The 72,089-nt window shown below is 40.4% G+C and overlaps 1 protein-coding gene and 2 long non-coding RNA genes across 11 annotated transcripts; 1 reads left to right on the top strand and 2 right to left on the bottom strand.

Annotated features, from left to right (window-relative positions):
• The first annotated feature begins 22,897 nt into the window (after positions 1-22,897).
• Positions 22,898-61,073, top strand: KCNJ15 (potassium inwardly rectifying channel subfamily J member 15). Of its 9 annotated transcripts, none has more exons than XM_072994131.2 (3): positions 22,898-23,229; positions 23,575-23,646; positions 58,063-61,073. In XM_072994131.2, exons 1-3 carry the CDS (start codon positions 23,087-23,089, stop codon positions 59,204-59,206), a joined length of 1,359 nt encoding a protein of 452 aa, XP_072850232.2. In that variant the 5' UTR covers positions 22,898-23,086; the 3' UTR covers positions 59,207-61,073. The 9 variants fall into 9 exon arrangements, with proteins under 9 accessions (XP_072850232.2, XP_072850234.2, XP_020644956.3 ...); XM_072994133.2 differs by lacking the exon at positions 22,898-23,229 and adding an exon at positions 23,262-23,446; XM_020789297.3 differs by lacking the exons at positions 22,898-23,229; positions 23,575-23,646 and adding an exon at positions 23,763-28,532.
• Positions 28,630-52,315, bottom strand: LOC110076809 (uncharacterized). Its single transcript, XR_012085124.2, has 5 exons — positions 52,237-52,315; positions 34,805-48,260; positions 32,436-32,687; positions 30,910-31,031; positions 28,630-29,226 (listed from the first exon to the last, which is right to left on the bottom strand). It is a non-coding gene; the product is annotated as an uncharacterized LOC110076809 (long non-coding RNA).
• A 3,610-nt stretch (positions 61,074-64,683) lies between the features above and the next one.
• On the bottom strand, positions 64,684-71,342 carry LOC144588206 (uncharacterized). Its single transcript, XR_013543619.1, has 2 exons — positions 71,223-71,342; positions 64,684-67,335 (listed from the first exon to the last, which is right to left on the bottom strand). It is a non-coding gene; the product is annotated as an uncharacterized LOC144588206 (long non-coding RNA).
• Positions 71,343-72,089: the final 747 nt, after the last annotated feature.

Genomic DNA, 72,089 nt, shown 5'->3' with positions numbered 1-72,089 from the left:
TTCCAGAAAGGATGAGAGAAAATGTTTGCCATTTTCTCATCCTCTATAGACCTGAAAAATCTGTCTCTGAGGAAATTGCAACTAGAATAGACCCATTGAATCAATGGGAGTTTAGTGAGTCAACTCCTCCATAGATTCCATTGATTCAATGGGCCTCATCTTACTACTAGATTTCAGACAGGAGTTTTGGGGGAAACCAGGAGCACGATTGACATAGTGCCTGAGGATGCAGGAGGACAGAGAATTTGTAAAAACTATCTCTCCCTCTCTTCCTTCCACAGAAGAGTAGCATCTGCCCTTAATGCAGGGCAAGCAACAGTAATATCAAGGATTTTCAGTGTAGCCAGTTTTTCCAACAAGCAGACTCATGAGAAAAGAGTTAAATCTTCTGTTTATTTTTCCTTGCAACCGTCAGTACATTTCATTTTAATCTAAGCTGCAACTTTTCCTATTAATTATTAGCACTGACCTCACAATAGCACCTAAAGGACTCAACAAAGATTAGTACCCCATTGTCCTTGAGGCTACATAAGGTTTCTTCTACCTAGTTTATCAACAAGACAAAGGAGACCTGGTTGTTTGAAGAAATTAATAATCACTTTTTAATGGACTGCTGGATAATGAAAGGATTAAATGACTGAACTTTATAAACTTTGCTAACTTTGGAAAGTCAAGATGGCAAGCAACAACAACACAGTCTTCAGCATGCCTGGAATAGCTGTCTGCATTGTCTTTGGAAAGTACAGATGGGGTAGTATTTTGCACATATGGAAAAAGTTATGTTTTGACTATAGCTTGATCAACCCAAAACCTGTATGAACCTTCTCCAGTGTAAATGGATGGATTGCTCAAGTGAGCAATAAAATAGATTGCACTGAACATCAGAACCTTTTAAACATGAATTAAACTACTCCAAATCTCCCTGTCTGGACAGGCTTTAGTATGGCCAATGATGATATTAACTATTTTGGGAATTGTAGTCCAGAAAAATAACTTCCTTCCTGCATTTCTGAATTTTGAGTTGGTCTCTCCTTGATAAGAACTAAAATTCATTTTTCCTCCCATAAATGGGGTGGGAAAAACTGATTTTACAAAAAGGACATGTAGGAAAGAACAAAATGGGCAGACTGCTTGCAGGCAACCATCCTTAATGCTGGCTGCCTGTAACCCAACCGGTTCCTCTCCGTCACCTTTTCTTGAACCCAATAAGACTATTCACAGATCAAAGAGCTGTTCGAACTGCCCCTCCAGACAAGTAAGTAGATTTTCCACATCAGTACCAGCTATCTCATGGAATCCTGCTACATCTGAGCAATGCAAAGTGACACATTCATTTTGTATTATGTAATTGCTCGGAGACAATGCAGTAACCTATATGGAGACCTTGCACGCCACTTCTATGGAATCTGCAGGCATGCTTTCTCCCTATTTATGATCTTTTTAGTTGTTACAGATTTTTTTTAAAAAAATCTACTTCATAAACACACTACATTTATTTGACATTTGCTTTTCATTTTTCTGATTCCCTGGAGGGTCTTGGACTAAAACTCCAAGGATGTCTCCACCACTAGCTGTACCGGCCAGGGTTTCTGAGAGCTGTAGTCCAAGGACATCTGAGGACCCAAGGTCAGGTACCTCTGATCTAACTTAAGAGTGGGTTGGGGATTCTCAAAAATGTGTTTCTGGGAGTTCCATCATATTTCCTCTCTGACTGTCCTGTTTTGAGCCAGACAAATTCTAAAGGCAAATAAGGAGATTCTGACATGAAGGCCACCTGAGGTACAACCAGCATGCAGGACCTAGCCAAAGAGCAGGGAAGCCTAGCAAAGGCAAGCCCAAATCAGAATCCAGAACATGGGTCTAGGAAAGGCACAAATCACAAAATCAGAAATCAGTCCTATTACTGCTGGTTCCTTCCATGCCTGGTTTCAAAGGTGGGTTGTTGGCTTATTCAACAGCACTCATTCTCTCATTTTCTCTCCCCTCCCACAATATTCATTGGTCCACAGATAATGTGAGACTGACCTTACCAATTTATTTTTGTTCTCTCTTGCAGTTTTCTATCCTCAGTTCCCAGCCACCTGTCTTGTTTCTCCTTGGCTTCTATTCTGCCCCAACCATCACCACAATTGCTTTCGATTCCTAACCACCACCCCCTGGTGCTCCTTACTCTTAGCTCCTTTCTCCCACTCTCTACTCATTAAAAGAGTGTGCCCCTAATTTGGATTATTAAGAGAGGGATTCCTTCTCCTGCCCAGGATCAGCAGCAGAAATAAAAACATTTAAAAAGGAGTTTTTCCCTCCCAAAATAGAAAGGAGTTGAGGGAAGAGATAGATAGGGGGAAATGTAAGTTTTATTTATCTGGGAAGCTATTGTTCCCTATATGTTCTTTTCTAGGCAGAAGCTCTACCCACAAGTGGGACTTGCGTCTGAGTTGGGCAGGTATAAGGTGGCAGAAGAACGAGGTTCGGTATTTAAGAATTAGCTTTCCTCTGCTCCTGCCTGCTCAATCCATTCATACTTATTGGCAAGGCACCCTTCTCCTCCACAGCTAACCACCCTTTCCTCCACAAGCAGCCTTGCGGTATAGGATGTAGGAGAGGAAAAGAAGGAGACCTTTCTCAGTCTCAAGCCCCAGCACAAATCTAGAGTGCAAATCTAATGCAGAAATTTAAAGCTGCTGAATAGAAGCGCACACAGACACACACAGTGCAGGTATAGCAACAGAGAAACAACAAATAAATCTTGTCTACATAGTGCTTTTATTTTTACTTTGCTACTCACATTTCAGTAAGAATCCTAAGGCAGATTTATGGCAGCATGTGTAATAGAATAAAGCACTGGTGAAAATTGCCACTAATTAATGAGTTCCACATTTCTGCTTCTTTGCCAGGCGCATGACTTGCTTCATGACTAGGAATGTGAGCAGCAACTTTATAATTAGTAGCAAATGCCACCATGATTTATGCAACTATCCATCTGCCCTGTATAAATCACAAATCAAGTTCTACCCATCAAGTTCGGAACATGCTAGCAGAACAAGCACTGTTAACCCACTGCTTCCTGTTCACTTCATTTAGTTGGGAGGCTATGCTGCGTTTTATGAAGTAAAATACTGTAATCATAAAAGTAATTTAGCATTTACCTTTGGCTAGTATCTCTAGAAGTAGTTGCTGAGATTTGTTCTAATGCCAAGAAACCTGTATTGATGCCATGCCTATTTCATCCTGGTGAAATAGTGAAAATATAAACCAGCTTATATTTATGGGGTATGTTATGAATACTGGTTCTGAAAAATAGACTCTGCTGAAAAATAGATATTGCTCCAAATGGCAGCAATTGTAGTAATAACTTCATGCAGTAGGTTTTCCATTGTTCTCTTGGTAGGGGGCTTTATGCTTCTCAGAATTCCTGAACATAGCCTGTCATGGGACCATGAGGGGATGGCGTGATGTGATCAAAAGTATTGCTTTCCATAAAACACTCTGTGAATATTCAAGACAGGAACATCCTGTGACAGTCATTGATACACCACAGTCTTCTTTAAACATGGAGATTATGAATAAACAAACATTATGAAATTCCATGGAACAGCATGGAACATCCACTGTGAGATGAGGTTTTATATCTTCTCCCTTGGACAAGTACATTGCTTGGGCTAGGATTTCATAAATTACATAAACTTGTGACCTCTGAACAAAGACACACACATACATACACACAGAGAGAGAAAGAGAGAGAGAATATAGCAGGCCTCTTTGCTCCTTTGTCATTTTTACAATAAAGTAAAAATAGTTGGTTTGTTCACCATGAAAGTTTACTTTATATTTCGTGAAGTATACATATATAGATTTATATATTTTCTGGACTGGCATGTTGGACTGAAATTGGGCCATAAATCAAGGGTAGGGAAGCTTTTTCACCTCTAGGGGTGACTATTCAGGTAGTTTCGGGGGGGGGGTGATATTCCAATGTGCCCTTGAATGAGGCAAAAGATTGAAAGATTTGGACTGATTGGAAGTGAAGAAGACTTGAAACAATGGCTTCAGGCACCTAATTCACTGGTCTATCCAGCCAGGCTTAAAGAACCCATAAAAACTACTCCAAAAAGCAGAGGCAAGGCAACAGAGAATCAATTTACTCCAAAAGCAGCTAACAGTACAACCAACAATCACTGACACTGAACAAAACATCCCCCCAAAGCCCCACTAAAATATACACCTTTGACAGGATAAACACACAAACACACACACACACACACATATACACACCACCTTCTCTCAAAAAACACAAAAGCAGGCAGACAAATAAAAGAAAAAAATTACAATCAAATCCTTTTCTTCAGCCAAAACTACGGAGACTACGGAGTGATAGCAGTTCTCCCCAGCACCTGATGCCTTCTTCTCTCTTCCTTGAGTCCAACAGGCAGACAAGGAAGGTAGCAGCAAAAATAATTGAAGGAAGGAAGAGACCAAAGGGAAGGAGGGTAGAGTGGTCGTATAAACCAGATGGGCGGGATATAAATCAAATAAATAAATGAAAGAGGGTCCCCAAAGAAGTCATAGAGGTGGATTTAAAAATAATAATAATCCCACACAGGCGTGCTGGTGCAAGCGGGATGCCTGGCAGCTATATAAGATCAAAAAAGAAAAAAAGGGAGGGGAAAAAAGGAAAATACGCCTTCTCCCCAAAAATCAAGGGGATAAAGCAAAAAAGGAAATGATCAGAACAGAAGCACAGAGGTGGGAAGGCAGGCAACACAAGATAGAGTCTGCCAGGAGTTTCTACAACCACAAGGAATGGCTGAAATAGAGAAAGAGCACTCCTGCTATGGATCCAGGCCCCACAGAAATTCTTAATGTGATGCTGTTGGATAACAAAAAAAGATCCTCTTTCGTGTTTTTCCTTTTCATTAAAACACGAAGGGCCCATCTCTAGTCAAAGCAGCAGCTCCCACTTATGCAGTCACAAGAAGGGAAATCCAGCACTAAGAGCCTGGCAAGGCATTCTGTTCCATCAGCATTCAATGGGACACCAGAGTAAATTATCCTCCTCCTTCTTCTAGTTGAGGAAGATAGTGACCTCCATATGCCAAATAACAGGGCTGGCCCAAGACATTATGTTGCCTAAGACAAACAATAAGGTGGTGCCCCACTTCCATTTCATCTTCTGAAGCTCACCAGACTGGCTGCTGACTCTGAGTTCACCACTGGTGGCAAGACAGTACTGTATTCTGCATCTTTAATGTAGAAGTAACTAATTTAAATTAATTACTTACATGTGTTTAATTGCTTTTATTTATAAGTATAATGCATTATATTTGTAACTTAGAATCTTTACACTATTAGAATCATCTTCTTTGCCTAGTTTCTTATAGGAAAAAACACTTCCATGCAGGAAAAGGGCAAGCATGCAATCTGTGTAGGTGAACACATACATGGGAAAGCCTCAAAGAATTACAATTTACAAGTGATTGTCATATATGACAACTTGCATGCATTCTTATGCATCTGCCCAGTATAGCAAACTAACTTTCCCCAAATAAATACATGAATTCGAAACAGCTATCAGCCAAAATAGTAGCTATGAAGTTTTAAATGCCATCTGAAGGTTGAAGTTTATGTAAACAGTCTTGTGAGCAAGATAAAGGGCATGTCCATATAGAGGTTTTACCTTGGCTAATTAGCTCAAATTAGATAATAATGAACTTAATAGTGGATCAGCATTGTACTTTTAAAGTCCCAATACAGAAACTTTGTAAGAATTAAAAGCAGCTTTTCAGAATTAAAATTGACTTATCGGGGAGCAGGATTAAACTGCTAATAGGCACCTTTAATCAGCAACAAAAAACTGCCTTTAAGAAAACTTTTAATTACTATTTTTAAAATGCATTCCTTTTGAAATTACAGAATAGCTAAAGTGCATGTTCCATCACTTCAGAGACGGTACATCCCTGTGCTTGTTTTTCAATAGTTTCTTCTGAAGTCTTGTGTGATGTTCACATGTGCATAGAGTGAAGTGATTGCACGACACTGGAGTAATTGTGGAAAATTGGTTCCCATAATTTTCCCCCTACAATGTCCATCTCAGAATTTTGTTGGACAGAAACAAGCATGAAATACTTTCCTTTTTGGACAGAGTCTGCATGGGGACAGTTCAGGAATCATGCATGAAAGTGTTAGATCTCAAACTGGAAGGAGCTGTTGGAGCATTTGAGCAAACCTCAGCTTTCCTGATGTTGGTGCACTGTATTGTCACTACAGCGTCCATAATCTCTGAATTTTGCCCATGTAACATGGTGAGAGCCAGAAGTCAAAACAACACTTGGAGGTTCACTGGCTAGCCACTTCTCCTTTGAGGCAACCTTAGGGTCCTGTTCTTCAGTGTAATTTCACCTATTCCTCCTCCATTAAAGACAACAGATGCAATTGAAGGCAGGCCAATGACTGCTACAGGGAACCAGTCCTGCCATTAGAAAAGTTAAAACAGCCCCTCAAGCATCCTCTTTTGCTCTCACGTGCAATGCAATTGCTCTCTGACCACCCATGATAAAGTTAGGCTGAGTTTTTATTATCTGTACATGTGAGGATGGAGTAGTACCTTTCTGTTCTCTACCTCATGCAGTAACCTGTCTTGGGCCAGTCCTTGACTGCCGGTCACATTAAAAAGTCCCTAATGGAATGGACCATTCTGTTTTTAATAGTAGCCATCCAGACAGTTTAGGAAGCTCTAGAACAGGGTAAGGGGGAAAAATGGCATGGCCTTGGCTTTAGATCTTGTGATTGTGTAATCTTATGTAATGGCCAAATTCCCGTTCCTTAGCATAGTAAATTGCACCAGAAGAGGTCCATTGAATCAATAAGTATTTAGTTACAATGATTCCATTGATCCATAAGTCCCATTGATTCAAAGGAGTGAATTCTAGTTGTGATTTACTATGCTACAATAAGGTACACTTAGAGCAGGCTCATTTGAATCAATGGAGCTTACAGAGGAAGTGACTCACCAAATCCCAATTGATTCAATGGGCCTGCTCTAGTGTGAATTACTCTACTAAGCAACAGAAGTTTGACTATTATGTATATAATCTATGGTTTTGTTAAAATTGGAATAAATATCAATCACACTTCGTAAAGTTCTCTGAGGGCCTGGAAGCTGAACAGGGATGATGCTGGATGAGGAAACCCCACCTCATACACAGACATTCTCATACAAACGTGCACAGAGGCAGGCATTCTTATAGAGCAATGGTTCCCAAACTTGGGTCCCTAGATGTCCTTAGACTACAACTCCCAGAAATTCTGTCCAGCAAATCTAGTGGCAAAGGCTTCTGGGAGACTTAGTCCAAAAACATCTGGGGACCCAAGGCTGGGAACCATTGCTATAGAGGGAGAGAGAGGGAGGGGACCACTGCTTCTCTAAGAAAACAGGTTCAAGTGGGATAGCAAGGGAAAGCATGAGCCTGAAGTGAGGAAACACCCCACTTGCCCTAATCTATGTGTTGTACCCACCCCATAAATATATTGCTCTCAATAAAGTACACCAGGGCAGAGTATGTCTGAAGAAGAGGAAACTTTTTTAAATGGATTTCAGAATCCTTCAGGAAGAAATGCAGAGCAGGGAAAGACCAGATGATCTTTCTCTGGTCTTAAAATGAAGCACTTGTTGCCAGTTTTAGGAGAAATTCAAGATAAATAACAGATCTCAGAAACAATATTTGCCGTAATATTTTAACAGGGCATTCAAACGTGATGTGGTCAATAATGAAAAACAACCTTTGAATATAATCTCACTTTTCCTTCATCCTCCTACCCCTTTTAGCAGAAACGAGTGTTGGTACCAATAGATGAGATACACACTTTGAGGCTTTATTTTTAATCCTCACAATAGTCTCCTAACAGAGTGCAGTTCATTATTTTTGGCATACTTGCTGCTAATGACAAGAAATATTATTTACCGGATATTTTGCAGGAGCTCTTTTAGAATCACTGCAGTCTGTTAGGTAAACATGGATTTTGCCACACAGCATGACAATACAGATATATTTACAAATGCTTTTTGAAATGTTATGCAATCAAAATTCATTTTGACAAAAATCCTGTCTGGACCAATAATCAGGACTTACATCTTGACTAAGCAGATGCCACACATAGTCATCTCTGAAGTCTAGTTGTTCTTCCATGTTCATTTACTTCAATGAAGCTTGCACAGAGTTCAAAGTAGTACAGTTCTGTGCAAGCTTCATTGAAGTAAATGAACATGCAGTAGTAATGGCCTTAATTATCAGAGACCCAGTCCTGAACCCTATTAATTGTTCCTATCCATAAAGTGCATTATCTGGAGTGTTCAGGAAAAGAAAACTGACCTGAAATTTCTGCTCCCATTTCATTTGTTCCCCACTCCTCCAAGAATGGCCACTGTATATATAAACCTATGGACTCTCCATGTGTGTGAAACAGATTGTAATCCACCCAAACTGACACTAAAATAAACTGTTAGTCTGAAATGAGCCACAAACATGATTTTGTTTTTGTTATGCTGAAGGGACGGATATAAATGTTCAGGATTTTCAGTACTATTAGGAAGAGTGAGGAGATTGCCTCAGGAAGCATGGCGGAGAGTGGCAACAACTTCCTTGTGGTTCTTCCCAAACTCCCAGCTGTTCAGTTGAAAGACAGCACTTGCTTATTTTACATTTTTCTTAAAAGGCAGCTCCCCACAGTTATCTTGCCAGTATTGCATTCATTTTGCCATCTGGAGGATGCAGGGGTTTATTATATATATAAAAAGTAACTTTCCCAAGTACTAGTCTTGAGGCCTCTTAACTGGCCAATCTCCTCAAGTGTGGCAGAGGACAGGAACCCACCAAAAATTAGATTCAGGAGATAATGTGGGTTCCATAAGTAGAATGGTGGCCAGACAGACTTGTTCTTCATTTCAGTCAGAGAAACGTGTTGGTCTTTTCAGTTGTTTAAAAAAAAAAACACACAATGGGTCAGCTGTCAAAACTGTTGAAAATCCCATGTAATGTTAGTCTGGTTTCTCATTATGCTCCCATATGACTTCAGAACCCAGGCCTGTGATATTTTGAAAAATGGTTGAGCAATCGTTTTATCATTTTCACTGCAACATCAATAAAGCATTATGTCTGAGCAGTGTGTTTGTAACAGCAAGTGGTGCTCAAGGGATCTCTGTGCAAAGTATTCTCCAATGGTCCATTGATAATTCAAGTAAATTCACCTGTTTTCCTTCTAAAGAATTTTTGCACCTCAAACTAGACATAGTCACTGTTTTGTTCTTTCTGGAAGATTGCTTACAGTGTCAACAAAATTTTAATAGGTACTGTATTTGCACTGGCATTGGACAAATGTACAAAATGGATTGAAATGGAGTACTAATGAACTTCTGGAGTGATGCTGGGATGAAGCAAGGAGTATTTTCACCTCTGAAGTATAGCTATACCATACTGGAAATGTTGTATCCCTTTCAGCATTCAATAGTCAGCATTTCGTATTGAGAAAAGTGCAAATACATTAACAGTATATTCAATTCTTCAGAAAAAAAAACAACCTCTGGTTTATGAATGTGGGATATTGTTCTTCCATATCACAATTCACAATGCTAGGAAATGGTCTGCCATTGCTGCATAATATCATGCTTGTGTCACCAGCAGGAAAAAGGACACCAAATTTTACATAACAAGGGGCAGCCTAAATGCTGACAACTCCAATGGCAGCAGTCAAGATAGTCTACAGGGTACTCTCTTGTGCTCACTACCATTCACAAAGAGACATCAAGCATCAGAAAATCCCAGAAGCTGACTCCTTTTGTCATCAGTTAACCACTTCTCACCCAAAGCAATTTTCAGGACCGTTTTTCAACAAGTGTGAAATGTATAATTTCGGTGTGTGTGTGTTCCCATTTCTAGAATTTCCTTATTGAATGTTTATGTAATTGAGCGGCTGGAACCAAAGGTGAGAAGGTGCATGATGACTGAGGAAAAAAACAACCCCAAGACTCTCTCCAGGGCAAGCCAGCCGCTGAGGTCCTAGGGAGCTCGGTGGATGGTATATATAACCCCTTGCAGCTGTTCTGCAAGCCATTCCAAGGAGCTCCAGGGTAAAGAGAGCTCCTTGCATCACTGTTTAGATAGCCTTTTGGTGTTATGGACTATAGCTTTTTTTTGGTCTTTCTTCCTGTTGCATCACACACCCCTAATTTTTAAAGTAAGAGGTAGGCGACTTGTAGCTGTCCAGATGCTGTTAGATTACAACAACAGTACTGATAGTTCCTATTCATTCTTCAACATGTATATTGCTGTTCACTGACAAGAGCCCAAGAACTCTGAAGGAACATGGCTTTGCCGTCCCTAAATTAAGAGGTTCTGTCTTCTTAAAAGATTCACTTTTGCAAGATCCTTAATCCTGACCAAAGTGATGTATACTCTATGAGCATGTACTATTGTTCCATAACTGGTGAGGCAAAGACATTGCACTCTGACGCAGATTAAAAAAAATAGTACCCTACTGCCTCCATTAAAAAAAGCTAAAGCACACTGCTAAATTATTTTGGCACTGGAGGCTGGACATCCCTTGAAAGATCTTAAACACCTCCTCCCATACTCTGAAAACAGTACACTGCAATACCTAACAATTTTTGTTCTTTAATGATATTGCAAATCAGCAATGTGAAGGAACTGCCTGACTTTGCTTAATAGGAAGGCTGTCTGTGCCTCCCACCAAGTGTTATGAGCCATCTTTTTTACAATACATTGGAATAATCCATCCACATCACTGATTAACTGTAGATTTTAGAACAATAACTCAACCACATAACTGATTAACTCATAGTTGAACTGTGTGGATGTTTCTTGAGGTGTCACTTACCTTGAACTTCCTAGGGCTTCAACATAGGTGTTGCAGAATATTTCACTTGCAAGGCACAAATCTTTCCAGAATTTTGTCAGGAAATACATTTGCTGTTATTGTTGTTTTGGTTTCTTTATTGCATTAGATATTGTCAGACATTTTTTTTTTACTTTTTATTTTAAGAGAAATGTCTAAACATTTATATGTTTCATCATAAAGGAATCAGAAAAGGAACATAAACAAAGCCACACTTTTTATTATATATGAATTTGACTGACTATCAAGATAGATTGCTGAAGTTGTTATTCATTAACTTACTCTTCTGCCTATTTTCTTTTCTTTTCTTTTTTCTTGCTTTCCAAAGTTATGCTGCAAAGCATATTTTTATATCATTTAACTTTTCTTTGAAGGGTTTCCCTGCATTCCATTGCAGGTGAGTCTATAACATTATTATGACCGTATTTTTGAATTCTCTGAGATGATTGAGATAACATATCCTACGTTATATGTTGACTTAGCAGTATTATCTGCAGAATAGCACAAATCACCTTCTTTTGGACTGGGTGAGTATGTAAAATAACTCTGTTCCATTTAATTATTTTATTAGATTCATTATTAAAACACTAATTCATTTAATTATTTATTAATTCATATTGAACATTTGCCTTTTAGGATTGGTGGGAAATGTTCAAGACATTTTTAAAACCCAAACCAACAAGTCTGGCAATAACCCGAACCAGAAGCTTCTGTCTCTGAAATGTTTTTGATCAAATATTGTGTACTCTTGACTTTAACTGGGAAACATGGAAAAATGATAACTACGAAGGTCAACATTTTCCAGTGTCTGGAAATATGTAAAAACAGGGAGTTATAATGGAAACAATTTGGTAACCTCTGTGTGTCTTTATTCCAGAACTCTACTCTAGTGGTCCTTTTGCCTCACCTGGGTCACAAGGACGCCCTTTCTTTCTCTCTGATTACACTTTGATCATATTTGGGATGTTAAAACCATGGAGATATTTTTCCTTATCTGATTATCTCAGATATTTAAAATCTGGATAAAATTATGCAAAATCATTTTTTTTATTTCATTTTTACATGGGTCAGTATATCAGGGTATTTACACAGGCACACCCACACGAGCGTCCCCCATGCTCCCGTATCCTCAGCCATCATTACTGCTGAGGCCTAAAGCAAGTAAGTGAGGATGCAGGAACAAAGAGTCATTACTGTACAAGATTATATAGCTTGAGGGCTTCTGAATGGAGAAAGATTGTAAGGATTATAATGTGTCAGCCATATATTTCAACATCTCCTCAGCAAAGACGCAGTATGTTGAGTATAATAATAAATAAGATGCAACCAGCCAGCAGCACCACACTATTGACTCTGCAAGTGGTGTTCAGAACACCTGCTCTTATCAGGTCTTAGGTGACTGGTTACCTTTTACTGTAGCTATGGTACTTGTTTGTTTGGACTTTCAATTGAATTTTGTAGGCTCAGTTGTTTTCCTGGATGTTCCTGCTGTTTTTCAGCCCTAATCCTTCAACAAGCTTTATATTTAATATTGGAGACTCAAAGGTGACAGTCCTTCAGAGAATGATGTGATGGTTTTTTTTCTAGAAGCACCAGGAGGAGAGCTACATCTACAAACAGTGGAATTGTTTGAAAGGGTGTCAAAGGGCTGGTCTGTTGCAAGAAAAAGAAATAGTAGTCATTCACTCTTAAAATCTAACAATGCAACTTGGCATTTTTGAGGACAATTTGTGCAAGAAGCATTACCCAAAATTTCAGACACATATAGAACACATGGCCTGCAGGATATGGATCATAGACGGTGACATCAGAGAGAAATTAAATGTAGAAAGCTCTGAAACTAACAAGTGTATCATTGACAATGGCCATTTACAAAACAGCTGCTGTCACCAGAAACATCCTGGTGGTAGGTATGCCAGTTAACACATATTGTGTTATAATAATCTGTTATCCTGCTTCTAACCAAATAATATGATATGGGGGAGGGCTCTTTCTGCCACAGAAATACAATTAAGAAATGCCCTGTTGGCAGTTCGATTGGTGCCGCCATTGGCAAATCATTTTGGTGCTGTCAAAACATACATATTTTTTTAGAGCCTGCAGGGGTTGATTGTGGCCTGTGCAGGTTTTTAGTTTTAACATCTGAACGTTTTAATTTTGTCTTTCAGACTGGATGATTTTAAATTGTTTAAAGTATCTTATGTTTTAAAATTGTTTATACAGTTCTGTAAAGTGCCCTGAAATCTTCTGATATAAGGCAGGCTATAAATAATTAAAAGGAAGGAAGGAAGGAAGGAAGGAAGGAAGGAAGGAAGGAAGGAAGGAAGGAAGGAAGGAAGGAAGGAAGGAAGGAAGGAAGGAAGGAAGGAAGGAAGTCTGGTGACAGACTGGGAATTCTTCATTAATTTTAGTTCAGTTGTCTCTCATTTAAGCAGAAATAAATACCTTATTTTGTCCACCACCTGCAAAAAATGTATGAATTTTCACTGCTTTGCTCTTTCAGATGTTCTGGGCCATAGCTCCCATCATTGGCCATGCTGAATGGGGCTGATGGGAAGTCATGTCTAAACACAGGAACTCTCAGCTTTCATTAACATGCTGTTAAGTTCTAGGACTTCACAGCTACTTGTTGAGGTTGTTTTGTTTTAATTTATACCCTTTAAAAATCAGAATATCTACACAGCCCCCAGCTGTAGAAATTCTTGTCATTCTTGTCTATTATAATGAGGGAGAAATGTATTTTGGGCAACCCCATATTACTTCCAAAGTATAGGCTCCGAACAATCTGAGTTCCCTAGTAAAACAAATGATGCTCCTGATCCCAGCCGTGCTGCATGGCCCTATTTCCCTCTCCCTATTTAACATTCTGAGGAAAATAGAGGCAAGATTAGAGACCATTTTATTGGCCTATAGAAACTGTTTCAAGATAACAGGGTATTGTTCAGCCTAGTAATCCAGAGTAAAGGGATTTGGATAACTGAAATTGATAAAGGTCAGAGACCTTTGGGTAGTGTGGGCGGCATATAAATAAATAAATAAATAAATAAATAAATAAATAAATAAATAAATAAATAAATAAATAAATATGATGGTGCATTTATCTCTGTATCTGCTTACATATGTGCATGGCCCTCCCACAAAACTTCATGGGGCAAGAAAAGGGGATGGGATAGCAGAGAAACCAGTGTCATCTATGTTCCGATGCCTCCACTCTGTGTATTTTTCTTTCTTTGCTGCTGTGGACAGAGGAGGCATAGTAGAAAGATTAATCTAATCATGGTGTTACTGAGTGAGAAAGAATTTAATATGCTCCCTTTCCATCCTTATTTCCATCCTGCTTAGCTGTCTTTGGATCAGTCATTGTCTCTCAGACTCACAGACCTAACTGCAGATTTATAGTAAAATAAAGTAATCTATGTACACCATAAATTCTTGGAAGTAATTAAAACCAACAGTCAAAATCAAAATATTGTGCAATTATTCTATTCAAATTTTGAAGGAGAACATTCAAATCCCACATTTTAGTTTCCATTTTGAAATAAAGCTTTTCAAAATAGATCAGTTTGGGTCCAGGACTATCAATCAGTTTTGAAAAGCTTTAATGAGTAGCAAACTCATATATTCAGTTCATTACAGAGATAGATTAGATTAGACATCCTTCAGTCTCGAGAGACTATAGTAACATGCTCTGTTTGGAGGACTTGGAACAGCGTCTAGTGTGGCTGAGGAGGCCAATTCGAGAGTGACAATCCCTTCCACACTGAAGACAAATACAATCTGTCCCCTGTCCAGCTCCCTGATTTTGCTGCTTTCGTGACTTCCTCTTTGCCTCAGCCTGCTAGACAAGGGTCTCTTCAAATTGGGAGAGGCCGTGATGCAACGCCTGCCTCCAGGCTGAATGCTTAGATGTCAGGATTTCCCATTTTTTGAGGTCCATTCCTAAGGCCTTCAGATCCCGCTTGCAGATATCCTTGTATCACAGCTGTGGTCTCCCTCTGGGGTGCTTTCCCTGCACTAACTCTCTATACAGGAGATCTTTTGGAATACGACCATCAGTCATTCTCACAACATGCCCAAGCCAATGTAGACATCACTGTTTCAGTAATGTATACATGTTAAAAATTCCAGCTCAGTCTAGGACTACTATATTTGGAACTTTGCCATGCCAGGTGATACCAAAAATGCATCTTGATATATGTTGTCAGATTCTTATTGAGTCATACTCTCCTTGTGAGTCTAGAGAACATGGTAGCTGCTTTCCCAATGCGTTCATCCAGCTCGACATCTAGAGAGTGTGTGTCAGAGATCATTGAACCAAGGTACACAAAGTCATGAACAACCTCCAATTCTTGTGTGGAGATGGTAATAGAGGGAGGTGAGTCCACACCGTGGCCCATGACTTGTGTTTTTTTCAGGGTGATTGTTAGTCCAAGGTAGGCCTTGCTAAAACGATTCATGAGTTGTTGGAGGTATTCAGCAGAGTGGGCAACAACGGCTGCATCATCGGTGAACAGGAAGTCCCGCATGCATTTCAGCTGGACTTTGGTCTTCATTCTCAATCTAGAGAGATTAAAGTGTTTTCCATCTGATCTAATCTGGACATAGACACCTTCTGTTGCAGTTCCAAAGGCGTGCTTCAGCATGACAGCAAAAAAGATCCCAAAAAAGCGTTGTTGGACGTCTTTGGCAGAATGGGCAATAACAGCTGTATCATCAGCGAGGAGTAAGCCCCACATGCATTTCAGTTGGACTTTGGTCTTTGTTCTCAATCAAGACAGATTAAAAGAGCTTTACATCTGATCTAGTCCAGAGAGACACCTTCTGTTGCATTTCCAAAAGTGTGCTTCAGCATGACAGCAAAAATATCTCAAACAGAGTTGGCACGAGGACACAGCCCTGTTTCACTCTACGGATGTCAAAGGGATCTGATGTTGAGCCATCAGAAACTACAGTGCCTTTCATTCCCTCATGGATGATGTTAAGGAGTTGAGGTGGACATCCAATCTTGCGAAGTATTTTAAAAGGCCATCCATGCTAACCAAATCAAAGGCCTTTGTGAAATCTATGAAGGCCACAAATAGTGGCTGTTGTTGTTCCCTGCATTTCTCCTGCAACTGTCTGAGGAAGAATATCATGTCAATGATGGAGCTATTAGCTTGAAATCCACACTGTGATTCTGGATAGAATCTGTCTGCAAGCACCTGGAGAGATGCCATAGTAGTTATTGCAGTCACCCCGTCTCCTTTGTCCATATACAATGTGGCAATGTTTGCATACTTCATGTTCTGTGGTACTCCACCTTTGCTCCAACAAAGACGAAAGACTTCATACAGTTTGGTGGTGATGATCTCTTTACAGCACTTCAGCACTTCAACAGGGATGTTATCCTTTCCAGGTGCCTTGCCATATGCGAGGGAATCCAAGGCCGCTTTTATTTCTGCTAAAGTTGGTCCGCTGTCCAACTCTTCCAAGACAGGCAGGTACTCGATGTTATTTAGGAATGTATCTTCGGTTGCTACATTCTCTCTGTAATATAGCTCAGAGTAGTGCTGCACCCAGTGGTCCATCTGCTGTGCACGGTCCTGGATGATCACGTCTGTAGCAGACTTCAAGGGAGCAGATTTCTTCTGTATTGGACTGAAAGCCTGCTTGATACTGTCATACATTCCTTTGATGTTACCTGTGTCCGCTACTATCAAATGTGGACAAGGCGGTGTTATACACAACGACCTTGAAGTGTTCCCATCGTTCAGGTGCATTTGCATCAGCTGGGCCTGAAAAGGTTTCCTCAAGTGCTTGGGTAAATTCCTCCACTTTTCTTTGATCATGAGTCTTGCTGATGTCAATACGTGGTCTTCCTTCCTTTTTTGTGTGATACAATATCTTTGTTCGCAGTTTTACTATACTACACACCAGGGAGTGATCAGTATCACAATCAGCACTCTGGTAACTGTGTGTGATTGTAATACTAAGAAGGCTAGAACATCTAGTGAGGATCAAATTAAGCTGATGCCAATGCATCTTGGATGTCTCCAGGAAACTCTGTGTTGAAGCTTCCTAGTAAAGAACATGTTGCTGACACAAAGACCATAATAACAGCAAAACTCCAGCAAGCGTTGGCCATTTTCATTCATCTTCCCAATGCCAAAATGGCCTAGACAAGTGAGCCAAGAATCGTGATCAGCACCAACTCTAGCGTTAAAGTCTCCGAGAATGAACAGTGGCTCTCTCTCAGGGACTTTTTTTGATAGTAGCTGTCAGATTGTCGTAGAATTTGTCTTTCACTTATTTTGTGGACGACGGTGTTGGTGCATATGCACTAATGAGGGTGACTGGTCCTGCTGATGAGTGGAGCTGCAGAGACAGGATTCTTTCACTCCCCACAGTAGATGGAACAATGGATCTCAGCAGAGTATTTCTGATTGCAAAGCCAACACCATATTCCCTGGTCTCATTCAATGGTTTTCCCTGCCAGAAGAATGAGAAGTTTTTTTTTCTTTGACAGATCCCAAGTCTGGCAATCTCGTCTCTTGCAGGGCAGCAATGTCCATCTGCAGTCTACTCACTTCCATGTCGATGACAACTGTCTTATGCACATTGTCTATTTCCTGCAGGTCATCAGAAAAGCCATTGTCAGAAAAGCCAGGCGTCATTGTCTGAACATTCCAGATGCCCAACTTTAGGGCAGAAGTTTTCCTATGATTGTTGCATGGTGCAGGGTTATCAATCTGCTTGTTGGCTTTCACCCTAAACCCCACACACCCCATGAGGTTAACAGACCATGGCGAGGTAGCACCTTACTGGCTAGGGACTGCCCAGCTTAAGATGGGTGGTAGCTACCTAGTGAGGTGCAATGACCTCTCCCACCATAAGAAGTAGCCCTTGGCGTCATGCTCTATGCCAATCGAGCAAAGACTTATAACCGGTAACTGCTACTTCCCATGTTGTTTCAGCGCTGTATGCGAAGCTGGAGTGTCCTCTCCAGAGCACAAAGCCTGGGTAAAATGATATGGAGGATAGGCTGTTACCCAAGCAGCAAATCCCCCCTCCCCACATTGCTGAAATAGTCCAATGGAAAGGCAAGAGCCAATACAACTGGTTCACAGAAGCTGCCAGAACGACACGAACTGCCTCTAGGACTCCGGCTATGGATTTTGCCTCAATATTAACTCCTGAAGCCTTTTCCATCAATGGATATAGCCACAAGGCAGTGGAGGTTTGAAATTGGAGTTTTCCTTCTCCTAAATGGGCTGCCTTCCAAAGCTGACAAGCCCCACCCACCCGGCACATTACAGAGGATGCCATTAAAGAAGAGTGTATGTTTCTCTGTTTTGTAGAGGTGGGAAAGGGCAAGCTTCCAGAAGAGGCGGGAGCACAACACTTTTTTTAAAAAAGAAAAAGTTACTTCTAGACTCTAACGCACATTCACCAAAGGCAAGGTTTATGTATGTTATGTTTATTTGCCCCATAACTGGCTAGCAATTTTTAATCAAGGGCTGATGATTTTGCCCAGATGTCTGGTATAAAAGAACAAAAATACTGTATTGATGTAGAAAAAAAGGGATATGGACCACTTTCACTGTGAATTTTCCCCTCCCATTCTTGTTTTGTCACTGGGTTAAGAGTGGAGTTTTAAGATGACAGCAAGCACAACATGCATCCCTCCTCTATGTGTGGTGGATTACACTTACTGCTGTAAAACAGGAACAAAGTCCAAGATTCAATATGAAAAACAAAAATAAACAAACAAAAGAACTGGTTAACAAACTCATGTGTTTATAAAAAACTATTAATATATGCAAAATTATATGGCATGCCTTACAAGAATTTTAATACATTGAATGTAGTTTTCTAAATGGTGTTCTTTGCATGAAGTCATAAGCTTTAGTGCTAAGATCCCTCTCCTAAGACATCTGTTTATGTCCATATAAAAGGGTTACATGAATAAGCCTGAATTGTCCCATCTTGACTGTAAAAAATGTCTTTGTTCCATGAATATGCAAGAATGACTTTGCTGATGTACAGGATGAAACAGGTAAAGTAAGAATGATTTTGATGTTTGGTCATTTCTTGAAGTTGGCATCACAGATGTTTTTCTTGTTCTCCATGTAGAAGATCAACTACATCTTGAAAACCTGATCTAAATGTTTCCACTCCCATGCAGTATCTAACACCAGATCAAGATGAAGCTGTGCTCAAAATGCATATAAGTAGTTTAGTAAAAGGCTGCAGTGTATGTGCTGTCATCATTTCCTATGGTAAACTTTTCAAGTGTTTTCATATGTTGGCATACATCTGAGGAAAAATACTCTGCAGCTGACAGTATCGATGATCTATGAACAATTTTTATAAAGAGCTCTTTACAAAATCCAAATGGGTGAGGCTCAGATCCAGTCTCTGTGGACATTGTCTGTGCATTAGAATAACAAGTACAAGTCTTTTACTGTCATGGTGGTCTTCAACCTGAAACACTTGCATTTGTTCTGCATTTCTTTGTATTTTCCTTAGCAGAATGAAGAAAGTTGCTCTGCTTGGTGGAAGGGTAGGTCACCATCTAGCAGAGCCATATGTAGAGTATCCAAAGCGCCAAGCACAACAACGTTTATTGTAGCTTTATGCAAGATACACATTTCTGCAAGCCATTTACATATCCATCTGCTTTTGCCTTGAGATTCCTTTTATCTTCAGATTATGTCCTCATAGAACTCAGCTAGCTCTCTATAATTCAGAGCGACTGATTGTGAGAATCTTCTCCAATCTGGTGGGACAAAATTAACCTAAAATTGTATAGTCTCTTCTCCCTGTTGAAAGTGTTTAATCCAAATAAGATGCTTGGGTGGAGTTCTCACAAGGGTGATCAAGTCACTTATGTCACTCTGAAAAATTCTACACATGCTAAGCATTTAAATATTTACTGACAGATCTTGCATCTATGATTCACAATATATGAAGTTCTGTGATCTTTCTCACCTTTGGGCTCTCTGCCCAAAACACAATCCCAATGACTCAGAAGTACCTGAGGAGAGTTACCTAAGGTTTAGCAACAACATGGAACTTGTACAGAGGACAGAATTCGGAGAGTAGAGTTCTTGCTGCAAGCAGTTCCAGCCAGACGTACAGGTCATTCTGTCTCTCATTTTCTCATGTGTCTGTGTCTCTGGAATAAGAGAGGGACAAAGGGCTAAGGCAATGCCCCTCTGGAGAATCCTGGAAAGGACTGTCACACCCTTTCTGTCTGACACCAATATTCAACTTCCATTTGCCTTGTCCCTTGACTATTGAGAGAATGGTGACATCACAGAAATAAACATGTTTTCTTTAATAATCTTCACTTAGTTTGTCTCTTCCTCTTTCCACTGTCACCAAGGACATTTGCCCTTGTGTGTGCGTGCATATTTGCCCCTTCACTCAACTTATTTGTTTGGCAGAGGGAGTGTGATATTGCGTCTAACTGACACACAGTTTTAGTGATTAGGCATAAGTTGATTCATCTGGTCTTGGAGAGTGCTCCTTGTGAGAGAGCTTTTTTAAAATGTGTGGTGTCTTTTACACTTTGGACCCAATCTAGAGCCAAATTACAATGTGGTGGTTTGTAAAGTTACCTTGGTTCCATAGTAGGCTTTAATGAGTCCATGTATATTCTGCCCAAATCTATTACAGGAAAGCTTCATTCAGCATCTGTAGAGGAAACCAACCTCTCTCCTGCCGAGTGTTCTTCATTGCTGTGAAAGGATATTATATTCATATACATGTTTGTTCAGGTGCCCAGTCTGTCCTAATTTCTTTCTCCATCTCCACAGACTGCCCTCTCACTCCAGTATCTTAAATATTAAAGTCATTCCAGCATCCTCTCTGTCCTATTAAGCTTCTTATCTATAAAATCCAGGAACATAAGAGAAGCCATAAATCCTACAGGAAAAATGTAATTCCCCAGCCAAAAGGGATGCTCTGTTTTGAATCTCCTCCTCCCAGACATAATTATATCTAATTTGTGTTTCTTTTTCCCCAAATGACATTTTTCTTTCTCCAGTAATGAATATAGAATAGTTAGAACATTCTTCATCATTGATGGGAACTGATTTTTCACAGATGGTGTATTGGAAGCACTATAAAATCCTGAAACAGGAATAAGAGAAGAAGGGTTCCATGCATACATCTTTATGAAGCTGGGATTGCCTTGTGGTCCTCTTGCTCTTAACAGCCAGCACCAAAGCCAGATGAGATCCTCAAAGCTGTGCAAAGCACGGATGAGGAACATATGTGAGTGTTGTCAATTCTTTTGACTCTGACAAGGAAAAAAAAATCACAGTTTACTTATATCCATTTAAATTTAAGGCAGCTGGTTGTTTTGGCATGGGTTCCGTAGTTAACCATAAGATCAGCAGCATTCCAGACCTCCAGGTTCTTATAGCTACATATTGATGACATTATTTATGTCTGCTGCTTGCTGATGTAGTTCTGAAGTAGTGGTTTGCTGGCATCTCCTCCTTTTTTTCTTTGAAAAGACTCCTATCTACTCCACGTATTTAACAACACAAGCTGATATATGCTTACTCAGAAGTAAGTAATAATGAATTTAGTTAAACTTAATTCTCACACATGTGAGAATTGTATTGTGCTCAGAACCTCTCTGAATAACCAGTACTATGAAAATTATGATTATACTTGCATTAAGATGTGATCACACAGGGAAAGAGATCACAATCTTGTCTGCTTATGGTGTGTTTCAGTATGATCACAAAAGGCATGAGGAAATGCACACCAGCCTGAACCCAGTTCATCTGCCAGAGGGACATTTTTTTGTCCAGCTGTAGGGCTTCTGCTCTTTTTTGGGGGGGGGCTAGGCTGGAGTGATTTCCCAGTAGATGGAAGGGTTGCTTTGAGGGAGCCCACTCTCATCAAAGCATTCCTATCTGGTGTGATCAGGTGAGTGCCTTTGCAACTGCCCGACTGCATCCTTACTTGGCTTTTCCAAAAACCTCGTAGTCTGTTTATGACTTTACTATTGACATATGTCTGGAAAACTGAAATGTATTCAGATGGTTTTTTTAAATCACCTTTAAAAAAAAGTCTGACTTTCAGCATGTTTTCACCAAATTCTCGGTGAGTATTTTAATGCTTTATGTTATCTTCAGTTCTGAATTTTAATTGGCTTTCATTGTGTTTTCCATTATATCAACCTTATTTTAAAGCAGCATTCAAGTTGAAGCAAATGAGCAAACACTGAATTTTGTTGTTGTTGTTTAGTCGTTTAGTCGTGTCCGACTCTTCCTGACCCCATGGACCAGAGCACGCCAAGCCCTCCTGTCTTCCACTGCCTCCCGGAGCTGGGCCAAATTCATGTTGGTCGCTTCGATGACACTGTCCAACCATCTCATCTTCTGTCGTCCCCTTCTTCTCTTGCCCTCACACTTTCCTAACATCAGGGTCTCCTTCATGGATTGCTGCCTTGTCGTGGCGAAGGAACTTGAGTAATTCAGAGAAACTATGGGCTATGCCGTGCAGGGACACCCAAGACGGACAGGTCATAGTGGAGAGTTCCGACTAAACGCAATCCACCTGGAGCCGGAACTGGCAATGCCACTCCAGTATCTTTGCCAAGAAAACTCCATGGACAGAAACAAACACTGAATTAATATATGTAAATCTGTGAATCTGTGAATACTATTTCATAGCCAGGAGAGAGGCTTCTTAGAGGTGAATGTCTTTCCTTTTCACTCTGTGTTTTACTGATTTATTTCTGGAAATCCTATCAAAAATGCCTAAGGCATACTGGAACCATCGAGAGTGGAGAAATACAGCTCTTTCTCACTACACTCACTCAGGGTGTTCCAGTGTTTAAATCCGATGTCTTATAAATAACAAAGGAAATGCCATACATAAGAGCTCAGAAAGAAACTATGGTGCCAGCAATCAGCTGAGAAGCACTGATATTCTGGGCTAGCAGCTCTGCCTAGGATCAGCCAGACCTGTTGTGTATTTGTTTCAGAACCAACCTGCTATTCTATTAAGGGAATATGTGACAATCTTCTCTCTCTAAAGAAACAGTCAAGATTATTTATTCAAAGCGTTGTTACTGTGTTTATTTGGGCAAAATAATATCTTGAAAGGACTTTGATCAAGTTTCTTCAAAGATTAACTGGCATCTTCTAGAAGTACATTAGTTTCTTTTTAGGCAGGCATGTGCTTAGCTCATAGCAGGGTGTTGAATTCTAACAGAGTTATACAGTTTCCTGGTCTTCGCTGTAGGTTTCCTCAAAACATACTGCTGACATCACAAAGTCTCCTCTCAGATTTCTTCCTCCCTCTGGTTTCCTCATTCAGGTAATTCCAATTCAGACTCTTAACTTGTTTTTGATTGACAGCAAGTACACGTTAGTACACAAGAGAGACTGCAGGTGGGAGTGAAAAAGAAGGAGGGCTTTTTGGAAGCATACATATATACATTACCCGAAGGATACACTCACCCTCAGTGAAGAATCCAACCAGCTTGTCATAAGAGTAATTCCAAGAAAGAAATCTGAGCTTTGTTTCTTCACAGGTAAGAGGAAATTGTGAAGAAGAATGCATAGTTCCTTAAGGATCGTAGGGGAAACTTTGTGTAGAAGTGCAAACTGGACAAATTAAGACATGTCTTAACAAATAATGTTTTTACAAAATCCTTTTAAGGTTATTCAGAATCCCTCAGAGGGAAAGCCCACTGACAGCTGATGAGATTTGGTGTGAAGAAGAAAAGCAAAGGTATGTAGTTCTTGAAGAGAAAACAAACAAGACAGTGTTTATTCTACTAATGTGAGGTGCAACTGGTCTTTTGACTTGTTTCTGGGCAGTGGTGGTGGTGCTGGTGAATCCTGGGAATTTGCTTTTCTTGGGGTGCTAGTTTAGTTTTTTCTCCTTTTTTCACCTCAGATACTTCTTCTCCTGGTATTGATTTTCTTTTTGCTATTGCTTTTTTTAAAAGCAACAGCAAACTTTTAAAGTTGTTTTTAAAATCAACGTAATGCCTGTATTTCTTATACAGGCTCTGTTACCTGTAAGCAGAAGAAAATACTCTGCAACAGATCTTGTATGAACTATAAGTAAACACCCCTTGTTTGGAGAACATAATTATTCTACACTCAAGCGTATGATAGATGCATTCTGAGTTGTGAATGTCATGATATGTTAACTCTGAGTCAATTTAACTTTCTTACTGCTATTTATTCCTCTATCAAATATGTGGCTTTAAAGAGATTTTTCATCAAATTAGTATTTCCCATATTGTGCTAGTTACAAAAAGTAAAAGAGGTGTATGTTTAATGGGAAATATAAATATGCAAAATTTAATTTTAAATAGATTGCCTTTTCCCTGTTTCAGTGATATTGTGTCTTTTTGCATTCTTTTATCTTTTAAGCAAGTTCTGAGTATATTATGTATTTAGATAACATGGTGATTTATTGTCTACTTTTAATCCCCATTTCTTTTCATAGCAGAATTAAGCACATAGTGATATGATTTCCATTGAAATGTATTGCTTTTAAAACTTCTAAACCTCTTCTTAATGTTACTGCCATTACTATACTTTGGTTTCTGATATGCTTATTTGGAATGGGAAATGTGTGGCCTTTCAGATGTTCTTGGACTGCAACCTCCATAACTCCTAGCTTTTAAAAGGCATGTATTTTACATGATCTGAGATATAAAGGCATCTAGACATTTGTGTGCATGAAGTGCTAATCCCACACATTCCAGGTGCATCCAATCTATCTGGGCAACATGTATAAAAACCATCTTATGTATCACAGAAGAAAAGGTGGAAGCTGGGCAGTAGAATTGTGATTGTATTTTGAAGTGGAACTGCTCAGGGTTCTATCTATCGTTTGCTACCTCAGTCTAGACACCCATTATCTATTTATTTGACACTTACTCCATGTTTTAATCAAGTGGTCTCTGAGGCAGCATAAAACATACTTTACACACACGTTAAGAAAATCTGCCATGGCTCTTCAGGGACCCCTTAGCTTTTCATCCCCAGGTCATTCTGGACTGCAGCTTCTGTAATATGAGCAAGCCTAAGCAATAATGAAGGATGCCACAAGTTTAATTCTTTGTTATCTGAGGACACAAAGTTGAGAACCACTGTGTGGCAGCTCCAGAATACTGTTGTCATTTCTTTAATAGTATGTCAAATGGTTCTTGTTGACCAAAATCCAAGCAAAAGGCAGAACTATGACAGAACAATTGAGACAAGTGTACCACAATTTGCTTCTAGCAAATGTTCAAACAGATGTTCACAGACTGTGCATGTTTTCAGACTTGGCTCGGATACAGCCAGGTGTGTCCAAGGATTCGGCTTCCCATCATATTCTGGTTAAAACAGGTTAAAACAGATCTCTTAAACTTGTTCATTCAAGTGCAGAAACAAGTCAATGTGACAATCTTCAGCTCAGAGTACACCAAACTTTTTTTGTGTGCTGTTTGCCTTGACTTTACAGATAAGCACATTTTCTTCAATTTTATTGCCAGAGAGATCTTTAGCTAATACAAACAGTCGGTACCCTCTGGTTACTCTTAGAGAGCTGAACCTCGAAGGACCAGATTGTGCTGTGGGTGCTCAGCCAAAAACAACAGGCACTTAAGTAATGTACTCCTAAGTGACCCCGCTTGTGCTTTTTTAAAATAAGTGTGGTCTTTTCTTTACAAAAGAAAAGAAGTCCAGATAGATTTTAAGAAGTCTTAGGACTGCTATAATGTTATTTCTCCCCCCCCCACTCTATTTCTCTTGTATACAAATAAAAAATATGTTACTGTAGGTTATACTAATGTTATAGCAAATACTAACTTCTTCAGTACAGAGTTAACATCAAACTTTGGCATCACACAGACTCCATTAAATGTCAAGTGCTTGAAGGCTGCTCTCCTACTGTCCTGTTTCTACCCTTCCAGAAAGAAAGAAAGAACTCTCATGAATGAGTTACTACAAAGTCAAGCAGAACACTAACATTTTGGGAGACAAGTTGAGAACATGTGAGGCATAAATTGCTCTAGGTGATCTCTTAGCATGCTGGTGCAAGAGCATTCAGGGTCAGGCTGTGGCAACTGGCTCTGAAACTGGAGGTGGACCACTTTGTTATTGGCCTCCAAATCCTGTCACCCTCGGCTATGGTGGCTGGGGAATTGCAGTCCAACGACATATAAGGGGCTGCAGTTGTCTAGGCCTGCCTTAAACCAGAGATGGGGAACTCATTTTTTTTGTCAAGAGCCACATTCTCCCGGGAGCTATCCCTTGCGGCAGTAGTTTGCAACCTTGAGTAACCCACTTGTTCTTGGAGTGCAACTCCCAGAAGCCTTCACCGCTAACTGAGCTGGCTAGGTTTTCTGGGAATTGCAGTCCAAGAACACCAGGCTTACCTAAGGGTGAAAACTACTACCTTGGGGATCATGGATGGAATCAAAGGATGAGACAGAGCAAAAGGTGAATGGCATCACTCCTTTTCTGTTTGTTTGTTTCCTCCCGTCCTGATTTTTTTGTTTTGTTTTGTTCTGGCTGCATTATTCCTTTCTCCCTCTCCTCCCCACGCCCCTCTTTCTCCCTCTCTCTGTCCAGCCGCAGCTGGGGAAAGCCAGATCACTCTTGCCAGAGGACTGGTCTGATTACTTGAGAGGACTTTCAACATTCCGCAAGGGGCTTCCTGAATGCTGCCCTGGGGTCCTGGGTTGGTCTCCTTAAACTTTCAATATAGCACATGTGAGTGGGAATTAAGTGTCCCCCCTGAATGATAGAGGGGGTACTTTGTGGGAAACTGAGACTGTGTGTACGTGGCAATATTGTGGTAAATTTGGATGTACAGGCACTCATTGTGACAGTGCCCATAGCCAGTCTTTCCCTTCTGGGAGTCCAAAAATGCAGGGAGCTGGATTAGTCTATATCAACAAATGAGGAGCAGATCTTTTGTAAAGCTAATAGCTCTTAATTGCCCATTCAGGACCAAGACCAGTCTCCCTTTGCATCCTAACAGGGACAGCCTGCAAAAATATATTTGTCCTGGGAAGATTCACTTCTCTCCTAGCTACAGTGAGGACAAAAGTTAAGCTCAGAAGGGAACAAAGAAGTCTGAGCAGCATGGCAGATTATGTCATAGCCCCCATTGATCAGAAAGTCTCAGGGCTTTTAACCTGTGAATCCTGGCTTCATATATCACTGGGTGCACGTTGGCCAATTCCAGCCACTTCTTCCTCTAGAATGCTTTAAATGATTGGAGGCTCTTTTTCATTCCTGAAACAGTCCTGGACTGGTACTAGAGAAAGTGCTTTCCGCTCCAATCCCAATTAACCATTCATAGATGACCTTTTAAAACTTAACATTTAAACTTTCAAAGGAGCAAACTAGTGAAAATTTAAAGTAATCCAGAACAGAGAGATTGGGGTGAGACACACTGACTCTTACTTTAACACACACACCTCATTCCAGGGAGGGCATATCTCTATGGATTGGGCTGTGGGCTGCAAACGCAACCAGCACCCCACCCTGTGATGGCTCATGGATTGGGGTGGAGGGTCAACCCCGAATTTAGGAGGATGCCTCCTTGGCCCCAGTCACAGTTTCACCCCAAATACTCCTATATCATTTAGGGGAACAATTAATTCTCACTTGCATCTTCATATACGACTCAGTCTTGCCCAGCACAATGATGCTTTATAGTGAAAATGCACAGATTTGAAGAATCCATCTACTTACTCAGCTATAAACCTGAGTTTAAACCTACAAAATAAAGAGGGAGATGTTTTGGCATCCCCAAACTGAATTGCTTCTCCCCTCTGCGTGGGTTATTTCACATTATTGAAATATTTGTTCCCCCTGCAGATGAGTTATCGTTACCACAATGTATCATCAACTCTTTTCCCATTTATGGCAATCCACCAAAGTTTTCAAACTATGAGAGATGTTTAAGGAGTGGTGTGCCATTATAATATAATGTATAAGCTTAGAACTGCAGGGCTGAAAGGTACCCTGTGGATCATCAAGTCCAGCCCCTAACAAGGAGGCACAGTGGGGAATCGAACTCACGATCTCTGGCTCCACAGTGAGATTCCAAAACCACTGAGCTATCTAGTAGTTCATTGGCACCCTTCAATAAACTTCCAAGGCCCAGCAAGGATTTGAACCCAGGTCTTCAGAGTCGCGTACTGACATTTTATCCATTATAACACTATAATGGTTTTCTTGGGGTGGAGAATGTGCTTGTGGCTGATGGTGAACTACAACTTGCATTAGCCCCAGCCAGCATAACTGATGGGAAGGGATAATACCTGCAACAAATTCATAAGAACCATACATCCTTCTCCCACCCCAGTCCAGGTTTATCTGAACTGAATAAAGTCTTCTCCCCTTCAATTCCAATGATTAACTGACTGATCATGCTGTGAAGGTGGCAGACATCCTAAGTCTTTAAAGTCACGGAGCAAGAGGCAGGGCTTTGCTTGCCTGACCCCAGTTTTCCTTAAGATCATGGCTGACTCATGGGAAAGTGGGCTTCTTGGCACCTTTTAGCTGAAAGGCTAATCCAGCTCATTGAGGACTTCCATCTCTGTCTTCTCCTCATGCTGCCTGAAATCCATGCAGCTCTTGGGAAATTGTCTTTTAAACGTAAGCAGCTAGAATTCAGTTAGAGTTCAGTGCTCCCAAAATGTAGTTTGTTGTAGTTAAAATTTCAGGTTTTTTTTTAAAGTAAATCTTTTCTGTCTCATAATTGAAAAATAAGTGGAAAGGCTCGTTTTAGTCTTTAGCGCCGTCTTTTGAATGTTACAAGCCTCTGATTTGCAGTACAAAGCATACCTAAGTTGTAAGAAGACTCCTCCCAGTAATGATAAGAGCAACAACAAAACCAACATTGCTATAGTTGCACAGCAAAAGGAAATGAATTTACTCTTCATTATGTTACAATTCTAATATTTTTTTAAATTTGTTTTTTATTATATAACAAACAATCAAACAACAATCAAAGGGAAACAGATACATGGGGGGAGGAAAGAAAACACAGCACAAGAGAACAAAGACGCGGAGAAGTGTTTACAGTAATACAATATCTAATATATAATCTTGGCTCCACAGCTGTGTTACAATACTAAAATCCTTAACATATACTATATTCTCTATTCATGTTTGTTACAATTCTAATATAACTGAGTTATGCATTATTTATTGAAAAAAAGGAGGTAGTTAAAAGGTAACTGTCATAGCACGTTGCTTCCAACCTCCGGGATCATGGTATGTGTTTATTCTTTAGTCTTCTCAGTTCTGGTCTTGTCTTTCTTCTTGTCCTCCATACTTTTCTGCTTGCCTGGAGTGTTTAACAGGTAGACACGACATCCCCCGCGTTTAGGATTATTCCATTTTGGCTGCTCCCTGATACATATGGAGACATCCTACTTCATATGAAGGAAAATAATTTACAAAGACTGTTGAAAAATTGTTCTATGTAAAGAAAGAGGCCCCTAAAAGACCAATGAGAGGTGCCAGTGCAATTAGTGTGTGATAGAGCTATTAATATTATGGGCATTGGATGGAGGCTGGGCCAGGTACTATGTAAGCTGGTTTTCTACCTTTGTACTTTTCTTATGTCAAATACAGGGTGAGCGAATGCAAACAGAAGTGGGAGCAAGCTATAATAGCCTGCAAGCACAGAATCTACTCACATATGTAATTAAGCGTATAGGGAAGGACGCAGAAAAACCTATCTCTATGTCAGATTCTTTACATTCATTGAGAAAGTACAAACTAACAGTACACTGTCTAGAGATAGACACATTTCATCCTTTGGACAAACAGGTGTTCAGCATCTCCCAACCTCGCCTCCTGCAGCTAGCGGCTGCTCAGTGGCAGCACCTTGGCTTCCATGCCCCGCCTTCTCTGGGCACTGCTTCTGAGTGCTGGAGGAGGTGGGGTGGGGAACTGCCAAACAGCCGTTGGTCCAAAGGACAAACTGGCACAGTTGGCGGTTTGGTGGTTGGATGACCACCAAATGCAGAAAGAACGCTTATGTGTACAGTAACTGCCATTTTTTGGTAAAGTTACTTTTTTGAACTACAGCTCCTCAAACACTTGCACCAAAATAGCCATATTAGTTTCAGGAGTCTGGGAGATTCTCAATAATTATGTGTGTTTGATACATGTTCCATACAAATATATGCTGGATCCCCCTTTACACACATTCAGTAATTCTTGATATGTCATAAAACAAGGCTCAGTTAAAACTGGCCAGCCATCCCACACCTTTGTCTGCTTTGAATCAGACTCAGTGGCGTGGGTGCAAGTATAACGTATGGGCAGAATCCAGGCAAATGGATTTCCCCCCTTCCAACAGAGCAGGAGTGGGCAAAGGATGGCTCTGAGGAAAAAGTGTGTCTCAGGCTGTTTTTTGTAGGCCGAAGTCCTCTCCTGACCGCTCCTCCATCTGGCAAAAATGTGAATTTCTGTTCCTGAAAGTCTCAAGGAGTCGCAATACACATTTAAACCTTTTTAGTGGACTTTTAGAAGAAGTGGACTTTTAGCTTTTACCAGTTTCTTGTTTTGTGTTTTAGACATTTTAAAAGGATTTTTAGTAGCCTTTCTGATCCCTGAAGGGTTTCATGCGCAGAAAGGTGGTCCTGGGCCACCCTAATTGCTCATCCTTGCAATAGGGAAATTTTTAATTTTCCTATTAACATGGATGAGGAATCTCCTGAGTTTAAATAGTTTCTTCCTTTCATTACAGGGCCTCAAGGTCTTTCATGGCTAGAGGCCTTTCAGTGGCCTAGTAAACTTTCCTTCTCAAACACTTAATAGATGGGTTATGCTGTGATCATGATGGATTGCCATATTTTAGGTAAGGGAGGAATTTTCCATTAGCTGGTGAAAAAGTCAAGCTAGCTAATAACCTGAGTGATGGTGGCCATGCTTGAGTTTGTGGAGAGGGGGAGCTTTGTTTTTGCTGACCTGCTGATGACGTTTGGTGCTATTGCTCAATATGAACCCTAACACACACCTGTACTCAGCGTGCAAGATGAAGCCATTGTCTGGATGATCCCCCATGTCTGGAACAGGATGACAAGGTACAAAGAAGAAGGCTGCCACACCACTGGGGACTTTAGACTACTTTGGCTTCTACTGCAGAAGAAAGGAAAGCAATACATACCATTTTCATATATAATAACCCCTAACAGGACAGTACATTCCCTCATGCAATTACAGGGGGAAAAATGCTGGACATCTCTACACCCCGGAGGGCAAAGATCTGAAATGATAATGTGGCTATGCATGTGTAAATTCCCTGCTATTCAGGGTTCCAAATGACCTGCAGAGCGTGGGGATTTTATTTTTTTGTGGACTGTATATCCCAGCATCCCCCAGAAAAGCTGGGCAGTGGACAGGGAAGCTGGCCGGCTTGGACAGCTGTAGTGTCAAAAAGTAAAATTCCCAAACTCTGACTACATGGAGAACATACATAAATGTCACAAACAGCCACTTCCTAAGCCATTCAGCCTGAAGACATGGAAGACTGCAGGGGTTGGTGAATGGGACAGAGGAGGTGGGCCCTATGAACATATCCTCATTTTTCTTCCTAGGACAGTCAGAAGTGAGTGAGGGTGTGCGAGGAAAAGAGATGTTGTTGCTTCTTATTTCCCTTATGGCCTCTGGAAGACTGACGCAGTTAAAATAAAATCAACCCTGAAGTTGATGAAAACTACAGCATACCGTTTCGTATTTACCAAGAGCGAAATGAAGCATTAGGTTTCCAAAAACAGCAGAGGCATCAGAGGCAAAAGTATTAGAATATTAAATATCCAAGGTATTGGGGAGTGGGTGAGGAGTGGGCACACTGATAACCAACTAGCTCTATTTGACCCAGTGTTATCCAGTTAAGGACCACAGCTAAGATATTGGGGGAGGGAGTCAAATTAGTTATCAAGTTCATTGTAAGGTATACCTTGAATCTGGATCGACTAATTGCATATTTCATTAGGAATGTTTAGGCAACACAGCTGTATTACCATATCATTATTCACACAGGTTCTGCTCTTTCTTTCCTGTCCTGATAGCAAACATCAATCCATTACATAACCCATTATGAAATTCTATTTATTTTTTTTAAAAAAACCTCTTGTTTTTGAATGTGGGGTATTTTGCTTCTCTTTCCACAATTAAAACACCAGGAAATAGCCTGATATTGCAGCACATCACACCTGCATTGCCAGCAGGTTAAGGGACTCCAAACTTTACATAGCAAAGGGCAGCCTGAATGTTGACAACACCTGTGTCAGTAGTCAAGATGGTCTACAGTTTCACGTTATCAAAACTTTTCCACAGATGGCACAGGGCAAGAGCAGACTGTCTGCTATAACTGTGCCAGATTTGTGCTGACCTGATGGCCTTTTTAAAAGTAATATATATATTTTGTTTGGGCTGCCCCCATTTTTTTCTTTAAAAAAATCTGAATTTTTTGCCTTATAGAATGTTGATTTGCTCTGCCAACACAAGATCATTGTCATACTCTCATGCAGCAATACTTACACAATTTGGAAAAGCCCACCACTACAACAGGTGGCTTAAAAACACCATAGTAACTTCCTAGCTTCCTTAGGTCTTGAAAAACCAGTGAATCGGGTGAATTAAGTACTGAAACCATCTCATTACAGTTTGTTTGGTTCTGATTAAAAGAGAAATGTGTTCAATAGTGAATAGTGCTGAATTACAGAGGGTGATGATTTCAAGTCTCAAAGTTTGATATTCCCGGGACTGTTGAACTTTTGAGCAGAGACAGGCCTGTAAAAGAACAGTAATAAAGATAAGATAACATGGAATGCAAATAAACAAGCACCACACCAGCTCACTTCGATACACTTGATAAACCAAGGGTTTTCATTTGTCTTCTATTGAAATAGGGTGTTGCAAAACTTTCCACAACTAAAAAAAAAATGCTCAGGCCTAGATACCAAAATTATGTCTCCAAAAGTAGTCTCATTGTTCTTTGAAACAAATTCCATGGAAGGGATTTTCTTTCTCCATTGAATTTAGTTCAGTGCAGTGTCTTATCAAGTGAATCATCATTTTCTCCAGTTTCAGGCACTGATCAAATGTCTCAAGTTAAATATGTATTTGACTTTCCCAGTATCTGACTAGAAATACAGTACTCAGGATTTCTACCAAATTTTTAGCAGACTGGTAGAAATCCAATCTACCAATTGTTAGCAGATAGATATACAATGCTAATAAGTCCAGAGCCAAATCTTTATGGGGGATTTGAATTTTGTTCAATGAAGATTTAATCTCATCCAGTAACCCAACCACTATACTACCTTGGCTCAGTGTAAAGTTGTTCTGCTTTTCAACCCATCCTTCTTTGGCTGCAGAGTGCCCATCCTCCTATCCAATAGGATGTAGTATAAACCACATTGCTTCTTCCAGGGCTGAATAAGATTCCTTTCTCTATAGTCCCAGTGGGCTTGATTGGCTCCTTGTCATGTGGGAAGATTACCCCTCATAGACAGCTTAGGCTGGCTGTAATCATTTTAACTAGGATGACCAAGCATAAGGCAAGGGTTGGGTCAACAAGACTCATTGATCAATGCCTTGAGAAGCTTTACTGTGAAAGAGGATTCTCTAGGGCTGTGGGATACAGGGATGGGGGGAAGGAGCTCCTCTGAGGTGCACAAGGAGCCTCTGTATGAAGTCCTGTGGTTTAAGAGATCAGTGGCAAGCTGGGGAGAGAGTTCCCCAACCAGATGGGGGTCTGATTCACCCACAGATACACTGCTGAGAAAGAAATAGAAATATGACCCTTCCCCTTCCCAGTTTACTTTATAAAGGTGAGATGATCTTGGTTTATCACTCCTTGTCCATTCTCGGCTGTGGATGCAATTATGAGCATCCATAAGGCATAAGGTCAGTTGAACTCATTTAACTAAGTTTGAAGAACTAGTTCAATGTTACTAAGGCGAAAAACAAACAAACCAAAAGCCTAGCTTCCTTAGTTAATGCTTCCTTGCCTTTGGCTGTAGAAGTCAAAGGTGCAAAAGAGTCAAAGCTGATATTGGTGACAATGAAGGGCCTCAAGGGAAGCTGAACAAAATGCAGGATTGCTGTTTTTCAACTGCACTATCCAGTTGTTATCAGAGTATGGGCTCACAACCTTTCAAATTTCTGTGAATGGTAGGTAAACTACCTCCATCTGCACACTGAGTGGGAGCCTCAAAGAGGTCCTCATGCTTCTCATGGGAACTCCAGGAACTTCCATAGGTAGTCAGTCCCTCTCCCAGTCCCGTCTTCTTGCTCTTTATCCTCAGAGTTTCTTCTGACTTTTTTTAAAAAAAATCTTCATCCAAAACACACCAAAAGATTCCCATTGAACTGTGCCTCCCCCAATAATTTTAACTGTAATCTGAAACACTAGAATAAAAAAGTCATTAGTAAATTTAGAATATATGTTGTTGTTGTTATTTAAAATATTTCAACCTGTCTTTCTCCTTTAAAAGGACCCAATATGTCTTGCAACAATTAAAAGACTGCATTTAATTTAGTAACAATGAGTATATAATACCATATTCGCTATTGCATGTCATGGGATGATACACTGAGTTGCATACTATGACAGAAATAAGCAAATTGTTACCTCCCTCATTTCCAGTTATTGTTTTGAATTGTAAAATTGGTTTGATCAAAAAAAAAAAGTACACATGCATAGTTTGAAATTTGGATATCTTCCTGGGGAGTGAGAGGGAGGCTCCCCACTAGTTGAGAAGGTACCCACCCTAGATCATGTTACCTCTGTTGAAATTTTGTCCCCAATCTTACTGGATCCCTGCCTTGTGTTCATTTTGCCTCATGTTTCCACCTCTGATTCTAGCTTGCCTCTATCCATAGCTGTGATTTTGCAAACATACCTCATTTATCCTCTGACGCCGGTAGTCAAGGAATCTTTCTGTTCATGACAGCACCTTTTGGAGATCATTAATCTAAAGCATCACTGTTAAGTCAGAAGCAATTTGATGGCACATAAGAACAACACGCAGCTTTCTACAGGATTGATAGTGCTTCCTTAGGGTAAGGACAGAGCCCTTTTAACTTCAGACCATTGACAAAGGGTGATCACTTTGACCCTGTTTGTCTCTCTTACCCATACCACTGGTTGTTAATCTTCAAGAAAAGAACACTTTTTTTGCCATGAAGACAGGCACATTTGCTAATGTTCAACTGGCTCCTTGGCTGTGGCCAGAAATGACAAATCCAAGAAATGTAAATCCATGCCCACTCAAGCCACACGCATAAGCCTTTTACTTATTCACTCTTTCTCAGAAGTGTACAACCCTGAGTCATACTTTTTCATTTTTACATGGCAAACACCTCACTCCTTGCTTCCCCCTCCCCAAAATGAAATAAGAGATAGTGCTGGAAGATGAGACTCCCAGATCAGAGAGCACTCAATCAACTATTGGGGGAAAACAAAGGACAACTACCAATAGCATTACTTCTAATGATGCAACTAGACTAAAGCCAAAAGGATGTCTAGTGGCTGACATGCACACAGGAAAGAAAAGTCTGATGCACATAATTGGAACACAGAATGTCAGAATATGAATCAAGATAAATTGGAAATTGTAAAGCAAGACATTGGACATTTAAGCATTGCAGTACTTGGTGCCATAAACTAAAATGAACTGAAATGTGTCATTTTTAGTTAAACAACTACAAAGTGTTCTACTCTGAAATTACAAACTCAAAAGAAATGGAGTAGCTCTAATACTGAAGCAAGATGTAGAACAGGCAGTTAGTGGTTATAAGAACCGGAGCAGATTGTGGTACAGATCATGAACTGTTAATATCCAACATTAGAGTAAACCCGAGGAAGAGCACTCAACAAATTCTAGTGCCAAAATATAATTTAAACAATATCCTTGATGAATTTAAACTTCACATAAAGAACAGATTTGAAACCAGATTATTATATGAGAAAAATGCAAACGGATAATTCCTTTAGTCAAAAGGAAGAAAAACCTATATGGGTGACAGAAGAAGCACTTATAATTGCTAAGGACAAGCAAGAAACAAAAGTAAAAGATGAAAGAAATAGGGTCAGAATCTTGAATGCAAGTTTTCAGTGACTGTTAGCAGAGACAAAGAGAACTATTACAGTGGTGCCTCACTTAACAGTTACCTCATTAAATGATGAATCTCCTTGATGATGAGGTTTTTGCGATCGCTTTTGCGATCGCAAAACGATGTTTTAATGGGCAAAATTCACTTCCCGACGATCAGTTCCCTGCTTCGGGAACCAATTCTTCGCATTACGACGATCAAAACAGCTGATTGTTGGGTTTCAAAATGGCCACCCGCTGTGTAAAATGGCTCCCCACTGTGCTTTAGGATGGATTTTTCACTGCACAGGCGTCGGAAAATGGCCGCCCTATGGAGGATCTTTGCTGGACGCTGAGGTATTTAGCCCATTGGAACACATTGAGCAGTTTTCAATGTGTTGCAATGGGCTTTTTTATTTCGCTTGATGAGGATTTTGCTCTACAGCGATTTCACTGGAACGGATTATCCTCGTCAAGCGAGGCACCACTGTATGTCAAAAGAATAAAAACAAGATATCTCTTCTAGAAGTTCAGTGGTTTAGGTATTTGGCTTGCAGAGCTAAAGATTTTGAGTTCCCCACTGTGTCTCCTTGACAGGGCCTGGACTGGATGATCCATAGGGTCCTTTTCAGCTCTGCCATTTTAAGATGGTGGTGATGAAAATGACAACAACAATTATGATGATGAAATCAAAAGGAAATTTAAGCCTATATTAGAAATAGTATAATGAAGACCTATGCAGAAGAGATAAAAAGTGACAGGCTCCTTTGAAGAGGAATCCTATGATGAAGAACATAATTTATTTATTGTATTTATTTATTTTATTTATATCCCGCCTATCTAGTCGATTAAGACCACTCTAGGCGGCTGAATGTGAAGTGAAAGCTGCTCAAAAAGTATTGGAAAGAAAGAAATTATCAGGGGTAGATGGGATAATGATAGATCTGTTTCAAGGCACACTATAGCTGTCAAAATTCTAACAAGAATATGCCAACAAATATAGAAAACAAAACACTGGCCCACAGATTGAAAATGTTCAATATATCTTACAATATGTTACAATAAAGGAGATACCAAGGTGTGCAATAACTGAAAATCACTTGCTTTAATTTCCCATGCAAGCAAAATGATGGTCAATATGTTGTAACAAAGGACTTCCAGTTTAACGCAGTGACGAGACAGCAGCAGATGGAACTCCATCCCTTGGGCTGAATTCTGACCTGTTTGGGACCCCCAGGGCGTTAAAACCACCCCAAAGAAGTGGTGAAATGAGGGAGATCACAGGGTGTGGTGGTGGTTGCCCCTGTTTGATTCAGGAAACTCCCCAATCAACCAGCGGATGGAAACAAGCAGCTGAAAAGCTTGCTCACAAGTTGTCGGCAGCTGGCAATTGAGAAGCGATAAACCAGCTAATTAACATCATTATCATTGGGTGAGAAATATTTATAACTGTACCGTTTTATGACTATTCCTGGACGAGACAATCCCTTTAACAGAAATAGTGTCTCTCAACCTCACCACTTAAAGAGCAGCAGTGAATCTGGGGAAAGGAAGAGATGCAAAGAGATGCAAAGAAAATAAATTGGACACTAATTAGACATTTAATTATACTTCAAGGAAGGATGTTTAGTACTACTCGGGCATTAGAAACTTAAGAAATCTTTCTCCTATAATTATTATTCTCTGAAGTTAAACTGGTTATGTTATGGCTACAGCTATTTACAGTTATCTACAGCATTGTCAAAAAGTCCAGAACATTGACCTTGAAGACTCTATGGAGATTCTGACTTCTTTTTTTCTGTGAAGACTGTCTGAAATATAGATAAATTAGCACAACTTTAATCTAGACAATGAAGAAACTTAAATTGTTAAAAAACGTTGTATACCTTGGTTCAATCATCGATCCAAATGGAAGCCAAGAAATCAGAAGAATCTTGAGACTTGAAAGGGCAGCAAGGAAGAAAATAGAAAAGATTATCAAGTGCAAGGATGTGTCATTGGAAATCAAAACCAAGATTACCCATACTCTTGAATTTCCAGTCACCATGTAAAATATGGACAATAAAGAGGGATGATGGGGGAGATGATTGTTTTGAAATGTGGTGCTGGAGGATTGCTTTGCTGATACCCTGGACTGCCGGAAAGACAAACAAGTGGGCCCTACATCAAATGAAGCCTGAACTTTCTCTGGGAGTAAAAATGATGAAACTGGAGCTGTCATGCTTTAGGCACATCATGAGAAGGCAAGATTCTCTGAGAGAAAAATGATAATGCTGGAAACAGTTGAGGACAGCAGGGAAAGGAATCATAGCAGTTTACAAGAGCTGAGCAGGGCTGTTGAGGACATGACATTTTGGAGATCCCTCATTCATAGGGTCACTATAGGTCAGAGGTGACTTTATGGCATGTAACAAAAACAAGAGCTTCTCTCTTTTGGCTTCAATTTAAAAAGAATTGGGGGCAGGAATGGGGAGTAGGAAATGAGGTAGGGAGAAATGAAAATCAAACCAGGCACCAATCCTTAAACATACAGTTTTTATAGCAATCGCCTAGCATGGAAATACTTTAAATAGCTTGATGAAATGGTGGCTGTGAAGTGACAGTTGCAGGAGCGCTACAAGGGTATTTGGTTGCTCAGCCAAGCAGAAAATATCGCTGTGCTCCTGTCATAAGGTTACACAAGGATCCGTGGAAAATCTGACTTTTCATAAATGAACAGCCAGTGCACACTGATCACTTGCTGCTGTTTGCAGCCAGAGTAGCTCAGCAGACCACTTAACTTCATGCTGTAGTTGGTTTATTGTGTCTTCTAGCGGTGGGTGGCTTCCCTTCTCTTATTTGTTCTTCCAAACAAACCAGACAAAGAAGTCCCAAATAAACTCTGATCTGTTAGTTTGAGGGGGGAAAAACCATGGAAGAAATGCTTCCCACTGCCAAATGACACAATAAATTAGGGATGGAGATTGCCCAGCTTATGGGCCACTGACCAGCTGCCAAGGGCCCTTAGTGGGACCCTGTGAGCCTCCATCTTAAGGAGAAAAGTCTGTCTTTCCCCCCTCAGACAATTATGGCCTTAGATTGCTCTGGGGGAAAGGGTCTTTGTTCATTGTAAGGTGATTTTTGGGGGCCAATGCTTTTTGAGCAGCCACAATTAGTATATTGTGTAGTATATCACAATGACCAGATAGGCGAGGTATGAATGAATGAATGAATGAATGAATGAATGAATGAATGAATGAATGAATGAATGAATGCATGCATGCATGCATGCATGCATGCATGCATGCATGCATACATACATACATACATACATACATACATACATACATACATACATACATACATACATACATACATACATACATACATACATACATACATACATACATACATACATACATACATAAAGGTTTTCAAAGACTGAAATAACTTTCCAATAATTTCCAGTTTGAAAATAAGGCTGGACTTTTTATTTTTCCTCTAGTTTATTTTATTAATCTTATATTGTATATCTATTTAAATTGCCTAATTGTTTAATTGCTAAGCTAACTTGTCTCTTGTTTATTGTTTATTCATGCTTTTTGATTAACTATTTTAACTTTGTTATTATTGTATTGTTTATTTTTTGTTAATTTTGTTCATTCATTGCTTATTAGGTTTCATTTGCTTCCCCCTTCTTTTTCTTTTCTTTTCTTTTGGACTGGAGCAGAAGGCTTGCCACCCCTGTGGGGGTCCCCTAAAAATTCGGGTGAATACAGGTAAAGGGAGATATGGTGCTGGCCACTCATTCCAAAAGAACAGTGGACAGATGTTTGAAGGCTGTCCACTGTTCTGGCTCTGTGACCGCCTGTCAAGCTCGAGGTAGCCGGCTCAGTCAGCCCTCCACTCTAAAATTGGTGTTGCTGAATGCCAGATCTGTATCCAATAAGTCCCAGCTGATTTACAATCTTATTCTGGAGGAGGATGCAGATCTGGTATGCATAACCAAAACTTGGATGGGCAGTGAGGGGGGTATTCCTCTGTCCTTTGTCTGTCCTCCCAGTTATAATGTTCAACACCAGGGGAGACCGGGGGTGGGTTGTAGCCATTGTTTATAGAAACACTCTGGCGGTTGTTAGGCTCTCTGCTGTGGCGACACCTGGTCTGGAGGCCCTCCCAACGGAAAATAACTTAAAAGCTGTTAGGATCGCATCTAACCTTTACCTTTCTAAGATAAAGGCTGCAAAGAAAGCTTACTTCGCTGTCCGGATAAGCAAAGCTTCGAACCAGCAGGTGGAATTATTCCACATAGTATGCTATCTATCTGGAATTGGTCATAGTGATTGGCCTCTGCCTAGTATCTCACCTGACCAATTTGCAGCATTTTTTAAAGCTAACATAGAGGACATCTGCCAGGACCTAACCTCCTATTTGAAACCAGTAGATCAATCCAAGACATCCAGTGCACTGTCTTGCCTAATGAGAATTACTCACTTTCAGCCGGTGACATCTCTTGAGCTTGACAAGGCACTTAATCGCTGTCGTGCCACCACCTCCCTCTTTGACCATTGCCTGGCAAAACAGCCAGGCCTGTGACAACTGAATGGGCCATGGCAATAATTAATGGGTCTCTCCAGGAGGGCAGGGTTCCTCTTGCCCTCAAGGAGACACTCATCATTAGGAAGAAACCAAGCATGACCGTGGACAATATTGGCAATTATAGGCCTGTTACCAATGTTTCTTTCCTTAGCAATGTTGTAGAGAGGGTGGTGGCCAATCAGCTTCAGGCTCTCTTGGATGAAACCAATGCCCTGGATCCATTCCAGTTAGGCTTCAGGCCACAGCATGGTATGGAAACGGCATTGGTCACCCTGCTTGATTACCTATTGAGGGAAGCCAATAGGGGCAAAATGTCATTGTTGTTTCTCCTTGATATCTCAGCCACCTTTGATACCATTGACCACGTTATCCTCCTGGGATGGCCTTATGAGTTGGGGATTGGTGGCCTGGCTCTTGCCTGGCTCCAGTCCTTCTTGGAGGACCATTCTCAGTCCAGCTTGGAGAGTGTGTATCGGTCCTGTGGCTCCTCTCTTTTGAGGGGGTGACGTTCACCACAAAGAGTGTGGTCCACAGCTTGAGGTTCATCTTGACCCAGAGCTTACCATGGAGTCCCAGGTAGTGTCTGCACTGCTCACCAACATCTTCAGTGGATTGCCAGTTGTGCTCCTATCTTGATGTTGGGGCACTCAACACCCTGGTCTATGCACTTGTAATCTCGAGATTCGACTACTGTAATGCGCTCTATGTGGGCCTGCCCTTGAGACTGATGCGGAAACTACAAATGGTCCAGAATATGGCTGCCAGATTATTAACTGGATTGAAAAAAATACCATCACATTTCCCCCACTCTGGCAGCCTTACACTGGTTGCCCATTCGTTTCCGCATTGACTTCAAGGTGTTAATGCTTACAGATAAAGCCCTAAATGGTTTAGGACCTCAATGCCTGGCAGAGCGCCTGCACCCACCTAGCTCTACTCGTATCACTCAATCTAGCCAGGCTGGGGGGCTGAGGCGCTTAACCCCGAGAGAGGCCTGCAAGGAGAGAACTAGAAACCGGGCCTTCTCAGCAGTAGCCCCTCATCTCTGGAACACCTTGCCCCTGGAAATTCACCTGGCACCTCGCTGGGAGTTTTTTTGAAGACTTGGTTCTTCAGGCAGGCCTTCCCCCCTTCCATTTCTTAATTTCATAAGTCTTCCTATCTTGGTCTTTGCTTATCTCTATGTTGTCTGATACTGTTTGTTTTAAATTTTGTTTTATATTTGGAATGTAAGCCATCCAGAGTAGATTCATTGAATCTAGATGGGTGGGGTAAAATCCAGAAAAATAAATACATAATGTGCATTTCTATAGAGATCTGGAGTGGGAGGTGGGGCTGCAACCCACCACCTGCAGAGGAAACATCTATGGTTTGCTTTGGTACTCTTTTAGCAAATGGGAGTGTTCAAGCGATGAGTATCAGCATGTTGCTCATTTATCAGCAAATGAATGAATCCCTGGCTTGGTGTGGAAACATGGCCTGTCTGTGGTATGTTTCCAGATTATGTGACATTGTATGACGTTTGCATCAATTGTTAAATGTTAAGTCAGGGAAACCATGGGTTGCAGCAGTGTTGCAAGCTCTCCATATATATGTTTACCTTATTATCTCTGTATCTATGCTTACCTTCAGATTGCTTATTATTATCTTCCAGATGAAACAGAGAAATAAGTAAGCTCACAGATATCATTCAAGCTTAAATCCAACTCCTTATAACGTCCATGTAAAAAAAAGGAGAGGGACATTTATCCCTGAGTCCTGATGCTATTGTCCAGCTTGGGGAGAAGTGATAGACGTTTGGCGCACGAGCACTCTCAGGAAGTCAAAGAAGAGTGTAGGATGAGGGAATGTTGGATGCTCCTACCTGGAACATCAGTGGCAGAGGAACTGGTTGAGTTAATGTTCAGATATGCTACTTTGAAAAAGTAGAAGCTGCTCAGAGAGTTAACAAACCAGGGCATGAGCCTGGCAGAGGGAAAGGAGGTGATCATCTGAAAATAGTGTCAGCGTGGATGGACTCCTTCAACTCAGGTTTCACACCTTTATCCTTTTGGTCTCTTAGTCTCTGAGCTGGGAAGAGGGGCAGAACACTCTGCTTTTCCCAGAGCACTGAAATCTGTGAACTTGTGTTTCATTAAAGAAAGGAAGTGGAGCTGCAGCTGAAAGTCATCATTTCATTATAAAATGCTCTATAATTTCTCTCTGTTTGACTTTGATGTTTTCACCTCCTTCATAAAACATCAGTGAAATTCAAGGGTGTTATTGACATAGTATTGAAATGAAACAAGAAATCTTATAGCATTTCACACTCTTCCTATTATCACCATTTCAAGATCACAGTCACTTTCTCCCTCTTGTTTATTTCTGGATGCCATACTCAGTTTCAAACAGAACTGGTTTCTTTTACAGCAGACTTTCAAATAGTATTGGCTTCTTCTTTGCAATAAATTGACTGGTAGCTCGGTAATATCCACACTTACTACAAAAGCCTTTCATGTGTCCAATTTGAGGCAACAGGTATATTATATATTCCTCCAGAGACCTTTCCTTCCTTTCTCCAGGAATGTTCAGAAATGGGGGGGAGAGAGAGAGAGAGAAAAGAAGGGGCATTTTTCCATTCATTTCACAGACAGCCAGAAAACTTGGCACTCTTGCCCGCCATGTACTGGAATTTGGGTGGGTCTCGGAAAAAGCACAGACTTCAGTGGAAAACATATATGGGTGTGTGTGTGAAAAAGCATTTAAAACCATAAGCTGACCACATACATAGATTGGTGAGAAAAAAATTATCACCATCCAGAAATGGATCGTGAACTATTGCTAGCAGACAGGACAGAAAACAAGAACAAGCTTCCTCCTAGGAAAGCACTGGTATTTTAATAGCTGAGTTTTGTTACTAGGTCCAAAATAATTTACCAGATCATTAAAAAAGTTGTGCCTGCAGAGAGCTGAAAACGTGAATAGTAACAGCAAAATGGTTAGAAATTGGGTTGAACCCATCTGTCTGTTTTCAGTCAGGACTCACTCATTGTTCCATTCCAAATTAATTTGCAGTTTTTAGAGTCCACATAAAAATGCACTTCTAAAGATGTATTTTTAAACCCATTTTCCCTCTTAAAACAAAAAAGGCATTTCTAAATATATTTTTTTCTCAAAATACACAATTTGAAACACATTTCAGGTTATTTACATTTAAAATTGAGCACTGTAGCCAAACACCTGAGAAACACAAAAGCAGGTAAATAGGTAACTAAGGATCCAAGCCCACCTGTTCTTAAATCATTTTCAACCCACAAGATGCAAGGGAAGTAACTGTTTAAATTCCAGATGTAGTCAGATGACCTACACGTGCCTGTCATTTGAATTGATTTTTACATTTATACCTTTTTTTGCCATTTGAAGGAACACTCCTTTTTGGAACAAATTTCTCTGAATGCATGCTTTGGGAACTCAACTTTATTCTGGGAAATTGTGATAAGCTCAGTTCACACAGCAGAGTATCCTTCCAGCATAGTATATGACTATAAATAGGACCAAATGTGAGAGACACATATGAAACTAACCACGTGCCACCACCATATGACATTACATTCAACATTTCAACAGTCATGTTTTAGTTGCCATGGGCTGCAAAAATGCACTTCTTGCATTTACTCACTCATCTCTCTTATGGCCTTGTTTAAAAGTCAGTATCAGATTTAGTTTCAGTACATCCTCCCTCTTCCACTTAATTCCATTCCGTGAGCCAAAACACAAGAACAACATATCTTAGATTCTGACAGTAGAAGAGTAAAGATGCTGGTGCCAGAGTGAATTGCAACATACCAGTGCGCTACTATCAGAATTCTTGCTAAAAGAAGCATTTGATATATCTGGATTTATCACAAGATGGTAAGAAATTCTTGGACTGTGAGTATGGTCACTAACTCAGCACTGTAGCCAAACACCTGAGAAACGCAAAAGCAGGTAAATAGGTAACTAAGGACCCAAGCAAGCCCCACCTCTTCTTAAATAATTTTCAACCCACAAGATGCAAGGGAAATAAATAACTTTAAATTATAGTCAATTGGCTCTCAAACAAACAAAGCTCCAAGAACAAAGTGGATTTCTAAATCATTTTAGAGGATTTCTAAGATTTCCTAGACCCGAATTGTTATCAAAAAAGTGGCCATTTAAAGCAAAGTTTGGACAGGAATGCTGGTAAAGCCTGTGTTCTTCTGAATCAAGGGAGAAAAACCCCTCCCCTTCTCCTCCCCAATATCTTGCCTGACCAAAAAAAACCTTGTTTTCTACCTTTTTACCTGGCTTTACAAATGTATCACTTCAGTCCACAATGAATTTTGGATGCCATTTTATGGCCCATGTGGCTGCATCTGATTTTGAATGATAGCAAAGGTGGGAACTGGCTGGATAGCTGAGTGGTTTAGGTAAAGCCAGAGGTTGGCAGTTTGATTCCCCACTGTGCCTCCTAGGGAAACAACAAGCTTGTGTACCAATGGGCAAGCTGCAGTCCCATGGTGCCCCCAAAAGAAGAGAATGGTAAACCACTTCTGAGTACTCTCTCCCTACAGTAGGAAACCCTGGAAAGGGTCAAAATAAGTCAAAACTGACTTGATGTCATGCAATTATTATTATTATAAGAAGAGGTGGCAAGCCCATAGTAAAATAGGGGGAAGCCTTGACTTTGCCTTGCCCGATAGGCCCTCCAAACTTTGTGCAACTGTGAACTGTGGCCATTAAAGACAAGAGAACTAGCTACAGATTTTGTGGGATTCCAAGGTACTTTTTTGCACAGGTGTTTGATTCTACCAAAGAGTTTATTATTTCAGTTCCACGTTAATCATTCACCATCCTTTATGTACATAAGGAATATTTCCCTGAAGGCCTCAGAGGCTATGATTTTCTTTTGTGATTAGTATATGTGCTAAATGTAAATACACACATATTTACAGTTTTGATTGAACACCAAATGATGCAATTAGCACAGGTGTGTTTATAAACAGTTTAGCCTTGGAAGATTAGAACTGGCTGTTAAAACACAATAATGCCTATCTCTCTTTCAACAAAAAATCACATGGTCCTTGTGTTTTGTTGCAAAGTCATATACAGTATATGTGTTCCTTATGTGGCAAAATGTTCAGAAAGGGAAGACAGAAAATTTACAGCCATTCCATGGTGAAAAGGAACTGATTATGTCAGGGAATCTGCAACATAAATGCTTTTTAGCCTCTCTGTGAGTCTATCAAGGCCTGGTCCAAAGAATAGGCCAGCATGACATCCGCTCAACACATCACAGAACTGAGAGGCAAGTCACTATTGGTGCAGTTAATCCTATGCTGCTTAAAGGGAAACTGGAGGCAAGAAAAGGGAAACACCGATTTCCCATGATATTCAGCAGTGTGGTTTAGCAACACTGCTAAACAACGTAAGGGGCAATGTTAGGAGTGGGTCACTGGGCATCACTGGATACTTTTGGGGGCTTATATCCTTGCAAGCCAGGGCTTGGGAAGTTGCTTTTAAAACAGAAGTGTTACATCTCTCATTGCAAACTCCTGTGAGCAAATAGTTATGTTAATATGGCAGAACATTTTCAGCAAAGGAAAAGAAAAATCATGTGGTCTTTATACAAAATCCAGAAAGCAGGATGGATAGCATGTTTACTAGACATCTTAAATATCAAAAGCAGGTGAGCTTTCAGCTCTTGCAAGCTGAAAGGGAGAAGAAGGGGCAGGGAAGTCCAAAAATCATCATGCCTAAAAGCTGACACTTAAGAATTTGGAAAGTAAAACCCTATGGTGTGGTTTGCAAATTTGTAGAATGAGCCTTTGGTGCCAGATCTCACCTGAAGGCACATCGACTCAATTGTCTTTGTCCCCTTATCCCTGCAAACCATGCAGTCTCCACCCTGTAAAAGAGTCTTAGAGGACTTAAACCTTTATAGTAACTTGTTCTGGTCCTCCTTGCTTTCCCACCCCTTACAGTAAATCCCTTTCTTAAATACATTAAAAATAAATGGACTGAAATGTCTGTGAAGGGGAAATCCCCTCACCATGCTCTCAATGCCCTGTTCAATCTGAGATGAAAACATCTGGAATGGAGAAGTCCTTCCCCCTGAGTTTGTAACCAGGGTGGGCAGCTGAGTCTGGAGACAGGAGAAATTGTTGTATGATTGAGGTTGTTAGGGCATGACTGGTTGTGTGAAGCAGTGAATGTGGCAGATTTGAGATTATCAGGAAAGGTATGAATACAGAATGTTAAATACAGACATGTGTAGTAGAAACAAACATCCTGAATTCCATACTCACCAGAGCAGAATATGGAGTTGAGGGAACAGAAAAGAACTGGATGATGAAGACATGAGCTCAAAGAAGGACAGATGTCCAGTGAACCACCAGACTCCAGCCACTTATTACAGCAAAGTGATCAAGGTTTACTCCCTTAGCTGCACATAGTGGGATTTACTTTGGAGTAAAAATCTGCATCTCATTGAAGTTACCAGCTCAATTCTCACCTCAGCTGCAAACTATGGAACTTGGTGCCATCTGTGCCTCTGCATCCCACTCCCCATGTGTACCAGGGGAAAAGAATCCGAGACAACCTTCAGGGATATTTGCAATAATTGCAAAGATCGTGTATATGAAGCATTATGAGGTTATAGCAAAAACATACCAAGAGGCATTGGACCACTTTCATAAACTGAGTCCGGATGTTGTATCAGGAATATGCCAAGAGCCACAACCAGGCTATGGAAAGGAACAGTATGCACTGATAACTAATTGCAAAGAATGAAGGGAGAACATATGAGATCAGCAAGACCGGAGGCTGCTTGTACACCCATCTTAACAGACTTTTGAACACCATTTCCAGTTGCACTGGTGTTGCCCCATAGAAACATCAGTTTTTCCCCAACCTGCTGCTCTTCAGATGGGTTTATTGTAGTTCCCATCTAGGACAGCCATAGCCACGTTGCCTGGGTGTTATGAGAGTTGTAGCCCAAGCAGCTTAGCGAGAGCACCAGCTGGTGAAGGTTGCTGTAGTCACCTCCCAATACCCTAGTAAGCATTTAGAATGTAGTCACAGCTGCCAGGCAATGAAGTATGAAATATATGCCCTTTTGGTTTGCACCGAGCGTTGTAATAAGTTAAGTGCAAAGTCTGCCCTTAACCCAGGAAAATTAGGTTAGATGTGAAATGTAAGCATTGTAGACATCCTGTAATTTTTGAGATTAGGAATGGCGATAGGATGGAGGGTGCAGCTATAGTGTTGTTTTATTTTGTCTGCCTAAACACGTTGATCAGTTTTTGGTCACTCAGCTTTATTACATCAGTATCAGTTAAACAAGAAGTATAGATGAATTTGTTTCATGGCTTCTGTAAGATATCATTTTAATTCATTTCTTTGCACCGCAATGAATTTGCTGTGCACAAATTTTATTAGCTTTCATTTGACATATGTTACATTTCAGGAGTAACAATAAACCTGTTATCAGAATTTGTTATCAAAAGACTTCACTGTATATAGTTCAGCTTTGTTAAAAAAAATCACAAAGCAAATCCAGTGAACTTCAACTAGAATATTTGCAAACACTTGGCAAAGGTGGTTTTTTTTGAAAACAACACCCTGGTGTTCTCTAACCTTTCAACATTTCCTTGAGATTGATTCTGTTGGTTTATTTCCTTCTCCAATGCTGCAACAGTGTTGATAAAAGAGAGGCAAGGTGTTAGTATCATCTTACAAATATGTATGAAAAATGTAGCAATCCATCAAAACTGTCATCAGCCTTTTCTGCATTGGGTTCCAGCTGGTTTCTAACAATCAACTCACAGTAGTGATTATGACCTCTGATGCCCCAAATGGTCTGTGATCAGGATATTTGAAAGACTGTTCAAAAAAGTCTGCCAGCCCACTGTACTCCTCATATAAAACACTATTCTGCATTTCATGATTGGCAAAAGGTTTCTTTCAGAATGCAGCCTTTGGGGCGGTGGCCCTAAGGTTCTGGAAATACTTTCCAGAAGAGGTTTGGTTCCCTGCCCTCCCAAACCTGTGTGAACTGTGAAGACTGGCTTCATTTCACCACATGTTAGATGTAGAGACTGTCATGATGAAGCAAAAGAAAAAGAAAAAAGAAGCAAAGTGTGCTGCTTATATACTGCCTCATAGTGCTTAAAGCGCTCACTGGGCAGTCTACATTTCAAATATGCAGGCTACACATTGCACACCGACACACACCAGCAACCTGGGTACTCAGTTTATTGATCTCAGAAGGATAGAAGGATGGGTCAACCTGGAGCTGGCTACCTGAGCCCATCAGGCTCAAACTCAGGTTGTAAGCAGAGTCTTGACTACAGTACTGCAGTTTAACCACTACATCCCAGCACTCTAAAAATTTACAGTATAGTCTCAGTATAGCAATTTCTTTTTAAGAGTGGCTTCAGAGCAGCAAATTATCATAATCTGTAGCAGATTGTGAGAATGTATAATAAACTTGCATAATATTTAGCAGCTTCTTTTTCTTCCACGTTCAGCACGGACAATGGAATAGGGTTCTTTACCACATCAGAGGAAAGCAGGCCAGGGTAGGGGTGTGTGTTCAGGCACACACACTTTTTTCCTCTCAAGATGGGATAGTCAAGGGGCTAAGAAAGAACAGGCTCAGGAGATGATATTCAGAAGAGAGGAAATGTGGCTTGCATAGGAAGCAACAGGAAGAATGGGGGATGGGCTGAAGGATTCTCTATATAAAAAAAGACCCTGTGCTTAGTGACAAATAGAAAGCATGCTCCACACAAAGACCCAGTTATAAAGCTGAAGCATGTAAGATTGTGTTCCCCCCCCCCCCCAACACATATCCACTTGCAATTACTTTTCAGATTATACTTTTCTGGATCTTTTAACATAGGTCTCAGGTCAAAGGCTATATATAACATTTATTAAAATCTTTAGAAATGCATATTTTGAAATCCACTGCATTTGTTGGCATCTCAGGGCCACCAGTGTATACTGGATTTCCATCTGAGGGAACGCTGGAATAAGGGATCCAACCTCAGATCACTCACCTCGGCCATCAGAAATACCTGCAGTCTTTCTCCCTCCAGGACCCAGAGACTAAGAGAAGGAGATTTCCCAGTGGCATCTTGAGAGAAGGGGTACAGGGGAGGCTGTAGCTCCAAAGGATATATATATATATATATATAGTGTGTGTGTGGGGGGGTGTTAAAATAAATGTGTGATCTTTGAGTAGAAGAAAAATGTGGGTTAGTTTGTGAGTCACAAGATACAAGCAAAGTGAGCTTTCAGCATCTTCCAGAACTCGCCTTCTAATTTAGATATTATAAAATATAGGGCACTAGAAAGAATAAGAAGCTTATATGTGTGTGTGTGTGTGTGCATACACACGTACACACACACACACACACACACAAACATACACAAATACATCATAGTCATGGTTCTTATGGGCAAATTGTTGCTTGCCTTCAGCCATACATCCAAATCAGATGGTAATTTATCTCAATTCTAGAGTTGGTACAGATTAATTCCTTCCCACTGATATTAACAAGAGAAAATTGCTTTTTAAAAAGGAAAAACTCTTGCTATGGGGTGGGAGTTAAAATGTTGCTCCTTTCTCACTTGTATGGTGCTGGTATGAACCTGGCAGAGCCTTAATTGTGTCTCCCAGACCTTGGAAACATTACTTTTCTCCTCCTACTTCTGTAATCCTCTAGCTATTTTAGCCTGTAACCCAGCTGACTGAGGCTTTTGGGATCTGTAGTCCAAAATGGAACTTCTCTGAACCCCAGGCCCCCAAAGAGAGGAGCTAGGATTATCCTGCTTGAAATTAGTAATGTTGTGAGAAATTATGTTGCAGAAATATTTGTTTAAATACAGATGTGACTTTCAGTGCAGATTTTCGGGGGACAAACAAAAAAAAATGACCAATTGATACAGAAATCCCATCAACGTGACTTGTGAATCTGCAGATTGCGATGTAGTGTGGAAACAGCTCTTACTGATATGTAGTTTTAATTGAAGAGAGAAGGAATATGCTGAGGTTAACAAACCAATGGACTAGACTGGGTAGCAGCAGGACAAGGCACTTGTTTCTCTGAAACTCTTAATTAACAAGTGGAAGAAGACCGTGTGCAGCACACACTGAAAAGAAAAGAGAGACCAGAGCATGGAAAAAGAGGATGCCAGGGGGCCCATCGAAAATCAAGGGGAACTGGAAGACTGGAAGCCAGAGTAGTGAAAAGGGATGGAGGCTGATTCAGGGGGTGGGGGTGGGGGACTGCCTGTGTTTCTTTCTGTTGTATCTTGGCTCTGCTTCCCAATCATCATTGCAGGGATCTGAAGGAGACACACTGATCACACTAGGCTGGCTTCCTTCTCTGTAAGTAAAATGGGGATATCAATCCTTGCCTTCTCTGTAGGACTGTGGTTAGGATTAATTAATGTTTGCTTAGCACTTTGAAAACATAATGCAATACTCTGGGGGTATTGTTTTTGGAAGCACACGTGCAGATAAGATCTCTTTGTAACCTGCAGCCTAAGGCTGGCACGTGGAGCTGATTGAATGGAGTGGAAAATTTAGCCTTGTGGAGAGCCAACCTTTTCTGAAACTTGGAGCCTTTAAAAAGGAAGGAAGAAAGGAAGGAAGGAAGGGCACATAATAGTCACACAGTGTGAAATGGGCAAGGGTGAGAGCCAGAGGTGGAAAATAATCCATTTGGGCTTTGGATATGTAACTGTTAATGAGGATCTGCTCAGAGGCTGTTTCAATTCAACCAAGGTGGAAACCATATCCTGCCTAGAAAGATGCAAATGTCCTGAGTATTTTGTAACTCTGAAAATATCATTCATGCATTTATGTAAAAGGGGAAAAAGCTGGACACAGTAAGATGCGGGGCATTCTTTGCCTAAATTGTCCTGAGGACATTTGTTAGAACTGTTACCAAAATAAATAGTCAATTTAAAAGTCACTACAATTTTTATTTTAAATTGAATTTGAGGAGGGAAAACACAAGCCTTCAAGCATCAAATATAATAAACTTGACTGGTCACTCAATAAAACCTGCCAAATGCAAACCATTCAAGTTGCATAGCTTATGGTTATAACCCTAGAAGCTTTGCTAGCTTGTAGATCTCACTCAAATCAGTGAACTTATCCCATAAAAGAAATGGTTTATGATAATGCCATAGAACTATTGGGTTGACTTTAAGTCTAAAATTGCAATATAGGTAAATGATGTTGCTTTATATATCAGCTTGGGCTGGCTACCTACTAAACAGAAGTACCTTAGCATAACTAATTTCCTGATTCCCTAATCCTTAAGGATTGGCTGTTCTGAAGGAATTGTTGCAAGGCATTTATTTATATTGTTGCAAGGAAGCACAGACATTTTTAATGAGAAATATATTTAGTATTTATGAATACAATTAGTCTCTTGATAAACATCTTTTTATTCAGGCAGGCATTTGGAACAAAGGCTGATTTAGTGTTGAAGGGAGTGTGTTTGACTGGGCCCTGGCTGTATCTTTTATTACTGTGGTTTTTATATCATGTTTTACATTTCTCTCTATCACAGTTTTGTTTTTAATCTTTGCTTTATTGCCGTTGAGCACATTTTTGGCAGAAAGGTAGGTTAAATAGGATTACTCACCTGCTAGAAACAGCTGGAACAAGTTTGTTAGCAGGACATCCATGGCATGAAGATCTGGAACAAGACCACTCACAAAGATTAGCCCCAAGTAACACAAAGAGCTCAGGATATACCTACTGACACTTCAGCCTTGAACTGTTTCATAAATTTCCACCTGGACATTTTCTTCTTCTTTACGGCTGGTCATTGTTGTGCAGGTATTTGGAAGTCTTATGAAACTATGGCTTAAATCTTGTTCATGCAGCTGCATTGCTTAAGGCTGATTATGTCATAAACTCCAATTTCCACCCACCAAAGGTGCTGAGGCTTTCATGAAATCTCTTTGGTTATGGGTAAGCTACTGAGGGCCATCAGATGTGGGGGCATATATATTTTCTGAGACAGCTGGAATTTTGAAATTAAAGAACCTCCTCCTCATCAGCATTAAGCAGTGTAATTTGTAGAACAGGATTTGACTTTATAATTCACGGGATTTGTTTGTTTGTTTGTTTGTGGGGTTGGGGGTAGTGGTGGTTAAAACTGCAAGTCTGAAAAGTTATTTTCTGGAATTCCAGAATTCACCATTACCCTGTTTCCCCCAAAATAAGACCTAACCTGAAAATAAGCCCCAGTATGATTTTTCAGGATGCTTGTAATATAAGCTCTACCCCCAAAATAAGCCCTGGTTAAGTGAAACCCTGTCCTCCACCATTGTGCAGCAACCAGAAGAAGATGACATGACTGTAAAATAAAACATCCCCTGAAAATAAGCCCTAATGCGTTTTTGTAACAAAAATTAATATAAGACCCTGTCTTATTTTTGGGGAAACATGGTAGGACAATGATCATGCTGGCTGGAGGATTCTGGGAGTCATAGTCCAAAAAAAGAGAAACTCACGAGTTTCGGTTAAAATGGTATAAAGGACACATATGTAGAGATGTAACCTCCACACACTGTACAGCATATACAGTGTAGTTCCCCACCACCACCATCTCCCAGTATCACTTTTCCAGAGGCCATGTCTGCCAATCTCCAACCTTCCTTTCAAGAATGGAATAAATGATATATACAATGTGTCTGCTTCATTCGAACTCTATCAATTCCACAATTTTTCTGCAGTGTTTGCTGCAGATATATTACTCATTCACAGAGGACTGATACAGGCAGATCTATAGCTTCCTTTCCTTCAGTTGTCTTAGCACAAAGAACAGAGAAGTATTGGGTTTCTGTGAGACAAACCTGGCAAAAGGAGATTTTTTCCAACTCAGTTCTGCAATCAGGCTGGAGAACTTGTTGGCCCACCAACACATTAGTGACATTGACAAGGCTAAGAAAATGGACTGCGCATTTATAGGAGAAACTGGGATATCCAATGTTACAACAGAGAACCTTGGAATAAACAAAGGCGAGGTTTGGAAAGAATGCAATCGTTCATGATTCCAGGCAGAAGCCAGTCAAATTGGGAGGGAGGAGGTATGGATAAGGATTGCCACTGAAAGCAAGTCTTTTTTTTTTTTTTTTTTGGCTTCAGATCTTTTTCTCTGCTATTGCAATTCTGAGCTATCATAATCATGATGATACAACTGGATATCCAGTGGCCTTGTGAAGCATGGCAGTCTAGACAACCCTAATTTGAGAAGTTTAGCGGAGGAAAGAGGAAAATTACTGCTTCAGACAAAAGAATCCTACAGAAATTTCTGTGGGCTTTAAAGATATAAACAACAGGAATTCAGAATCACACGAGAAGAGAGATGATGAAAGAAACAGAATGCAGGAAGTCAGAAAGGGGCTGGGGAAAGCCAGGGTCAGATGGGATCCCTTCCAGGATATGAAAGGAAGTGACTAAACTGATACACGAATGTTACCTAATAAAGAGACAAGAATGGAGAGAGGAAGACAACAAAAACTGGTGAGATACTATTCTAAATACTTGTTTAACAGATCAGGATCTTGAAAAGCAGGGCTCTATAGCAGTTCTTCTAGTAGAGGAGACACTGGTTTGAAACAGAGAGAGAAAATGAAACTCACTAGGAGTGAGAAAGGGATGGAAGAATGACGAAGAGTGAATCTCTTATAGGTCATATAGGGATAGACTGGTGGTGGTTTGCTCATGGTAAGAGAAGGACTCAGGCTATACCACCTAAGAAGCCAAGCAGGGAAAATACTTTGTCTTTTCTCGGAAATTTACAGACCTTAATTAAATAGGTCAGAGGGTAATGTAGGTGAATTGGCTTGTTAAAGTCCTAAAGGGGCTGTGCCCTGCAAATCCCCTTTTGGTCTGAGCTAAATGTTTTAAGAGTATCTGATGAGATGTGGGACCAGCGCTCAAACATTATGTGCAACCCTGAAAGGCATTCTTGGTCGCTGCTCTCCAGGTATACATTATCTTCCAAAGGCAGTGAAAGGCTGTTTAAATATTTAAAGACAGGAGGTGGGAAAGGGTTTCTTCTCTTTGAGTGTATATCTCTGTGTTGTTCTTCACTTGTTTCATGAGATTCAGGTGCAAACAAAAGTTGGGAATGCCAAACACAAGTGCAGAGACAAATTGTGAAGTGCAAGAGCTCATCGCACTGTTTTCCCCATACTGTAGCTACAGTTCCCAGGAGCATTCACAACCACAGACAAATGTTTTAACAATTGGGTTCATCATACTCAAAATGGTGAGTGAGGCATCGTCCTCTGATGAAGGTGCAGGACAGCCAGCCAATCAGTCTTCCAAACCTGTTTTAGAGGGTACATCCTGGACACTGCATGACCATTTCTGTCTTTCTCCATTTCCAAGGTTGGGAGAAAGGCAGCAGCATAACTGACATACCTGGAGAATCTTGGGGAAAGGGCTAAATAAAGAAATACTATCCCTGCTGGTAGCTTTCCTCATTTCGAGCTCTCCTTCAGAAAATTCTATCCTGGTTTGTGGGATGGTAGAGGGTGGGTCACTGCTGCTAGAAGGTGCTTGGAGCACAGAGAGGCTTCTAGGTGGATCTCTTCAGCTATGTTTGCACCATCACATGTCTTTTGAGAGAAACTGATGGGATCAAAACATTGCACTTTGCACAGATCCACTCAGAGAGAATGATCTGATTGCTAGGAAGCAACCAGGAGCACTCAGTCAAGAATTTATTTCTCTTGGGAGTAAGTAAGAAAGGCTGCTTACAACAGGAGGAGGGAAAATGCTGGTTTGAACAAGTCCTAGGACACTCCAGGTGGCATGACCACTGCCATATTGATTAGGGGTTCTGGGAGCTGTAGTTGAAGGCAGTAATTTTACCAAGCTCTGTAGCAATTCTAATTCTTTTTAAAAGGGGGGGGGCAGAAGTATTTGCATTTGGTCAAAAGGCCTTATATTGTTTTGCAGAGATATTTTACCAATGTGTATATAATGGATAGCTTTTTGTTGTGTCATATAAATGTCCTCATCTTGCAACTGGCATGTTTTGCTCTGTGGTTGGCCATTGGAAAGTCAATATGGACTGGAATTGTGAGTCTTATTGCTGAGACAATCTGAGGAAATCTCACAGTGGGAAGGGAAATAGACTGATTGCTGGAAATGATCATACCTCTCACTGTTAAAGATTCATGTCTAATTTGACTGTTGGCAAAACAGCTCCTGCTTGGATGTGAATCTAGGCAGCCTGGGCCAGCAATTCTCAGTGGGTTTAGATGTTTCGTTGTTGGTGGAAGGTGCTTTCCTAATTTCCCTGCAAGAAAATGCTAAGAAGTGACTCAGTACCTTTCAACACCTGCGGAGGAATCTTTTACCTTCACCTAGGTAGAAACAGATTAATTTGTCAGTTTAGGTTTTCTACACATTCACTCTGTTTAGAGTCCAAATTATTTCCATCATATTTATTTTTAAAAAAGAAAAACTGCCAGTGTTGTTCAGTTCTAATCAAGAATGGGATAAATGCTTTTTTTCAACTAACTACCCTGTAGAAATTGGCAGATACTACTATTTTGGGTATGGAGGCGAATGTATTGTATCTGCCTGCTATGTAGCTGTTAAAGATGAAAGAATAAAATGGTGGCAATTTCAACTGAGGGTGGGGTTACATGTCAAAAAACTCCTAGATTTGATTCAGGTTTAGCATGCTTGAAATTGATTTTAAAACATTTTAAAACACCAGTTTTTAAAACATAAAAATGCAATTATTATTATTATAGAGTATTTTAAATAAAACATGATACAATAAGAAAACCCTTTTGATTCACAGTGGCATGCATTCTTTATAATTATTTTCTTCACACTGGACTTTGTATATTTTACCTGAACTGCATTTCCTTGTTTCTATGACAGAATTCCTCATTTATCTAAACCGTATTGGTGATGCCCCCCCATTTCATTGTTTGTAGCCATAATAAATACATTTTTCAAATTCTCATCCCTTTATGTTATATTGCGTGTTGTGGGGGAAAGGGTGTGTCTATACAAGTGTAAATACACATTGATTTTACAGTTGCTCAGAAGTTCTTTTACATAGATCTTACATATACTTCCCTATGCTGAGTTTCAACTCTGAGTTCCTTGAGGAAATAAAAATAAATATTAATTTACTGCTAGCCTGCCAACCATTAGTTATGGAAGTAAACACAAATTTTCTTCTACTGACAAAACAGGAAGGTTGCATTAGTGAATAATTGCACTGCTATCCTGATCTGGCACAGATGTCTACTACAAATACGTCTTTGGTTTCCAGAAATGTTCTTTTAAGCAGTTACAAGAGAGAAGGTTTTTTTTTTCTTCCTGTGGTTCATAAAAACCAACCACTCATTAAAGCTCCCTCTCTTGAAGCCCAACAATGGAATAAAGCAATATTAGCTGCACAAACTGCCAAAATACAAAGGATGCACAGTTTTATTTTTCAGTGGTGGAGGGAGGTTAAAAACAGGAAGTTTGCTTATTGGAAATGCTTGTCAACAGGCTCTGGCCTCGCACTGTGTAACTACCACTATCTGGTCCTGGATATACTCTCTTTTTTGCCCGTTTAGCTGGCAGAGACAGCTTCCTTCCCTTCTCTTTGTTCTGTGCTCAGTTTTGGACATAGGCACACACTCTTGGTCTCCATTCGGACTAAGCTGGGAGGCACAGTAAACAAACAGCAAGAGGCGTGTGGCTCAGACCTTCTGCTGTTTGCAAACAGCTGGGCTGCAGCGCTAGAAAACTGAATTTGTGAATGAGTTGTGTTTTTTTCTTCTTCTACTGACTGTTCGAAACTGGACGCACCCAGATGTAAACAGCCTGGCTGAGTTTTCAGGTGCAAAGATTTTTCCCCCATACCACAAACTGCTTTTTACACACTCACATGACTGCTTGGTTTCCTTTCCTTCTCTAACTTCTGCTCAGTCAAGTTTTCTCTTGCAAAAATCCCAGTAATCTTTTAATGATATTTTCTGCTACCATTTTCAGGGGAGAAACAGGATTGATTTGGAGGGTCAATGTTCAATTGATCTAGCACTAATAAAATATTGGCCTCCTGAGCAATTGGATCTGATTCAGTTCATTAGTTAAAAACAGACTCACCTTCTTTCTTTATGAAATAAGCATGAGAAATATTTTAATGCCATGTAGGATTGATTTGACAATGTTGTTTGACAAAATTATTCTCCAAGCTCTGAGATGAGTGGATAATATTGATGTGGAGATCAGGGAAATAATGCAATTCCTTTCTGCTCCTGAAGTCAGTTTGATGCAGCTTGGTGTACTGTATTCCTTTTGCCACCTTACAAGTGAAACAGCTTTCTACTGACACAGGAAACAATGCAAATATATAATCTAGTGATTTGGCTATAGAGTTTATGCTATTGTTGAAGTGTTATTGTTTTTAAACAACTTCTTGCTCTCCTTTTAGGTCTGAGGTGTTGACAATGGAAGCAACACACATCAATATGTCACAAGCCCCTCTAGTGAACGGCAGCATTAGTGCCAAGCTCAAGAGAAGCAAACCTCGGGTGATGTCCAAAAGTGGTCACAGCAATGTGAGGATCGATAAAGTAGATGGCATTTACCTTCTCTATCTCCAGGATCTATGGACCACGGTCATTGACATGAAGTGGAGATATAAACTTACTTTATTTGCAGCTACTTTTGTAATGACTTGGTTCATTTTTGGAGTTGTTTACTATGCCATTGCATTTCTTCATGGAGATCTGGAAGGGAACAAGTTCCCCCAGAAACATGTTCCCTGCGTTATGAATGTCGACTCCCTCACTGGGGCGTTTCTCTTTTCTTTGGAGTCCCAGACGACAATTGGTTACGGCTTCCGGTTTATTACTGAGGAGTGCCCTCATGCTATTGTCCTCTTAGTGATTCAGTTGGTTGTAACAACCTTGATTGAGATCTTCATCACGGGGACCTTCCTGGCCAAAATTGCGAGGCCTAAAAAGAGAGCTGAGACCATAAAGTTCAGTCATTGTGCTGTCATAACGAAACACAATGAACATCTTTGCCTTGTAATTCGGGTGGCAAATATGAGAAAGAGCCTTCTGATTCAGTGCCAGCTGACTGGGAAACTTCTGGAGACCTACGAAACGAAAGAGGGAGAGAGGATTCTACTTAACCAAGCCAGTGTCAAATTCCATGTCGACTCCTCATCAGAAAGCCCTTTTTTGATTTTGCCTCTGACTTTTTACCACATATTGGATGAGAATAGTCCTTTAAGGGGTCTTACGCCCCAGAGCTTAAAAGAAAAAGATTTTGAGCTTGTTGTCCTCTTGAACGCCACAGTAGAATCAACAAGTGCTGTTTGCCAGAGCCGGACTTCATATATTCCGGAGGAGATCTTCTGGGGCTTTGAGTTTATGCCAGTGATTTCCCTCTCACCAAATGGGAAATATGTTGCAGATTTTAGTCAATTTGAGCTGATTAGAAGAAGTGCAGATTGTACCTTTTACAGTATAGACTGTGAAAAGCAAAAACTCGAAGAGCAATATCGAAAGGAAGACCAGAGAGAGCGAGAACGCAGAACGATGTTTTTACAGCAAAGCAACGTTTGACCTCTTATCCATCACAAATTATAACAAATGTTTATACGTTGTACTGCCTGGATTCTTTTTCCTGAAAATGGAAAAGCATCACAGTTTTATCTGAACAGCTGCACTGTGGAGGGTATCCATCCCTTTATAACCGGGGCTGGTGACTACTTTAAGTGGGGGCTTACATCTGACCCTTCCAAAACCTCACCAGGGGTGGTACTGGCACCTCTGTGGATGCCAGTGTCAGCTGTGGTTGCTCTCTGTGGTACAGATGAGTGTCAGAACATCCTCCCTTGCTACAGAGAACTACCAGTCTTCAGGGCAGAGTGTCTCCTTCCCTCCTGTAAGGTAAGAGGAAATGACAGCAGTAGAGATGCAAATACAACTCTGAGGACCATGTATGACCCACAGGCTGCTGGTCCACCACTCCTCTTTTATCAGAATGCATCAATCCAGTGTTCTTTTTCAACTGTACAGCTATTTTCATATGTGAGAGGCCATAACTGAGTAGCATTTGCTCCTCAGCTCCACCTGGAACTGACTGCCAGGGATTGAACCTGGGCCAGCTGGCATACAAAGTGCCTGCTCGGCTATGGAACTACAGCTGCTTCTTGTCTTTAAATGCTCCTTCCTATGGCAACTTTTGTAGCAGACAATGCTGATTTTCAGATGTTGGATGCAGTCCGATATACTGCATAAATTCTCCAGATATTTATTTGATGTAGTTTAGTACTATAAGAAGGATTCAGTTGGTTGTGAAATATTGTATATTCTCATGTATATTATCCATTTCTTTCCCAAGGCTTTTTCCTGAAAATTTGGTTTGTTGCTTGGTTTATATAGAAAAATGCTGGTTAAAATCCAGTTGCCTAGTGTAGTAAATTCAGTAGTGTAGGCCTACTGAATCAATGGGGATTGAGTAAGTTGCAGTTAAAGTAGCTGCAGTGAGAGTAGGCTATTTCAACCAAGGGAACTTATGGAGATATTGACTCACTAAATTCCCATTGATTTAATGAGCCTACTTGAGTGTGATTTACTACATTAACCAAATAGGATTTTGGCCACTGTAGTTAGGAACCTGATGTCTAGTTCCTAACTACAGTGGCCAAAATCCTGTTTGGTTAATGTAGTAAATCACACTCAACTATATGTATGTATGTATAGATAAAAATTGGGAGAAAAGTACAGTATTTGGATAATAAATACTTTATGCCTGTCCCAGTTCAGTGGCAATTTGGACTCTGTGGTTGCACAACATCCTCCTTTATGACAATGCTGAATGCCCCCTAACCCAGTCTTCCAAAAACCATGATCCTTAGGACCACAGAAAGATTTTCCACACTAATCCCTAGACTGAAGATATCTCCCTCTGACCAATGTAAATTTCTATGTGATGGCTGAAGATTAAAGGAACGCATTAGAAAGGCAGCAGCAGGGGAGGAACGAAGGGGTATCTGGGTATCTAGCATTGCCTTGGATCCTTTCAGAGAAACAGTTCAGCAGAGTAAGTCAAGCGGCACAGTCAGAAGCAGAGGCTGGCACAGATTGGCTTGAAGCAAATGTCTGCCTCTTGCTTCCCAGTTCCTTCAGAAGCAAGAGGCAAAACAAAACAAAATGCTGTAGGAAATTGGTGTTGTTGTTTCTTTCTCACCATGTGCTGTGCAAGTCTAGCAATCAGACTTACCCAGAAATGCAGATAATTAGACCATAAATTTAATCTATCTGTTTCTTTCCCTGTCTTTCCCTCTTTTACTTCCTCCCTCTTCCTCTTCATTTGCCTCCTCCCTCATTCACAACACTTTTACTTTTATTGACTATGTAAAGCATTACAACAGCATATTTTAAAAACTTGCTTGCTATGTTATGTCAAAATAAAAATGTCTCATAACTTTACTGTCAGACATTCATTTGTGCTGTGTGGCTTGTTAATGTTCAGACATCCTATTAATAGAACATGGTTAGACAATGGTACCAGTAATTAATTGGCTTCATGAAATGTCCCTTAACCATAAAAAAATAGGCAAATACAGGCAAATGAAAAAAAGAGAACAAAGACATCGACACTGGCAAGTCTACAGTCATATGTGCATGTGAAGCAGATGTCAGAATCCAGTTGACATATTAATTTGAGGTCCAGCTTGCATGTAGAATGCATGGGGATTAACACCCAACCAAATATGCACAGAATCCCGCTGGTTTGGCATTGTGTGTCACTGTGGTAATCAAGCCTATATGCTCAAAGTTAATCTATTGGGTGTTTGTGGCTTGGACAAGTGCCATGCAGGTCCAGCATGCCAGTGTTTCAGGTGGAGGAGTCAGCAATTCCAGTTAGGTTGAGGCTCCCAATGTGTAAATACTCTTTAGGTGCCACATGAAGGGAAAGAACAAAGGAGTGCTGCTTGGAAGTTACATAACCCCCAGTTTATACCAGATGCATCTGCATAACGTAAGTATGAAGGGCTAGCGAGAAACTACAGAGTCTATTTGACACACCAAAAAACTTCCCCAAACTTACATAGATTACGTAAAATTTAAGCACAGAGTTTGCCATGAGATGACACTATTCCTGGACTGCATTAATTTAAGATCTGGGAAGAAAACTGCAGGTCTGAATGTTAGAAGAAATCAACATTTTACAAGCAGCACATTGGGGGCAATAAATCTCTAAAGCAAAAGGCCAGATGATGCTTCAGCATGCTATAAGCCTTGACAGTGGTCCACCATCAGAACAATTTCACCATAGTATCCAGTTTTCCGTTTCATGCCATAAACAAAGCTTAAGAAAATTTTGCAACACAAATTCATTACTGACAAATATCGCTGAGTCAAAAGTTCTAACATATGCAAACATCATTTGTGTGGACATTGGCAGAATGAAGCTTTATGAGCCTTAGAAGCTTTTTGCTGCACAGAGTTGCATTATTGAAACTATCCAGGCAAATAGAAACCTCTTTGATGACTGTGGAAGAAGAGGGCACCAAATTGAACATCATTGTTATTTTTCATTGATGATTCAAGTCATTAGAAACTGTGAGGTATGACAGTATTAAAATAAGCTAGTATGTAAAAAAATACTGTAGCAATGGAAGGTTAAGGACTGGATTACATATTGTAGGAGTTTGTGATAATTATATCAGCAAAGTATAGCATGCTAGTAAAATGAGTTTATGACGATAAATTAAGAGTAATTGGTCAGGATGTTCATGATTAGGAAGGGGGGGGGGAAACTATCATAATTCCAAGAAATCCATTCAGGATAGACCTGGATATGAATACAGAAGCTTCTGGCTGAAGGCCAAATGTGCTGAAGGCCAACATGGAGGCACTCTTACAGCCAGTCTTCCATTGCAGAAGGAACGGATCCAAGTTAAATTATTTCCTTGAAATAATAAGTGATGTAGGAGGAAGTGACCTATAAACAGTAATCAGCAAGTGGCCATTTACAGAAAACTGAGTAAGGTCAAGATACCAACTCCCAGCTGGCTATCTATCCGTCTATTCCTCCCCCATCCTATCACTCTAAATACAACATTTTTGCACGTACTCTAACACAAATGACAAGGCGTAAGGAACAAATGTTTTCACTGCCTGCTCTGTGATCCACAGACTATTATTCTTTACAAAGTTTATTTTAAAAATCCACATGAATTTATCTTAATGTCTTTAAAGGTTGCCTTGTCCTTCCACTTCCTGCTGGTGGTAGTAATACATATATAGGATGAATCATGTGGGGAAAGTACACAACACCCTGATTATTTATTTGAATAATATAGGTGTTGTATGTGTTCTGTCAAATCAAAATGAAATCATCCTCCTCAAATGAATACTTTTCCCCTTGAAAAGCAAAAGCCCTCTATCTCAAAACTGCTGATCCACTGGTATCTTTCATGTAAGCTCACCTGATATAATTTGAAAAAGATATTTATACACCTATTTAAATTTCAGCATAAACCCATTAGGATTTTGAAGAAGATATAAGCTGAGAAGCATATCCAAATCATGTGGATTATTTTCTTTGGAGAAAAAATAACGCCATTGCTATTAACTACAGTCATAAGAGACGTTGCATAGAACAGTGGTCCCCAGCCTTGGGCCTCCATATGTTCTTGGACTGCAACTCCCAGAAGCTTTCGCCACCACCTCTGCTGGCCAGGATTTCTGGGAGCTGAAGTCCAAGAACATCTGGAGGCCCAAGTTTGGGGAAAGTTAGTTGTGTTACTTGTGTTGGTCACCATCATTTAAAGTATATACTTGAATGCATCTGGGAAGAGTTGACAATGGAAAAACTAAAGCACAAGCTGAAGCTTAAAGAAAATTAAACCAAGGCCAGGCAGAACTGGATTCCTAAAAAAGGAGGAGGGGAGATGGATATGGAAGAGGCACAGATTAACAGGCTGCAAATAAATACCTATAATTTCTCCATGAGGTTGGCAAGTTTTTGGGTCTGAGTCCCAAGCCCGAGTCTGAGTCTTTGGTACCAAGTCCCAAGCCCAAGTGCTTATTGAAAACAAGCTGCCCCCCAAGAAAAGGGAGGGAGTGGGTGGGTTCTGAATTGCAAGTCAAGTCTGAGACATTGAAGAAAAATCCAAGTCGAGTCACCAGTGTGATTTAAATCTGACTTGACAGCCAGCCCCGCAACTCGAGTCCCTATCCCTGATTAAGGACATTTCATAGAATCATAGAACAATGAAATTGGAAAGGGGCCTACAAGACCATGAGGTCCAACCCCCTGGTCGACACAGGAAAACAAACCAAAGGGTATCTGCCAAGTGGTTGTCTAAGTTTCTCTTGAATGCCTCCAGTGTTGGAGTACTCAACACCTCTCAAGGTAATTGATTCCACTCTCTTACTGCTCTAACAGTTAGGATTTTTTCCCTGATAATCAAAATCTGGCCTCCTGTGACTTGAGTTCATTGTTGCGTGTCTTGCACTCTGGGATGATTGAGAAGTGATCCTGTTCCTCCTCTGTATGACAACCTTTCAAGTATTTGAAAAATGCTATCATATCTCCCCTCAGTCTTCTTTTCTTAAGGCTAAACGTGCCCAGTTCTTTCAGTCTTTCCTCATAAGGCTTGGTTTCCAGCCCCTGATCATCCTTGTTGCCCTCCTTTGAACTTGTTCCAATTTGTTAGCGTCCTACTTGAAGTGTGGTGTCCAGAATACTCAGTACTCAAGGTGAGGTCTAACCAATGCTGAATGGAGGGGGACTAGCACCTCATTGTCTGTGTTCTGGTGTAGGATAGTTGAGTATTTGTAGCTGTGGGGTCAGCTTTTTGTCCTTTTCAGGAGACTGGGTGATTATGCTGATCAGGGTGTTTTTTGTTATGAGTGTATTGTTGTGATAAGCGGGGGAGATGGTCTGTCACTGTGGTTGATGGGTGGGTTAGCTAGTCTTTTGTGTGCAATGATCACTGATCCTTGTGGTTGGGTAGAGTTCGTTGACCTTTTGCAGGCTATATTTTTCAGTGCTGGGAGCCAGGCTTTGTTGAGTTTTAGACTTTCTTCTTTTTTGTTGAAGCTCTGCTGGTGTTTGTGGATTTCAATGGCTTCTCTGTGTAGTCTAACATAATGATTGCTGGTGTTGTCCAGTACTTCTGCTTTTTTAAATAGAATTTCATGTCCAGCTTGTTTCAGGGCATGTTCAGCTACTGTGGATTTCCCCAGTTGTTTTAGTCTGCAGTGTCTCTCATGTTCTTTGATTCTAGTGTGGATGCTGCATTTTGTGGTCCCAATATATACCTGGCCACAACTGCAAGTTATCCGGTATACTCCTGCAGCGGTGAAGGGGTCCCTTTTGCCCTTTGCTGACCGTAATACTTGTTGTATTTTTATGGTGGGCTTGAATATTGTTTGTAGGTTGTTTTTTCAAAAGTTTCCCCATGCGGTCCGTGACCCCTTTGATGTATAGCAGAAATCCTTTCCATGTGGGTGGCTTTCAGTTTCAGTTTGATGTTGTTTTCTCATTTTGATGGCTCTTGTGATTTCATTCTTGGAGTAGCCATTTGCCTGTAGGGCCCAATTCAGATGGTTGAGTTTGGTGCTGAGAAATTGAGCTTCACAGTTCTGATTCGCACGGTCTACCGGTGTTTTGATTATGCCTCTTTTTTGTCATGGGCGGTGGTAGGGGTTTTTTTTTTGTGTGTGTGTTTTCTGTAGACCTTGTGTCCCAATAGGAGGTCAGGTTTGCATATTACCATGACATCTAAGAAGGGGAGTTGTCCCTCTGTTTCCTTTTCCATGGTGAATTGTATATTTGGGTGGATGCTATTGAGATGGTTTAGAATACCCAATTTTGTGAAAAAGACAATAAGCTGATCCCACAGCTACAAATACTCAACTATCCTACACCAGAACACAGACAGAGTTCTAACTCCTGTCCTCTGAAGATGCCAGCCACAGAGACTGGTGAAACATTAGGAAGAAAAACCTTCGGAACACAGCCAAACAGCCTGAAAAACGTACAACAACCATTAATTTTTTAGACTGCATTTTTTGGCACTGCTTGCTGTTTGAGGTATATTTTGCCAAGTTATTTTGCTCATCTGTGATCTTGCATAATAATTACTTTTTACAAAAATGAAGACCAAAGCACAAGATAGAAGTGAAAAAGTGCTCCACAACAGCAGTCTATGTTTCTACCTTCAGAATCATCTTCTTTCCTTTAATTTCACTTAACCTCATTTAGCAACAACCCACACATCTTAGAAGCATTAGAAGCCCATCTCAAAGTGAGTGTTTAATCATGTTCCTGGAGGGGAAAAAGTTATTAAAATAGTTCAAATTTTCAAGGACTCCTACAGACACCACAGTCTATTTGTGCAGCAACTTGGAATAAAAACTTGACAGCACATGGAGGAAGGGTGGGGACATAATTTCCTTCTCTAGGAAGCTATTAAGTATGTAAAAGCCTGGGAACCAATTGGCTCCATGTCTCTTGACCTTCTTCTTTCACCGCATCACTTCAACAGCCTGGCTCATGCTCAAAAGAGCAACGATGCAGAGCTGGACACAAATGAATGGTACTACCACCGAGGGCAGCTGAGCTCATGGATAGCTGGAAATGCCTAGGTGCTTTCTCTCTCTCTCTTTTAGAAAAAGCCCTTTTGGAAATATGATGCTTGCAAGGGTCTGGCACAGCCCAAAAAGACATAGAACCCTTGATCTGGTAATTACATTTTTGAAATGTTTCCTTCAAACAAAATGTCTCTCTCTCTCTCTCTCTCTCTCTCTCTCCCCATCTGCTTTCTCCACATAGACTGTGTACATCTAGATTTTCAAATGTATTTGAAAAGAAGAATAAAATATTTGTGCTGAAAAACTAATTTTTTTGTTTTTAACTTCCAGAAATTTTAGCCTACCATTAGGGGAATTCGGGCACTTCATTTCAACTTTCAAAGCGCTGTGATACTCTTCCCACAGTTTCTACCCATTATGCTTATAACACACTCAAATTACCAACACATCCGTCCGTCCGTCCGTCCGTCCGTCCGTCCGTCCGTCCGTCCGTCCGTCTGTCTATCTGTCTATCTATCTATCTATCTATCTATCTATCTATCTATCTATCTATCTATCTATCTATCTATCTATCTATCTATCTATCTATCTATCTATCTATCTATCTATCTATCTATCTATCTATCTATCTATCTATCTATCTATCTAAATTCATACCGTGAGCATGCCACTATTCTGGGCAGCTTACAACATATTATAAAACATACAGCTAAAAATATTAAAACCATATAAAACATATTAAAAGAAAACAAACAAAAACCTCCCTTCCCCCCATAAAATCAGCAGTCTGGGACATAGGATGGCGGACAACAGACCAGCATAATTTTACAAAGGGTGATTCTTGGGAAGGCCTGGGTAAAGCTCCAGGAATATTGTTCCTGCTATGCGTAGTACCTCAGGAACTGTTCTTTCCTTGTGAGGTGTTTGGAAACTATTTTGAATTCTGACTTATTTCCTTTATTTATATTGGTGAGGACATAGAAGAGGGTCTTCTCTGTCACTGCCCCCAGACTCTGGAACTCCCTCCCAGGGAAGGCCAAGCTGGCCCCATTCTTGCTGTACTTCTGGAAGCAAATGAAGATCTTTCTCTTCAGAATTTTTTTCTTAGTGGCTGGCTGTCTCAGAGCATGGTTAAACTAGGAAAAAAAAACATATTTGAATCAGGTTTAGCATGTTTTAAAATTATTTTTTAAAAGTGACTACACAATGCACATGGAAGCACAGATTTGTTCCTACTGTGAAGCATGTTTATTGGCCCTAAAGCAAAGTAATTCCCTGGGTAGCAAGAGGGTTATTTATTTTAACTTGCTTGTGAAATCAATTTAGTCTGAATCATTCTACGTGAAAGCCTCTGTGGCATCTCTCTGCCTCTCAGAGAACAGCTGGAGCATTCTTAAAGGAACAGAAATAGGCAGTAGGCCTATGAAAGCTGTGGGGCTCTGGTTAATTTCTAGAGATGGGGGTATTCGTATTTGTATACAAATACAAATATCCCCATGCAGGTGGCGATAATGAGGGTCCAGGCCGATGGGGCCGGACGGTCTACTCACCAATCTGCCGCTGCTGCAGACACTGTCATTCTTCCAATGGCTCCACAGATAACAATTGGCTAGCCACTCCTGGCAGGAGGCGGGCGGAAAAACCTTGCTGCAAGTTCGAAGAGTGGCTTGCAGACTGCGATCTGCAGAGCCATTGGAAGAATCATGGTGTCCATGGCAATGGAGGATCAGTGAATGAACTGTCCAGCCCCATGGGGCTGGACCCTTATTATCGCCACCTGTGCAGGGATATTCATATTTGTATATGAATATGAATACTCACATCTCTATTAATTTCTTTTGCCTTCCCTCTTGACAGTGCTGGCTGACATTCCCTCACTCCCCGTGTGTGTATTTGTGTGTGTGTGTGTGTGTGTGTGTTGCAAGAAGCCATAGCGCTATGCCAGTTTGAAATACACATTTTTTAAAAATACATATTAAAAATAACACCACATATCAGCAGCAGGAACTGGCCAGCATGAGGATAGGCAGGTGCAGGCCAAAGACCCAACTGCAACAATTTTAAAAGCCTATGTAGCCCGTTCAACTGATGTACAATACAGCTTACAAATAGATTATGTTTTCCCAAGAGGATGCACACGCCAGCCCAAATACCTTGTGACTATCAATTGACTTTAATCCAATGTCAAAACCCACAATCCAACTTTCAATTCATATTCATAATGTAACCATGCTCTGAGATGGGCTGTTAACTAGATTTTTGTCACTTTTTGCTCTGAATGTATTTTTTGTCTTGATTTCATTTACCATTTTTAATGAACCGTATTTTCTGTTTATAAAATGACTCAATGTATAAAATGACCCCCCTTTTCTAACCCCAAATTAGAACATTTGATCCCTGCTTTTCCCTTCCTTTTGCTAAGCCATGGAGCTTAGCAAAAGGAAGAGAAAAGCAGTGATCAAAGGGCTTCCTTTAACCACCATTTTTCCTTGCCTTTTGTGAAGCCACGGGGATTAGCAAAAAGGAAGGGAAGGATCCCTTTGGGTAAAGGCTGCACGATCCTGAAGCAGCCATGAAAGGGCTTCAGGAGCAAAGGACTGCGATTGTGCAGCCCTTTCACGGCTGCTTTACCCCAAGGGAGCCTTTCCTTCCTTTTTGCTAAACCCGGTGGCTTTGCAAAAGGCAGGGAAAGCGGCTGCCATGTATAAAACGACCCTCAATTTTTTGTCTAATTATTTAAGGAAAAAGTATCTTTCCAAACCTCCACTGCCTTGTGACTATATCCACTCATGGAAAAGGCTTCAGGAGTTAACCTAGAGACAAAATCCGGAGCTGGAGGAGTCCCGAAGGCAGCTCGTGTCGTTCTGCCAACTCCTGCGGCATTGCTGGAACCAGTTGTATTGGCTCTTGCCTTTCCATTGGACCATTTCAGCAATGTGGAGAGGGGGGATCTGCTGCTTGGGTAACAGCCTATTGTCCATATTACCTTACCCGGGCTTCATGCTCTGGAGAGGACACTCCTCAATTCAGAGCATGTCACCATAGTGTCTCGAGACTGAAGGATGCCTATGATCTTTTTATATGTGGAAAAATTCAGTAATACAGTATTTGTTTAATTCTTTTAAAATATTTCTATACTTAGTCTTTTTAGCTTTTAAATATGTACTGTATTTTAATGATGTAAGCTGCCTTGCGTCTTTTTAAAAAAAGAAAGGTGAGGAAAAAGTACTTTAAATAAAATAAAATAAAATAAAATAAATGTATCCGATGGCCTGCTCCCTAATGAACTCAAGGCAGTATACATAGTCCTTTCCCATCACATGCACACATACACCTATTTTATTATCATAACATTTCTGCATAGTTTGAAAAATAGTAATTGGCCAAAGGTCACCAAGTGGACTTGGTGGTTAAATGGGGATCTGGTCCTGAATATCCAACTGCTATGTCAATCCACCCTATATGGTATTCATTAACATTCAGGGGGTTTTCTTCCTCATATATTTGACCATTGGTTGCACTTTCTGGGGTTGAAGGGAATTGTGGGTCAAAACATTTAGACTACATCACTCCCAGCCCCCAGATGGATAGAGGCAACACCACATCAGCTCTTAAGATTAAAAGCCCCCTCAGACGTCACATCTGTGCTTGAACTGCCATGCAATGCACTGAATTAGTTAATGATGTAAGCAGCAGAGTATGGGATGATGAAATCTTTCCATCCTTTGTATGCTGGTCCAAATCTGAACTGGGGTGCCATGTGCTTGCTTTACGGCAAATAAAACCTGAAAGGGTGCTCTGTCGTTAATATAACATGTAAACTCCATCCAGGTGTTCTCAATAAGGTTAACTCAAAGTCTGAGGAAAGGAGCCAGGCCAGCCTTGTTCTGCAATTGTCTCTTTACACAGAGAACCATAGTCTTTAAAGGAGAGGTTCTTTTAAGTTTGGATTTCCAGTGATACTCCCATGCACCTCTTCTAAGTTTTTTTCAGAACAACCCATATCTCTGATGAGACCTAGCAATGAACTCCTAAGTCAGAGATATTTTGGATGTCCACTACACCCAATAAGTGAAGCAAATTCAGTGCACGGGACCCAGAAATTCTGAGTGGAATTCCATTATTTATAAATAAAGAACTGTTTAGAGACAAGCATCTGTCAGATCAGCCTTGATTTAGATTCCTGCATTGAGCAGGGAGTTGGATATCCTTCTAGGCCTGTTCCAACTCAATTATTCTATGATTCTACTATTGTTTTTCTTCCAACCTACCCATTTGGTGAATTCTGAAAGCACCTCAGGAGTGAAACAGGTCCATTTGGTGTCTGTTTCTCACTGAAAATGATTACATGCCATCAAGTCAATTCCAACTGATGATGACCTTTCTCGGTGCTCAGTACTCAGAAGCAGTTGACCATGCCTTTCTTCTGGAGCCATTCTAGGATTGTGCCGCTTGCCCTAGGCTAGGCAGGCTGACTCTTCACAGTAAAGAGCTGAACCTCTGACCTCTGACTCTGCAGTCAGGTACTCCAACTAACTGAGCTGCCCAGCCAGCTTCTCATTAATGATAAGTTATTCTTGCTTTTAACAAGTGCACAAAAAACAAACAAAACCCAAATGCACACAACATGGCTACTAGAAACATCCTTGTTTCCTAAATTGGACACAGCATTTGGAAAACTGACATTTTTAGACTACAATGTCCAGAATCCCACCCGCTTCTGGTGGCAAAAGCAGCGGCCACAATAGCTGGGAGAGCTGGGAGTCGGAGTCTCAAAAAAAAAAAACAACCCCACATATTTCCAAGCACTGGTTGGAACAATTCTTGAAGCTTATCATTGCAACTTCATACAACTGCAGATGAACACACTTTTTCACGTTGTCTCTGGCTGGCTTTTAATTTTTTGAGCCCAGTTTGTGTAGTGAATCTTTTGCCTGAAGCTCAATTTGCCCCTCGGAATTTACATTAGGAATGTTTATGGTGAACTTATTGACTCAAACAAGACAGAATCACATGGACTCACCTATGCACAACAGTTTGAAGAGAGTAATAGCCTCTTATCAATGACAATTGAGTCTTAAAGAATTGTGTTCAGAGGCCAGCAAGCAGGATGTTACTGTATTTGCTACCTGTTGGCATCTCTACAAGGAAATGGCAAACCGTAGGAAGTTAACAAGAATGGTGTGTTAAATCAACATTTAAAACCAAGGACAAAGCATTAAATCATGCTACCCAAGCCTGGCTGTTACCAGCTTTAATCTCCCTTATGTCCATATGTTGCTGATTTGATGCAACATATTAAGAAGAAGCCTGGCAAAATTTTGCCATGAATTTTTGGGACATTCATTTTTCTGCAATACCCACAAGTTACTGGTGCATGCGTGAAGAAGCCTTGTTTGATTTTTTTTTAGTGGTCTAATAAAGTTGTTGCATTCTTCTACATTTGTATGGTGTATTGATCACACAGCTTACTTTGTGTTTATTCAAAACTTAGAATGAGCAACATATGGACATAAACTAGATTCACTGTATTTTGTCACTAACTAACTGTGCTTTTGTCATTAGCCGTAGCAACTAGTACGCAGATAAGGCTTTTGCAGAGTATTCTAATGAACATTAAATATGCCAATCATTTATGAAAATGTTCCCAAACTCGCAGAAAAAAACCCCTCACTGTCTATAATTCCTGTTCTTAGTAAAGAATTAAAGCTACTCTATATTTTGTTTTATTTTTGCGCATGTTCTAATTTATTTGGAGAAATGTAAATAGCAACTATCTGGAGTGGGGAGCTACATAGCATTCTAACTGTGTGACCCATCCATTCAAAGCCCATCCGACCATCAACCTTCCCCTGCTGTACACACAATCAATGCTTACAATGTAATGGTT

Source organism: Pogona vitticeps, chromosome 3 (genome assembly GCF_051106095.1).
Source record: "Pogona vitticeps strain Pit_001003342236 chromosome 3, PviZW2.1, whole genome shotgun sequence".
NCBI classification, from domain to species: Eukaryota; Metazoa; Chordata; class Lepidosauria; order Squamata; family Agamidae; genus Pogona; species Pogona vitticeps.
This window is presented reverse-complemented; position numbering and strand designations above follow the sequence as displayed.

Excerpts from the sequence above, each read along its gene's own strand:
- KCNJ15 (XM_072994131.2), top strand. The coding sequence starts at position 23,087 with ATGTGCTTAGCTCATAGCAGGGTGTTGAATTCTAACAGAGTTATACAG. Across the intron at positions 23,230-23,574 it reads CCTCTGGTTTCCTCATTCAG|GTTATTCAGAATCCCTCAGA; the intron begins GTAATTCCAATT and ends AATCCTTTTAAG. Across the intron at positions 23,647-58,062 it reads TGTGAAGAAGAAAAGCAAAG|GTCTGAGGTGTTGACAATGG; the intron begins GTATGTAGTTCT and ends CTCTCCTTTTAG.